The sequence below is a fragment of the Oreochromis niloticus genome, unplaced genomic scaffold, assembly GCF_001858045.2.
Source record: "Oreochromis niloticus isolate F11D_XX unplaced genomic scaffold, O_niloticus_UMD_NMBU tig00001025_pilon, whole genome shotgun sequence".
In the NCBI taxonomy this organism is placed as follows: Eukaryota; Metazoa; Chordata; class Actinopteri; order Cichliformes; family Cichlidae; genus Oreochromis; species Oreochromis niloticus.
In genome coordinates, this window is record NW_020327294.1 from 6,397 (window position 1) to 78,485 (window position 72,089).

Below are 72,089 nucleotides of genomic sequence, written 5' to 3' on the forward strand. Positions count from 1 at the left end.
GCAGAACTCATTTACAGGCAATTAAAGAAGCTCCAGACAATCCAAGCTCCTCTCGCTGAGATACATTTTATGGAAGCCTATCACAAAATAAACCCTGCTTTTGCACTGTTCCTACAAAGAAGGCAAACATTTACATTCACATCTAATATCTACATAACACATATGGTCTTATCATATAGCTCCTCGAAGCATATTTCAGGCTACACAAACCAACTTGCAAAAGGAAAGAAAACCTTAGAATCATAAAAGTGATACACAGGGTTAGAAGCTGTAAACATTAAGCCTGTGTTTACATTGCAAGGGATTCTTTTTCATCAGTAATAGCCTCACACTGTGAGCCTGATGATTGGGTAATATTTATTATGAGCCCTTAGGGTGTGCTTCCCTTTCAGCCTCTCTTATGTCTATAAAACCTTTTACCCTTAGCTCAACTGTAGCACAGACAAGCTCCCATTAGAACCTGATTGTATATGGGCTTTAAAGTGTGCTTCTATAATGCCTTTAGTGTGCATAGGTCATGTGCACATGTGCTCATGTGCATGTGTGTGTACCTTATGCGTGTATGTGTGTAGCAGTAAACGGGCTGGCTCGGAGACTCTGGTTAACCAGACTATAATTTGGAGGCCCAGTGAAGACTCCCAGCAGCCTCTCACTGTTTGTTTACCAGAGAGACCAACTCTACTGTTTCTGCTGCATCTGCAGGGTCCTGCAGGAAAAGGGCGTATCTGTCTGGTGGTGTGTGCATAAAAAGTGTGGAGGTGTAATTCTGTGCGTAATGAAGAATTCATGTGAAAGTGACAAGAATAGGCCCGTGAACAGGTCGTCTGTGAGCAGAAATGCCATCTGAATGATCAGTTTCCTCAAAATTCCCACTGTGCTTATTTTTCAAAGAACCAGGACCCCGACTAAGCTGAAGAACTTTCGACAACCCTCCCTGTCCTTTCTTCCTCATGCATCTTTAAGCTACAGTAAATCAATGCAAGAATATACATTCACTACTCCTTTTATTCTGAAATGGCAGCTTTGTCATAAATAAGAAAACAAAAAAAGAGCCAAACTTTGCTAAAAAAGCACCCTTGCATTAAAAAGGGTTTGTCAGCAAAAAATGACTGCTATTTTTGTTTGTGCTGAGGGTAATTCTCCTGAGACTAAACTGCTCGCTTTGTGTCCCAATTGGGCTTTTTTCACCCCCACCAACCCTCCTCCACAGCAGGAATAAAAAGAAAACAATGCAATTCAAAAGACCAGAGCTCCCAGCCTGTCATTTAGCTGTAACTTTGAATTGTCTTTGCTCTCTGTGTGAGCTGTTTTCTTTCACACGCATGCACGCACGCATGCACGCACACACACACACACACACGCGCGCGCGCTGAGTTGTTGCAGCATCCTAAAATTTCATCATGAGAGAGGAAGAAAGACCGAGGAGAGCAACTTTCAAAATATCACTCTAATAAAATATTCCAGCTCCTCTGGGATCCTCCTTTGCTCATTCAGCATCAGGAGAAGTGAAGTGGAAAAGGCCTGTTATTGGTCTGTTTCCTTTGGGGAAAGACACCAAACGGGCTGAACAGAGCAACAGCTGAAGGAAAACTTTTAACTGCGACAACAAAATGAACTACAGACGACTGTAAGGGAGCAGCTGTCTGGGTGAGTGACAGGATTCGAGCCTGCTCCGGTGAGGATCAGACACCATGTATGTATATAGACTTTGATCAGACGCCGCTGCTTGTCAGAGCGCCGTGATTGGATTGAATGTGTGTAAACTGGAACAGCTCAGGGATCAACGTAAACACAGCAGCTATGTTCTCAAAAAGATGTCACAGGAAAGTCCTTTGAAACAACCTGAAATGTAACGTAGGGGATTTCTGCACTGCTGTTCCAGCAGAAATTGTTCGAAACTTTCCCCCCTTTGCTTTTTTTCACAAGCAAGAGTCACGCAGACTTTAGAAAGTCTGAGAAACTACAAGACAGAAAACCTGAGTAGTTCCACTTTGTGTCATTTTTAGCATTTATGAGACAAAGATTAAAATGTAACTAGAAAGCGAAAATTTCAGAAGAAATTTTATGTGTGCCTATGCCGCTGCTAATCTGTGTAGTTTTCCATTCATACGGCTACAGCAAACAGCAAAACTCAGAAGAGCAGCCATTCTCCACCATGAATTATGGTAAAAACAAACACCGCTCGCGCCTCACAGATGACAGCTTACAGTTTTGGGTAAAGATGAGGTCACTTTGTACAGCCCCGATTTGCAGACGCTGTGCACACAGGTTCATAAGCAGAAGTCCCTCTGTACCACGGCAGACCCCGACAATGTTTGCACGAACACACTTTGAACCAGTACGTTATGGACCACTTTTCACACATGGTTGGTGTACCCTCCCAGCCAGCTGTAGCTTTTCAACTCACAGCCCGACACACACCCAAAAAACAGCCGAGAGAGCACAGACTACGCCCAAGAGGTGTGACTGCAGATGCCCCTCAGGTGGGTCCACCTCCCCTGCAGCGGCACTGCAGACCACGCCCCGCCACACATATCAAACACGTAAAATAAATATTTATGCACTTTTGCATTCACTTTTTGTTTTTTGTTATTTTTACACAGTGTTCTGAATGATGAACAATGGTCTACAGCCAATCTTATGTATTATTATACAAACTTTGGTTGTAAGATTCAGATAACTATTTAATAAAAGCTAAATATTTTATACAGGGAGTGCAGAATTATTAGGCAAATGAGTATTTTGTCCACATCATCCTCTTCATGCATGTTGTCTTACTCCAAGCTGTATAGGCTCGAAAGCCTACTACCAATTAAGCATATTAGGTGATGTGCATCTCTGTAATGAGAAGGGGTGTGGTCTAATGACATCAACACCCTATATCAGGTGTGCATAATTATTAGGCAACTTCCTTTCCTTTGGCAAAATGGGTCAAAAGAAGGACTTGACAGGCTCAGAAAAGTCAAAAATAGTGAGATATCTTGCAGAGGGATGCAGCAGTCTTAAAATTGCAAAGCTTCTGAAGCGTGATCATCGAACAATCAAGCGTTTCATTCAAAATAGTCAACAGGGTCGCAAGAAGCGTGTGGAAAAACCAAGGCGCAAAATAACTGCCCATGAACTGAGAAAAGTCAAGCGTGCAGCTGCCAAGATGCCACTTGCCACCAGTTTGGCCATATTTCAGAGCTGCAACGTCACTGGAGTGCCCAAAAGCACAAGGTGTGCAATACTCAGAGACATGGCCAAGGTAAGAAAGGCTGAAAGACGACCACCACTGAACAAGACACACAAGCTGAAACGTCAAGACTGGGCCAAGAAATATCTCAAGACTGATTTTTCTAAGGTTTTATGGACTGATGAAATGAGAGTGAGTCTTGATGGGCCAGATGGATGGGCCCGTGGCTGGATTGGTAAAGGGCAGAGAGCTCCAGTCCCACTCAGACGCCAGCAAGGTGGAGGTGGAGTACTGGTTTGGGCTGGTATCATCAAAGGTGAGCTTGTGGGGCCTTTTCGGGTTGAGGATGGCGTCAAGCTCAACTCCCAGTCCTACTGCAAGTTTCTGGAAGACACCTTCTTCAAGCAGTGGTACAGGAAAAAGTCTGCATCCTTCAAGAAAAACATGATTTTCATGCAGGACAATGCTCCATCACACGCGTCCAAGTACTCCACAGCGTGGCTGGCAAGAAAGGGTTTAAAAGAAGAAAAACTAATGACATGGCCTCCTTGTTCACCTGATCTGAACCCCATTGAGAACCTGTGGTCCATCATCAAATGTGAGATTTACAAGGAGGGAAAACAGTACACCTCTCTGAACAGTGTCTGGGAGGCTGTGGTTGCTGCTGCACGCAATGTTGATGGTGAACAGATCAAAACACTGACAGAATCCATGGATGGCAGGCTTTTGAGTGTCCTTGCAAAGAAAGGTGGCTATATTGGTCGCTGATTTGTTTTTGTTTTGTTTTTGAATGTCAGAAATGTATATTTGTGAATGTGGAGATGTTATATTGGTTTCACTGGTAAAAATAAATAATTGAAATGGGTATATATTTGTTTTTTGTTAAGTTGCCTAATAATTATGCACAGTAATAGTCACCTGCACACACAGATATGCCCCTAAAATAGCTAAAACTAAACACAAACTAAAAACTACTTCCGAAAACATTCAGCTTTGATATTAATGTGTTTTTTGGGTTCATTGAGAACATGGTTGTTGTTCAATAATAAAATTATTCCTCAAAAATACAACTTGCCTAATAATTCTGCACTCCCTGTATGAGAGTAAGAAAGAAAAGTATATCTTTGTGTCCACCTTTCTCTGTTAATGCCCTACCTGGCCCCCTGGCAAAAGCTTTGCTAGATCCGCCCCTGCACAGTTACCAGCTGTCAGCTAAATAAAAAAAGGAGCTTGGTGTTTATTTCTCTCAGAAACAGTTCATAACTTCCCTTCAACTCATTCATGTCACCTAAAAAAAAGGTAAACCTGTTTCTCCATCACCAGTTCAGCTCTGATGATTCAGTAATGTCATCTCCTGGTTTCGACCAGCCGCTTCTACAGCTGTGGCTCCAGCAAACATCAGCTGATACTAGAAATTAAAATCAAATGAATTCTAACAACAGCTGATCAAGCTTAAACGTGCTGCTGTTGTTTAGCGCGATAAACAAACAAGAGAGAAAAGCCGATCATTGATCAGTTTCATGACTGAAGTTTGAACAGGCGAGAGAATGACAGGGGAGGCTGTCATAAAGTTCAACATCAGTAACTTAGCGCGCACACAGCTGTATAGAAACTCCATCGTGCTAGCTACCATGCAGTACGAATTATTATAACTGATTGTAAAAAGTCAGCACAACGAAAATAAACTACACCTAAACTCGGTTTATATCTGACCCAAATAGAGTGCAGGTCATAACTTCTTACCTGAAATTCAGTTCACCTCACGCTCCGACCGGCAGCCGCCTGCTTCTCCTGCCTTCGGTTTCCCTGATCCACGATCTACCACCGGTCGATCGGCGGTCGCCTCGCCGCCTCGTTCCCCGCATGTTCTTTCTGACACACACCGGTGGATAGCTGCCCTCGGTTGTAGCTCCGCGTCAGCGACTACCAAACAACTCAGTTATTTTTTCCACATCGACCAGCATCTGGACAATCCACCGCCTTTCACTGTTTGTACCGTTACTAAAAAAAACCCTCATCGGCTCATAAAAACGAAAAATAAGTCCAGCTATGACCCTGAGTCAAAAAGACAGCCAGCTCGGGTTAGCTAGCTACCTGTCTAGCTCTTTGCAGGCACCGAAAACATCAGAGCTAATATGGGATGTCTTGGTAACACGAGCAGATATTTGAAGTTTACATCTGGCCAATCCACCACCTTTCACTGTTTATACCATTACTAAAATGAATAAATAAATAAATCATCGGTCCATATAAACGAAAAATAAGTCCAGCTAAAACACATACTGTCGGCGAGCGACCGGGTGCTGACACGAGTTTCACCCGCCTCAATATAAGCCAAGCCTGGGTGCTTTTTCACGAAGGGTCGCTAGCGGTGCTAGCTAACTATGCTAGCGGCGCTAGCTAGCTAGCCGGCTATCAGCAACACATAAGAGAACTGCTGCTAAATAAACTACACCTAAACTCGGTTTATATCTGACCCAAATAGAGTGCAGGTCATAACTTCTTACCTGAAATTCAGTTCACCTCACGCTCCTGCCTTCGCTTTCCCTGATCCACGATTGACCTCCGCGTTAGCAAACACCGGTCGATCGGCGGTCGCGGCATGTCCTTTCTGTCATACACCGGTGGATAGCTGCCCACTGTTGTAGCTCCGCGTTATAGCACCACCAAACAACTCAGTTATTTTTTCCACATCCAGCTGTAACTCCGATTCTGTGCGAGCATTTGCGAGAGACCGGGGAGGTGAAACGACAGAGAGAGTCCCCTCGCTATCCATTTGCAGCCAAGTGCGGCAGCTAGCTAGGTAGCCGGCTAGCTGTCAGGCAGGACCGACGTCGTCAGAGCACTGTCGCTAAATATGGGATGTCTTGATAAAACAAGCAGATATTTGAAGTTTACACACCTACATTCTCGCCTGAAAATATCTTAAAAGTTTATTTTGTGACCTAGAAACACGAATAAAAGACATATAAAACGTAGTGGTGGCCGCCATTGTTCACTCTGTAGAGGCGTGCTATGAATTGTGGGATATGGAGTTTTCAACACAAGGATAAATCTTTTCGGCTGTACTACTCCCGGTATACCACTAGAGAGAGCCAAGACACCACAAATGAAGTCTGTTTATTTGGCGCCAAAAGATGAATTGGCCTAAATTTGTACTAAAATATTAATATTAAAAAACTATAAAGTCATAAACACCAAAAGTCACAACATAATAGTCCAGCTCCAGCCGCACAAAATGATCTAACATATGTAATCCTAATGTCAAAACTGTTTGGTAGAGGAGCGCGGGAAAATTTTCACTAAATATTAATATTTAAAAACTATAATTCATAAACACCAAAAGTCATAGCACACCATTCCAGATCCGGCCGCACAAAATGAGGTAACATATATGAAGCTTGTCTCAAAACTGCGGGGCGTGATACGTGCCGAAATTTAGGCGGAAGATGGAGAATAATAATAAGAATAATAAATCCGACGAATAGTAATATGTGTGCCTCTTGCATAGGCACACATAATAACTAGAAAGCGAAAATTTCTGAAGAAATTTTATGTGTGCCTATGCCGCTGCTAATCACTGTAGTTTGCCATTCATACGGCTAGAGAGAGCAAAACTCAGAAGAGCAGCCATTCTCCACCATGAACTATGGTAAAAACAAACACCGCTCACGCTTCACAGATGACAGCTTACAGTTTTGTGTAAAGATGAAGTTACTTCGTACAGCGCCGATTTGCAGACGCTGTGCACACAGGTTCATGAGCAGAAGTCCCATTGTACCACGGCAGACCCGACAATGTTTGCATGAACACGCTTTGAAGCATTACATTATGACCACTTTTCACACATGCATTCACTTTTGTTTTTTGTTATTTTTACACAGTGTTCTGAATTATGAACAATGGTCTACAGCCAATCTGTGTATTATTATACAAACTTTGGTTGTGAGATTCATATAACTATTTAATAAAAGCTAAATATTTTATATGAGAGTAAGAAAGAAAAGTATATCTTTGTGTCCACCTTTCTCTGTTAATGCCCTAGCTGCCCCTGCACAGTTACCAGCTGTCAGCTACACAAAAAGGAGCTTGGTCTTTGTCTCTCAGAAACAACTCATAACTTCCCTTCAACTCATTCATGTCACCTAAAGTGTAAACCTGTTTCTCCATCACCAGTTCAGCTCTGATGATTCAGTAAGGACATCTCCTGATTTCATCTTCATGCTCCAGCAAACATCAGCTGATACTAGAAATTAAAATCAAAAGAATTCTAACAACAGCTGATCAAGCTTAAACGTGCTGCTGTGTTTAGGCGATAAATAAGAGCGAACAGCCGATCATTGATCAGTTTCATGATTGACGTTTCAACACGCGACAGAATGACAGGGGAGGCTTCTTAACGACAGAATAAATCATAATGTTTTCTCTGAATGTGGGACGATTCCGTTTTACGGCACGGCAACTCTATGAACTAACCCTAATGAATAAAATAAAGTCCAACGTCAGTAACTTAGTGCGCACACAGCTGTATATAAACTCCCGTGGCATTACGATTGTAAAAGGTCAACGAAAATAAATTACACCTAAACTCGGTTTATATCTGACCCAAATAGAGAGCGACCGGGTGCTGACACGAGTTTCACCCGCCTCAATATAAGCCAAGCCTGGGTGCTTTTTCACGAAGGGTTGCTAGCGGCGCGAGCTAACTATGCTAGCGGCGCTAGCTAGCTAGCCGGCTATCAGCAACACATAGAGAACTGCTGCTAAAAAACTACACCTAAACTCGGTTTATATCTGACCCAAATAGAGAGCGACCGGGTGCTGACACGAGTTTCACCCGCCTCAATATAAGCCAAGCCTGGGTGCTTTTTCACGAAGGGTTGCTAGCGGCGCGAGCTAACTATGCTAGCGGCGCTAGCTAGCTAGCCGGCTATCAGCAACACATAAGAGAACTGCTGCTAAATAAACTACACCTAAACTCGGTTTATATCTGACCCAAATAGAGTGCAGTCATAACTTCTTACCTGAAATTCAGTTCACCTCACGCTCCTGCCTTGCTTTCCCTGATCCATGATTGACCTCCGCGTTAGCAATCGCCTGCCCGGCCTCAGTATGTCTCGTTGCGGCATGTCCTTTCTGTCACACACCGGTGGATAGCTGCCCTCTGTTGTAGCTCCACCACCAAACAACTCAGTTATTTTTTCCACATCGACCAGCATCATCGGCCCATATAAACGAAAAATAAGTCCACTAAGACACAGACCCTTGCCGAGCGATCGGCGATTAAACAAATTTTAGCCACCTCACTATCAGCCAAGCCTGGGTGGTTTTTCACGAAGGGGCGCTAGCTAGCTAAGCTAGCGGCTAGCTAGCTAGCCGGCTATCAGCAACACTTAAGAGAATTGTCGCTAATATGGGATGTCTTGATAAAACGAGCAGATATTTGAAGTTTACACACCTACATTCTCGCCTGAAAATATCTTAAAAGTGTATTTTGTGACCTAGAAACACGAATAAAAGACACATAAAACGAAGTGGTGTCCGCCATTGTTTAACTCGGTAGAGGGTGCTATGAATTATGGGATATGAGTTTTACAAGCATACAGATTTCAGCCGTACTACTCCCGGTATACCACTAGAGAGAGCCAACCCACCACAAATAAGTCTGTTTCTATGGAGAATTGGCCTAAATTTGCACTAAAATCTAAATATTTCAAAAACTATAAAAGTATAAACACCAAAAGTACACCATACTAGTCCAGCTCCAGCCGCACAAAATGATCTAACATATGTACCCTATTGTCAAAACTGTTTGGCAGAGAGCGCGGGAAAATTTTCACTAAAATATTAATATTTAAAAAACTATAATATTATAAACACCAAAAGTCATAGCACACCATTCCTGATCCAGCCGCACAAAATGAGGTAACATATATGAAGCTTGTCTCAAAACTGCGGGCGAGTTTCGCTGCAAAATTTCAGGCGGAAACTGAAGAATAATAATAATAACTAGAAAGGGAAAATTTCAGAAGAAATTTTATGTGTGCCTATGCCGCTGGTAATCAGTGTAGTTTGCCATTCATACGCTACAGAGAGCAAAACTCAGCAGAGCAGCCATTCTCCACCATGAATTATGATAAAACAAACACCGCTCGCGCCTCACAGATGACAGCTTACAGTTTTGGGTAAAGATGAAGTGACTTGTACAGCCCCGATTTGCAGACGCTGTGCACACAGGTTCATGAGCAGAAGTCCCATTGTACCACGGCAGACCCAACAATGTTTGCATGAACACGCTTTGAAGCATTATGTTATGGACCACTTTTCACACATGGTTGGTGTACCCACACAGGCAGCTGTAGCTTTTCAACTCATAGCCCAACACACACCCAAAAAACAGCCAAGAGAGCACAGACTTTACACCCGTGGGTCCACCTCCCCTGCAGCGGCACTGCAGACCACGCCCCGACACACACATCAAACACATAAAATAAATATATATGCACTTTTGCATTCACTTTTTGTTTTTTGTTATTTTTACACAGTGTTCTGAATGATGAACAATGGTCTACAGCCAACCTTGTGTATTATTATACAAACTTTGGTTGTAAGATTCGGATAAGCATTTAATAAAAGCTAAATATTTTATATGAGAGTAAGAAAGAAAAGTATATCTTTATGTCCACCTTTCTCTGTTAATGCCCTACCTGGCCCCCTGGCAAAAGCTTTGCTAGATCCGCCCCTGCACAGTTACCAGCTGTCAGCTACACAAAAAAAGGAGCTTGGTGTTTACAGGGAGTGCAGAATTATTAGGCAAATGAGTATTTTGTCCACATCATCCTCTTCATGCATGTTGTCTTACTCCAAGCTGTATAGGCTCGAAAGCCTACTACCAATTAAGCATATTAGGTGATGTGCATCTCTGTAATGAGAAGGGGTGTGGTCTAATGACATCAACACCCTATATCAGGTGTGCATAATTATTAGGCAACTTCCTTTCCTTTGGCAAAATGGGTCAAAAGAAGGACTTGACAGGCTCAGAAAAGTCAAAAATAGTGAGATATCTTGCAGAGGGATGCAGCAGTCTTAAAATTGCAAAGCTTCTGAAGCGTGATCATCGAACAATCAAGCGTTTCATTCAAATAGTCAACAGGGTCGCAAGAAGCGTGTGGAAAAACCAAGGCGGAAAATAACTGCCCATGAACTGAGAAAAGTCAAGCGTGCAGCTGCCAAGATGCCACTTGCCACCAGTTTGGCCATATTTCAGAGCTGCAACATCACTGGAGTGCCCAAAAGCACAAGGTGTGCAATACTCAGAGACATGGCCAAGGTAAGAAAGGCTGAAAGACGACCACCACTGAACAAGACACACAAGCTGAAACGTCAAGACTGGGCCAAGAAATATCTCAAGACTGATTTTTCTAAGGTTTTATGGACTGATGAAATGAGAGTGAGTCTTGATGGGCCAGATGGATGGGCCCGTGCTGGATTGGTAAAGGGCAGAGAGCTCCAGTCCCACTCAGACGCCAGCAAGGTGGAGGTGGAGTACTGGTTTGGGCTGGTATCATCAAAGATGAGCTTGTGGGGCCTTTTCGGGTTGAGGATGGAGTCAAGCTCAACTCACAGTGCTACTGCCAGTTTCTGGAAGACACCTTCTTCAAGCAGTGGTACAGGAAGAAGTCTGCATCCTTCAAGAAAAACATGATTTTCATGCAGGACAATGCTCCATCACACGCGTCCAAGTACTCCACAGCGTGGCTGGCAAGAAAGGGTATAAAAGAAGAAAAACTAATGACATGGCCTCCTTGTTCACCTGATCTGAACCCATTGAGAACCTGTGGTCCATCATCAAATGTGAGATTTACAAGGAGGGAAAACAGTACACCTCTCTGAACAGTGTCTGGGAGGCTGTGGTTGCTGCTGCACGCAATGTTGATGGTGAACAGATCAAAACACTGACAGAATCCATGGATGGCAGGCTTTTGAGTGTCCTTGCAAAGAAAGGTGGCTATATTGGTCGCTGATTTGTTTTGTTTTGTTTTTGAATGTCAGAAATGTATATTTGTGAATGTGGAGATGTTATATTGGTTTCACTGGTAAAAATAAATAATTGAAATGGGTATATATTTGTTTTTGTTAAGTTGCCTAATAATTATGCACAGTAATAGTCACCTGCACACACAGATATCCCCCTAAAATAGCTAAAACTAAACACAAACTAAAAACTACTTCCGAAAACATTCAGCTTTGATATTAATGTGTTTTTTGGGTTCATTGAGAACATGGTTGTTGTTCAATAATAAAATTATTCCTCAAAAATACAACTTGCCTAATAATTCTGCACTCCCTGTATGAGAGTAAGAAAGAAAAGTATATCTTTGTGTCCACCTTTCTCTGTTAATGCCCTACCTGGCCCCCTGGCAAAAGCTTTGCTAGATCCGCCCCTGCACAGTTACCAGCTGTCAGCTAAATAAAAAAAGGAGCTTGGTGTTTATTTCTCTCAGAAACAGTTCATAACTTCCCTTCAACTCATTCATGTCACCTAAAAAAAGGTAAACCTGTTTCTCCATCACCAGTTCAGCTCTGATGATTCAGTAAGGTCATCTCCTGGTTTCGACCAGCCGCTTCTACAGCTGTGGCTCCAGCAAACATCAGCTGATACTAGAAATTAAAATCAAATGAATTCTAACAACAGCTGATCAAGCTTAAACGTGCTGCTGTTGTTTAGCGCGATAAACAAACAAGAGAGAAAAGCCGATCATTGATCAGTTTCATGACTGAAGTTTGAACAGGCGAGAGAATGACAGGGGAGGCTGTCATAAAGTTCAACATCAGTAACTTAGCGGGCACACAGCTGTATAGAAACTCCATCGTGCTAGCTACCACGCAGTACGAGTTATTATAACTGATTGTAAAAAGTCAGCACAACGAAAATAAACTACACCTAAACTCGGTTTATATCTGACCCAAATAGAGTGCAGGTCATAACTTCTTACCTGAAATTCAGTTCACCTCACGCTCCGACCGGCAGCCGCCTGCTTCTCCTGCCTTCGGTTTCCCTGATCCACGATCTACCACCGGTCGATCGGCGGTCGCCTCGCCGCCTCGTTCCCCGCATGTTCTTTTTGACACACACCGGTGGATAGCTGCCCTCGGTTGTAGCTCCGCGTCAGCGACTACCAAACAACTCAGTTATTTTTTCCACATCGACCAGCATCTGGACAATCCACCGCCTTTCACTGTTTGTACCGTTACTAAAAAAAAAACCCTCATCGGCTCATAAAAACGAAAAATAAGTCCAGCTATGACCCTGAGTCAAAAAGACAGCCAGCTCGGGTTAGCTAGCTACCTGTCTAGCTCTTTGCAGGCACCGAAAACATCAGAGCTAATATGGGATGTCTTGGTAACACGAGCAGATATTTGAAGTTTACATCTGGCCAATCCACCACCTTTCACTGTTTATACCGTTACTAAAATGAATAAATAAATAAATCATCGGTCCATATAAACGAAAAATAAGTCCAGCTAAAACACATACTGTCGGCGAGCGACCGGGTGCTGACACGAGTTTCACCCGCCTCAATATAAGCCAAGCCTGGGTGCTTTTTCACGAAGGGTCGCTAGCGGTGCTAGCTAACTATGCTAGCGGCGCTAGCTAGCTAGCCGGCTATCAGCAACACATAAGAGAACTGCTGCTAAATAAACTACACCTAAACTCGGTTTATATCTGACCCAAATAGAGTGCAGGTCATAACTTCTTACCTGAAATTCAGTTCACCTCACGCTCCTGCCTTCGCTTTCCCTGATCCACGATTGACCTCCGCGTTAGCAAACACCGGTCGATCGGCGGTCGCGGCATGTCCTTTCTGTCATACACCGGTGGATAGCTGCCCACTGTTGTAGCTCCGCGTTATAGCACCACCAAACAACTCAGTTATTTTTTCCACATCCAGCTGTAACTCCGATTCTATGCGAGCATTTGCGAGAGACCGGGGAGGTGAAACGACAGAGAGAGTCCCCTCGCTATCCATTTGCAGCCAAGTGCGGCAGCTAGCTAGGTAGCCGGCTAGCTGTCAGGCAGGACCGACGTCGTCAGAGCACTGTCGCTAAATATGGGATGTCTTGATAAAACAAGCAGATATTTGAAGTTTACACACCTACATTCTCGCCTGAAAATATCTTAAAAGTTTATTTTGTGACCTAGAAACACGAATAAAAGACATATAAAACGAAGTGGTGGCCGCCATTGTTCACTCTGTAGAGGCGTGCTATGAATTGTGGGATATGGAGTTTTCAACACAAGGATAAAATCTTTTCGGCTGTACTACTCCCGGTATACCACTAGAGAGAGCCAAGACACCACAAATGAAGTCTGTTTCTATGGTGCCAAAAGCAGAATCTTTCTCAGGAGCCTAGAAATTGGCCTAAATTTGCACTAAAATCTAAATATTTCAAAAACTATAAAAGTTATAAACACCAAAAGTCACACCATACTAGCCCAGCTCCAGCCGCACAAAATGATGTAACATATGTACCCCTATTGTCAAAACTGTTTGGCAGAGGAGCGCGGGAAAATTTTCACTAAAATATTAATATTTAAAAAACTATAATATTCATAAACACCAAAAGTCATAGCACACCATTCCAGATCCAGCCGCACAAAATGAGGTAACATATATGAAGCTTGTCCAAAAACTGCGGGTCGAGATACACTGCAAAATTTCAGGCGGAAAAAGGAAAATAATAATAATAATAATAATAAGAATAATAAATCCGAGGAATAGTAATATGTGTGCCTCTTGGCATAGGCACACATAATAATAAATCCGACGAATAGTAATATGTGTGCCTCTTGTCATAGGCACACATAATAATAATAATAATAATAATAAATCCGAGGAATAGTAATATGTGTGCCTCTTGGCATAGGCACACATAATAATAATAAATCCGACGAATAGTAATATGTGTGCCTCTTGGCATAGGCACACATAATAATAAATCCGAGGAATAGTAATATGTGTGCCTCTTGGCATAGGCACACATAAAAACACTTCATGTCATCTGTGCTCATTAAACTGACATCATGCAGTTCATCTTCTCACCAGCAGAGGGCCACAAATCACCATCAATGAAGAGTTCAAGGAGATGTTAGTGACATCAGAGCTGTACCTATTGATCTGATCAATATGAAAGTTCATGTTTCTGTCATTGAATCAGTTTTTAAAAGCAGCTGTTTTTATAGAACAGAAACATGAGAGATGCTTAATGTCTTTAATATTTGATACACTGAGTACTATTGGATGTCCACTTATTCAGCCGTGATGGAAACATCCCATAAAGAAAGAGAAATCAAACATTTGGATTCATTTTAATGAGCTCAGACTTGTTAAAAATGCAAAGGAGCTGAGCTTCAGAGAAACACAGCATACTGATATTCACTGTGAAGCTTTGAGTGGAAAAAGACAGAAAAACAACATGTGGATCCTGGAATAATGGGAGCTTCCATCTTTAAAGGACTGAAGAGGAAGAAGTTTACAAGGAATCATTTAGAACAGTTTAAAACATCAACTGATTGAATCCATGAATGTGAAAACGTGTTTGTGAGTGAAAGAGACAGACATGTACAGACTGAACTATCTGTTCAACAGTCAGAGTGTTTCTCTAACAGGAGACACTCTTTACACTCAGCACAGGGACACTGAGGAACCAGGAGAGACATAAAACCCAGGATAAAGTGTTTCAGTGAATGTGGTGTTGAAGGTGTGGAGGTGGATCAGAGTGTCAGAGGAGACTCTGTAGAAGGACAGAGTGCCAGCAGGACAGTCCACATACACTGCTGCTCTGTTAGAGACAGAGGAGGAGGAGGAGGAGGAGGAGGAGGAGATGGACGTTTCTCTGTCATTGTGACAGACAGAACGAGGACCATCATCAGTGCAGTACAGACTCCAGGACTGATCATTCCATCCAAACAAACATTCATCACTGTATCCTTTCCTTCTGATTCTTCTGTAACTCACTGATACAAAAACCTCTCCTCTCCACTCGACCTCCCAGTAACAGCGACCAGTCAGACCATTTCTACACAGCAGCTGTTTACAACCATCAAATCTGTCTGGATGATCAGGATATGACTGAACCTCCTCCACACGTGTCACCTTCCTGTTGTTGTCAGACAGTTGGAGGTTTGTGTTCACTGTGTTTGTGTCGATTGTGAGTTGACAGGAATCTGATGGAGAGAACAAACACAATCCAGCTGCAGTTATTGATCCATCATCTGTTCATTGATTGACACTTTGATGATGACTCCTGACATGATGAAGATGGTTGAATGTGTGCTGCTTTGTTTTCATGAATGCCATTAAAAACACACTTACACTTCCTCAGACCTGGTCTCAACCATCGGACTCCAGCAGGCTCCACCCTGAAAGGAGGAGGGGTCAGAGCAGCACAGTCAGCATGCACACATGGACATTACATGGCTCTCATACACATGAACATTCACAGTGTTCATCAAAGTGAAAGCCCGGAGGAATGAATTGTCTGTGGTGTCTGTTTTTTTGTTAACAACACTCTGTATCGTCTGCCTGAAGGAATAAATGTGAACAGTTTATCTCCATGATGTGAAAGGTCTGTAGATATGTGTTTGTCCCATTTCCTCATTCTGGACCTTTACAGGTCCTGGATCTGTCAGTACACCACTATAGTGAATGAAATATGACTGATTCAAACTGTGACCTTCATTATCTTTATATTCCTCTCCTGGTTAGCTGGAGAAGACACCTCCCTGTAGTTGCTGGCACCTGTTTATCTCCTCTTGGAAACACACACGTTTAACTTGGCTGACACTTTATTAGGTACACAGTAGTAATTATCTCAGGTACAGTACACCTGAGGCCAGAAGTGGAAGTACTTCAGTAGGATTTCTAGTCATCTTTATTTGAGTATTTACTTTTGCTCCCTACATTGTTAAGCAAATATCTGTATTTTCTACTCCTCACATTTTTCAGAAGAGGCTCATTACTTTTGGTTTAACACATTAATGGGGAGATATTTCACTTCACTTTGAGCCTTCACACACATCAAACTGATTTGAGGCTAGACATATTTTGAAAGATGCTGCAAACAAACTAAACTAGACTCACTACATGCTTAACAGAGAAAGTCTATCATGATACCCATTATCTCTGACTGAGATTTCAGGGTTTTTTTTTTTCCATTCAGCTTATACAGAGAACATCTGACTGTGATGAACTATGTTTATAGTACCCTTCTGATCTAGGTTAAAGATCTATCTGTATCATATGGTAATAATCTATTTATAACCAGTTGACTGTGACTGTTGTCTAACTTTTATTTTACACATGTTTTCTAGCAGTGTTGTGTTACCTTTCTACACATTATTTTGAATATTAATATTTATACAATGGGGTCAGTTAGAGGTGATCCTGAAATTTCCAACATTAGCAACATTATTGAACCAGTAACATGACAGAAAACCTGTTCAACAAAATCATTACAGCAGCTGAATATGAAGTGTCTCCCCACTGCTGTTTCTAAAGTTTACTTTACCTCCCTGCTGCTACAGAGCCTGGGGCGGTCTGCTTGCCTCCACCCCGGGGGAAAGGGTAACATGTCTTGGGTCTGGGTGCCGTTTCCCCCTCTGGGGGCGAGAGTACCTGGACCCGGGGTATAGAGTATGTTTGGGGAGTGTGATTGTGTGTATATGTCCATTTATGTATATCCTTACGTTGGGTGAGTGCTGAGTGTTTGTATATGGGTGCATGAGGGTGAGAATGCATGTTTCTGTGTGTGCCTGTTTGTCTGTGTCTATGTCAGGTCGGGTCTTAGGCTCCACCTCTCTGGAATCTCCCCTGACCACACTCCCTGCCGGTGACTGATGCATTGGTGGTTCTTGGTGTCCGGGGCTGGGCGCTCAGGTATGTACCAGCTCACTCCCGGTGGCTACTTGGCGGGGCCTGGCGCCTGTTCCTCGGTCAGGCCTCTTCCGGGGCGCAGGGGGCCCTCGGGCCTCCGGCATCTGGGCCTGCGACTCGGTTCACTATGGCACAGCTGGCTGCCGGGAGAGCCGGCGGGCACGCCAGTGCAGCCCCCTCTGGCTTCTGCTCTGTGGCTACTGGGTGACCCCTCATCTGGGGATCTCCTCAACCCTTCCCAGGAGGGTGGCACGGATGCCCCTCCGGTGGTACTCCTTGGGCTCTCGCACTCTGGGGCCTCTGGATGTCTGGAGCCTGGATCTCCTCCATGCACTGGGGGACGGGGCTATGGCCCTCCAGACCCCCTAGCAGACCGTTACATGGGGAAACCTTTTGAATACAAGCGTGCTGATCCACACAGGTGTGCACACGGGTGTTCACTGTTCGTAGACATAAACTACACCTTTCTTAGCTGCTACTTCAAAGCACATTGTGCGCTGTCTGTCCTGCGTGCTGCACAACAACATTCAATATTTAGTATTTACTGCTGTTTACACTTAGTTAGATTAACGTGATGGTGTTGTGTTTAGTATGTTGCTTTGTTTTTGTTTTTTGCTTGTTCTCTCTTCTTTTTCTCTCAACAGGTGATCCAGGAGATTTTTTTTTCTTTCTCTTTGTCTTTGTAAGTGCCCTTTCTCACTGTCCCTTTTCCCTTCTGTTTTTCTTTTCCTTCCTCTCTTTCTTTCTCCCTTTCCTATCCCCCAGTCATGTCTGTCCCATCTGTAACAACTGAAAATAAAATAAAATAAATAATAACAACAAAGGTCGATCAAATGGACCAATACGGCAATGCCATGATGATCCATTTGGCCATATAATTCCATTGGGTATCCTTGTTGGTCTTCAGACAACAATTCTGACGGCTAAAGAACCAAATGGGACAGACAAAAAAAACAAGAAAAAAAAGGATTTACTTTCTTCCTCTGTTCACAAAAACTCCAAGTGTTTATCAATCTTTGAGGTCTTTCAGTCAGCCCCTTGTCATGTTCTGCTCTCATTTTTGGGAGATCCTGGCTTCGATGGTCGATGTGTGTCAAACTTACCTTTTATTGTTTAGAAATTTTTTTAACTGTTTTTATAACATTGTCTTAATGGCTCATGCAAGAAGATGAAGAGTCTGAAAATCCTCACTGGTCAACCTGCCTGTTGTGTCTGTGTGTTCTCTCCCTTTTCCTCCCTGTCCCTCTGTGTGTTTGTTTATGTGTTTATGTTTGCTTGGAAGCACATGCTTCCGAAAGTCTGAGCGCTGGGTGGCATTCGACCCGGCACCATCCCAACGCTGAAGCCAGCCATAACTGTAGCTAATTAACTTCACCAGCTGCCACTAATCATTTGCCATCTTTGGCTGACCTATATAACAGGGTGATGGGATCACTGAGTCAAACTTGGTAGCACAGCCGTGGATTGTGCTTTCGAACATATCTAAGCCCCACTTAGAACAAGGTTGGAAGCCAAAATCAAGGAAGGCCAGAGGGAATAGATGGGCTGTTCTCCAAACCCTTTCAGGTGTGACAGAATAAAGATTTTGTTCAATATAACATTGCTAATTGCCTGATTGGTGGCCAATTGCATTATGCTTTCATACTACAAGTACCATATTTTGCGGACTATAAGGCACATTTAAAATCCTTTAATTTTCTCAAAAATAAAGAGTGCACATTATAATTTGGTGTGCCTTATTTATTAATTTCTAGTTATGCTTACTGACCTTGAACCAATTTTATGTAGTACACGGTGCTCAGAAATCTGTCAAAATGTTTTAGTATGACTTTGGTAAGCAATGAAGGCGCACTGCTTGATGGACTCTCGGAGCATTACGGCTACTGTAGTCAGGAGCCTTCCAGAGTAATACGTACTGTGCTTCAACATAATATTATTGTGTGTGAATAAGGACCCTAAAATACCGCCTGTTAAGACAAATGCTTATCTTATTGTTTTCCATCCATTTTCTTCCGCTTATCCGGGGCCGGGTCGCGGGGGCAGCAGCCTAAGTAGAGAAGCCCAGACCTCCCTCTCCCCAGCCACCTCCTCCAGCTTATCCGGGGGAACACCAAGGCGTTCCCAGGCCAGCCAAGAGATATAATCTCTCCAGTGTGTCCTGGGTCTGCCCCGGGGCCTCCTCCTGGTGGGACATGTCCGGAAAACCTCACCCAGGAGGCGTCCAGGAGGCATCCTTGTCAGATGCCCGAACCACCTCAGCTGGCTCTTTTCGATGTGGAGGAGCAGCGGCTCTACTCTGAGCCCCTCCCGGATGGCTGAACTTCTCACCCTATCTCTAAGGGAGAGGCCAGCCACCCTTTGGAGGAAGCTCATTTCCGCCGCTTGTATCCGGGATTTCGTTCTTTCGGTCACTACCCACAGCTCGTGGCCCTAGGTGAGGGTAGGGACGTAGATCGACCGGTAAATTGAAGATTGATGGATGGAAAACAGTAAGATAAGTAAGAACAAGGTGTTCGTTATGGCCAAACTGTGATTTGCACAGAAGTCCAGTAACAAAACACCGCTTGGGTTCAGATCACGGAGGCCGTTCCTCCCAATCACGCCCCTCCAGGTCTTGCCGTCATTACCCACGTGAGCATTGAAGTCTCCCAGTAGGACAACAGAGTCTCCAGGTGGAGCACCTTCCAGCACCCCACCCAGGGACTCGAAGAAGGCTGGATACTCTGAACTGCCACTCGGCACATAAGCGCAGATGACAGTCAGGACCCGTTCCCCGACCCTAAGGTGCAGGGAACAAACCTTCTCATCCACCGGGAAGAACCCCAACGTACCGGCAGCAAGCCGAGGGGATATTAGAATACCCACCCCAGCCCGCCGCCTCTCAGCAGGGGCAACTCCAGACTGAGACAGAGTCCAGCCATACATATTATTGTATGTATTCCTCTCCAGGAGACTGGTTCCAGAGCCCAAGCCATGCGTAGAGGTGAGCCCGACTATATCTAGCCAGTGCCTCTCAACCTCATGCACTAACTCAGGCTCCTTCCCCACCAGAGAGGTGACATTCCATGTCCCAATTGCCAGTCTTGGTAGCCGGGGATCAGTCCGCCAGGGCCACTGCTCCTGGCCACCGCCTGGCACACAATGCACCCGACCCCTACGGCGCCTCCTGTGGGTGGTGGGCCTGCAGGAGGATGGGCCCATGTCCCCTTTCGGGCTGTGCCCGGCCACCAGACGCTCGCCCTCGGGCACCCTCCCCAGGACGGGGTCCCGGTAACGCTATCCCCGGTGGGGTAAACTGTTCCCTCAATATTTTTCTCATAAGGGTCTTCTTACTGTTTTGCTTAATGTGCCTTATAATCTGGTGCACCTTATAATCCACAAAACAGTAACAGTGCTATCTAAGCATCCCCCACTTGCAAACCTGTTGCCATACACATCCAGGTTTCTGCTCACCCGACTTTCACAGTTGTCACAGGTATGAGTCAAGTCTATGCTGCTGCTAGTTTGGCCTGAATTTTCTAAAGTTTTCACTGATCAACGTACCTCGTGCTTTTGTAGATTTTTCCTGTAGATTCTTTCTTTCCCAGAAGCCTTCCCACTACAGATTAGCAGTGTGTTATTTATCATTTTGTACAATAAGATAAGTAATTTGACTCAGTAGTAATCAGGTGTGTTGAATTTGGGTTGTAGCTTCTTCCTAGAATCACGCAACACTGTTTGATCAGTCGTGTTTTCAAGCCCATTTTAAAAACAGCAGATAAGGTGAGTGTGTGTGCGGATATATGAAAAGTTTAATGTTTTTTTTAATATATTAAATTAATTCAGACAAGGATAAGCAGAAGAGAATTGATCAGCTGATGGAGGTTGCTGTGTATGTTTCACCACTAATAATTGATGATTAATTTACTCTAAACTGAAGGTTTTGTTTATTCTGGGTTCTGAACATTCTATTCCTTAGTGATTATTTTGGTTTCTAATTGTTTTACCTCATTGGAATGAGGTCCTTTTTATAGCTGTTGATCACCAGTGTCTTTCTGTAGTAGGGTTAACTACAGTCAGTGTGTTTGAATTTTTTGCACACATTACTAACTTGTATTTATTTTATTCACAAGCTGAAGATCTGTGCTATGGTGATTTAAACCCTCCTGGCTGGAGCTGCACTTAAGTGTGAGTTTAGAGGTGCAGTGCATGTGTAACTGAGTAATCCTTAGACTTCTCTTCATCTGTGAACCCATTCACCAACTAGTAACCCAGAGTTTTGAATTGGTTAACTGTATATGTGCGATTGAATTGACTGCTCTCTTTTATTTCATGTTTTAAATAATTGTCAATATAGTACTTTTTTTATGACGTCTCTGAGGTTTAATAAACCTGACGGCTTTCTTGGTAATTGGAACAGTTTTGGAGCTACATAATTAACTGGATGAAATTCCCAGGGAAGTGTTATCATGTTTTTCCATGTGTATGGACAAATCACAGTCTGGAAGTGTTAGAAAATTAAAATAGTCTTTAAAATACATTTGAAAACAAAATACTATCCAGCTAGAGAGGCCAGCTAGCCTTCGGTAGAAGCTAATTTCTGTATTTCATGATCCTCTTCTTTCAATGACTCCCCAAAGCTAATGACCATAGGTGAGGTTAGTGAGATAGACTGATCAATGTTTTTGAAGTTATATCAGTGTGCCAATTCATTAAGCACTACATGATTAAGTTATCATTTTCAGTGTTGTTGGACACTATAATCTGTCTATGAAAAGAAAGCTAATCATTTAAATACTTCAATCTGACCTGATAATTGTAGAGTTTGGACTCTTCAGCATCTTCACTCCTGAATCATTCATTCTGTTGTCACTCAGGTCCAGCTCTTTCAGACTACAGGACTGAGAGCTAATAACTGAGCACAGAGCTTCACAGCTTCTCTCTGAGAGTTCACAGCCGTTTAGTCTGAAAAAGTATGGACATGTTATGGAGGAGGGAAAAAAGAGACCTCTACTCCTCCTTGTAGGAGGTCTGCATGAGAACAGAAAGCAAAAAAAAACTACTCTGCACAGAGAGCACATACATCTTCACATCACAACATCATGAAGCACATGGCAAGCAACAGGGGTGGGAAAGGGGGTGAGAAGTGTACCGATATAGACACAGACATCTTGCCAAGCTCTATTAATCCAGTGCTAGGCCTAGACCTGCCGTCTGACCTCGGCCTTGGAGATAAGTGTTCGAACGCATTTGGAGTCCAGGATGGGGGTGTTAGGATGGTGACGAAGAGTCTAAACCAGAGGTGGGCAACTCCAGGCCTTGAGGGCCAGTGTCCTGCAGGTTTTAGATGTGTCCTTGATCCAACACAGCTGATTCAAATGGCCAAATGACCTCCTCAAAATGTCTTGCAGTTCTCCAGAGGCCTGGTAATGAATTAGTCATTTGATTCAGGTGTGCTGACCCAGAGTGATATCTTAAACCTGCAGGACACCAGCCCTAGAGGCCTGGAATTGCCCACCCCTGGTCTAAACAGTCTGTTATCGGGGAAGAATTTGTTTTTCAGCTCCAGCCTAGAGATCACGGCTGGCGCCAATATGGTAGCCGCATAAAATGATGGTGTCTTTCTTTAGTGCGAACAACTGCATGTCAATTTTACAGTCGATCTAAATGTCCATCACTGATCTCTCATTCTCCCATTGGAGTCAGTCGTGGTCAAGGTTTCCTTCCACATATAGCTTTGCAAAAATTGCATTAAAAGCACTTTTTTTTTTTTTAACATTCAGGGCCTTATAAGCCTATACTGGTGTTTTTAAAAGTCATCTTTGACTTTATGCTTTTCTCTATAGTTTCTGGGATGATTAGAATTCAAATTGTAATTGCTGAAAATAGTTTATTTTGATGCACATACTGTTTTTTGTTTTTTTTTTCCAAATTTGCATTATAATATTTATTTTTGCTTTTCCGGCAGTACATAAAAATTGGTCCATCTCAAAAATAAAACTTTGAAGACACTCTAAATAAATTGCCTGTGGTTGGAAACTACTTTGTGCATTTTTTTTGTATTTACAGTTTTGAGGGATAAACCTCTTAATTTTCTCTAACTAGAAATGTATGGGCAGAAATCTGTGCCATCAGAAACTGAATTTGAATAAGTTAAATTTGAATTTGAATTGCTCAGATTGAATCTGAATTGTAACTTGAATAAAAGCTTTTGAAAACTGAATTTGAATTAGTCTAATTTGAAATTGAATTTATGGTTTGAAAATGATCATCACTAAATTGAAATTGAATTTTATATTTTGAAAATGAATTGATTTGCTTTGAAACTGCATTTTATCCTTTAAAAATTCAGCTCTCAAATAATTTCAGTTTCACTCTCACCATTCAGTTTCAGTTCTACAATGCAATTTCACTTCCAAAATTCAGTTTTTTGGGACTCACATCCGGTTCCGGTTCAAGCGCAGATTAATAGAACTACGTTTTACTAGCGGACTGATAGTGTTACTGACGGGAATCTACAGCGTCTTGAGCTGAATTAAGACTTCAGAAGTCATTCCTCATGTCGAATGACCAGCGGATAAACTCTCAGGTTGGTAATAAATGTATTACATGTATAAGAACAAGCGTCATGTTAACAAATGATAGCCGTACAGTAACCTTTATGCTTATTGTAGCTGCTAGCTAAAAACGCTAATTTAGCGTAGTTTGCCCTGAATTCAGCTTTGACAAACAAATATGATCGACTGTTTCTAGTAGAATTCCAAAGTTGTCATCTTGTACCCTGTCAGAGCCCTGTATGCTTGCAGAGACCCCTACAGTAGGGAAACATGCAAAACGGTGTCCAAACCTTTGTATTTTAGCTTTATTTATGTCTTACACAGCATCCCAACTCTTTAGCTAACTTAATAACTTTAGTTAAAGTGAATAGTTAGCCTAATTCATTAGTGCAGCATTACTGGATCACCTGTTTAAAGTGATATAATATGATATACGTAATACATAATATATATGTAGCCAGAATTTTTTCTCAAGTAAGAGTAGCGATACTTAATAATAATATTACTCAAGTAAAAGTAAAAAGTACAGTGTAGTAAAACAACTCCTAAAAGTAATGGTTTTCTCAAAAAATTACTCAAGTAAATGTAACTGAGTAAATATAATTAGTTACTACTGACATCTGATTATGTACTAACACTGGTGTTTAATAGCAGTCAGGAACAACTAGATTTGACAGAATGTAACTTTTTTCTGATCAGAATAGTTTTAAAAATGTTTGACTAAAAACAGAAAACACATTAAAGACATAGCTAAAGTTACATTTCTTAGGGATTGCTTTTTCTAAATGATAGAAAAAAGTACATACCCCTTGATCTTACCTGAGAATTTCTAGTTTACAGTGTGGACTCTTCATTCCCACAAACAGACGTTTCACTCCTGAATCTTGTAGATTGTTGTTACTCAGGTCCAGCTCTCTCAAACTACAAGACTGGGAGCTGAGAACTAAGGACAGAGCTTCACAGCTTCTCTCTGAGAGGTTACAGACATTAAGTCTGAAAAGACAACAATAGGAAGGAGGGAAGACAACATTATTTCTTGCTTTGAGAAATCTCAGTGGATTTATTTTAAGAGATAGTGAAAAGTGGGTTTTATCGGCACAGCTTCAAATAACTTGCTAATCATCTACTTAATGATGTGCAGACCAAGGAGAAGCAGCAGTCACACTATGCTATAGAATGAAACAAAAGAAACACAAGTTGACGTTGATGGGCAACTTGCTGCACAACACCCATTCATAACTGGGTCTTTCTAAACTTAATAACAAACATACACAAACTGTTTGCAGCAACCACAGGTAGCAAACACTCACTACAGAGGCATAACGCTTACAGAGCTTTGTTGGAGGCTTTGACAACTGGCAGCAGCCTCAGAAGAGCCTCCTCTGAAGCAGAGTATTTCTTCAGGTCAAACAAATCCAGATCTTTTTCTGATGACAGTAAGATGAAGACCAGAGCTGACCACTGAGCAGAAGACAGTTTATCTGTGGAGAGACTTCCTGATCTCAGGGACTGTTGGATCTCCTCCACTAGAGAACGATCATTCAGTTCATTCAGACAGTGGAACAGATTGATGCTTTTTTCCGGAGACAGATTCTCACTGAGCTTCTTTTTGATGTAATGGACCGTATTCTGACTCATTTGTGACCTACTTACTGTCTGTGTCAGCAGGCCTCGTAGGAGAGCCTGATTGGTCTGCAGGGAAAGACCCAGGAGGAAGCGGAGGAACAAGTCCAGATGTCCATTTGGACTCTGTAAGGCCTTGTTCACAGCACTCTGGTGGAGAAATTTTAAATTGTTTTTTTTTTTTTCAAATATCTTTTTCTTGAAGTCTGTTTGTTGCTCTTCAATGAGATTGATTCCAGAGTTGATGAAGGTCAGATGGACATGAAGAGCAGCCAGAAACTCCTGAACACTCAGATGGATGAAGCAGAACACCTTGTCCTGGTACAGTCCTCTCTCCTCTTTAAAGATCTGTGTGAACACTCCTGAGTACACTGAGGCTGCTCTGATATCGATGCCACAATCTGTCAGGTCTGATTCATAGAAAATCAAGTTTCCTTTCTGCAGCTGATCAAAAGCCAGTTTTCCCAGTGACTCAATCATCTTCCTGCTCTCCGGACTCCAGTGTGGATCTGTCTCAGCTCCTCCATCATACTTGACCTTCTTCACTTTGTCCTGAACCACCAGGAAGTAGATGTACATGTCAGTCAGGGTCTTGGGCAACTGTCCTCCCTCTCTGGTTTCCAGCACATCCTCCAGAACTGTAGCAGTGATCCAGCAGAAGACTGGGATGTGGCACATGATGTGGAGGCTTCGTGATGTCTTGATGTGAGAGATGATCCTGCTGGCCTGCTCCTCATCTCTGAATCTCTTCCTGAAGTACTCCTCCTTCTGTGGGTCAGTGAACCCTCTGACCTCTGTCACCATGCCAATACAGTAAGGAGGGATCTGATTGGCTGCTGCAGGTCGTGTGGTTATCCAGAGGTGAGCAGAAGGATGCAGATTTCCCCTGATGAGGTTTATCAGCAGCACATCCACTGAGGTGGACTTTCTAGGGTCAGTTAGGATTGTAGTTTTGTGGAAGTCCAGAGGAAGTCGACACTCATCCAGACCATCAAAGATGAACACAACCTGGAAGTCTTCAAAGCTGCAGATTCCTGCTTCTTTGGTTTCAGTAAAGAAGTGATGAACAAGTCCCACCAAGCTGAACTTTTCCTCTTTCAGCACATTCAGCTCTCTGAAAGTGAATGGAAATATGAACTGGATGTCCTGGTTGGCTTTGTCTTCAGCCCAGTCCAGGCTGTATTTCTGTGTTAAGACTGTTTTCCCAATGCCAGCCACTCCCTTTGTCAGCACTGTTCTGATTGGTTCATCTCTTCCAGGTGAGGCTTTAAAGATGTCTTCTTGTCTGATTGTTGTTTCTGGTCTGTCTGGTTTCCTGGATGCTGTTTCAATCTGTCTGACCTCATGTTCATCATTGACCTCTGCAGTCCCTCCCTCTGTGATGTAGAGCTCTGTGTAGATCTGATTCAGAAGGGTTGGCTTTCCTGGTTTAGCGATCCCCTCAAACACAGACTGGAATTTCTCCTTCAAGATAGACTTGAGATGATGCTGAAACACACCAAGAGGCATTCCTAAAGAACAAAAGAGCAATGATTTTAGTCAACAATTCATCAAGTGCACATAGGTACCTGTTGGTCCTTTTCTCAAGAAATCAGTAAATGGTTCATTCATTAAGCATGTCTTAATGCATTAATGATTCACTCATCCAGCAGCTTAAATCTCTAGACAAATCCTCTTACTGCTCTGCAGAAGGTCAGCCAGCTCCTCACGCTTCATTCTCCTCAAGAAGTCCAATGTAATCTTCAAAAATGCTTCTCTGCTGTTCCTCTGCTCATCATCCTCCCTCTGACTCTCTAGGCATTGTGGGTAATCTGGACTCAGAACCATCTGGATCTTCTTCAGCTCATTCTTCACAAAAGTGATGATGTTGTCCTCCAGCAGCTGGAACAGAATACTTTGGGAATGATCCAATCAGACTGAAATCATCGAGCCAAACATCAGATCCATGTTGGACACACTGACAATCCACTGGTCTACAAAGAGCAGCATGGAGATGACTGTGAACAGAATAGATCTAAAAGTAGTTGTTGTACATGTACAGACCATAAATATGGAGTCCAGGTGTGTTTGATGCTGCTGGGCAGACTGACCACTGGGAACCTCTGAGCCCTCCCAACTCACTCTGTGGAGGAGTGATGAAGAATTTGTTCAAGGGCACACAAATGATCGATGAAGACTGTTTTGACAAGCACGGCCACTCAGATGACTGGGTTTTGCTGTAAATGTTCACTAGTCCAGCTAATCCCACTGCAAATCAATGCCATTGTATCCTTGAAAAACCTGTAGGTAGCCAGGCCCCTGTAGCTGGTACAGCCAAAGATGGTGTTGCCCCTGGGTCGACAACCCAGGAACCCTGGCACAGTAACACTGTGAGGAATCACAGCGTTACAAATATGTAGGACTGCTTTCTTCCATTTGTATAGTATCGCCTAGATAAAAAAAAACATTCTATCTCACGGAGATGCTGAAAAACAATTTCATGCATTTACCTCAAGGCTGCACTACCATAATTCATTATATTCAGCACCTAAAACTCCCTGAAAAGTTTCAGTTGATCCAAAATGTTCTAGCATAAGTACTTACAGGGACTGGAAAGAGAGAGAGCGTAGTTCTGCTATATTGGCTTCTCTTCATTGGATCCCTGTGTCATGATGTTCGGTTTTGTAACCAATATTTTCTGGTTTAGAATCTGTTTGTTACATGTTGTTTGACTTTGTTGTAGTTTTCAGTGTAAATATTACCATTGCTTTGGTCTGTGTTCAGTCTCAGTCTATGTTAATTTCTTGTATTGAGTTAGTTTCTTGTATTTCTTGTATCTTGTTTTAATTTCTTGTAATAGTATCTTTTCCTGGATGTGCTATGTTCAGTTTTGCCTCCGCTGTAGTTAGTCTGATTTAGTTCACCTGTTCCTTTTTTTTCGCTAGGTATGTTTCATCCCCCTAATTACCTTCTGTGTATTTTTAAGTCCTTAGCCTCACTCTGCTCTTTGTCATGTTCTGCTTATGTTGGCTGATTTTGTGTTTTCTGTGAAATCCACAGTTCCTTAGTAGTTTTGTAGTCTTAGTAGTTTCCTTTTCTACTTTCTTGTTTAAGTTTCTTCCTGGTCCACTTTTGCTTTTTTGTATTTCCTTTGGGCCAAGAGTGACATGTATTTCCTTTGGGCTATAGAGCTTCTTTTTACTTAACTCGCTCTGTCTCAGAGTGCTGCACCTGGGTCCTGCCTAACCTATTTGAATTATTCTTGATGCTCTGAGTTTTATGAGTAAAAGTGAAATCTGTGCATCAAAGTTAGTGTTACCTTCTCTAACTTCCTCCAACATAATGCACAACATGACTGATGGAAGAAAACATAAGCATGAACTTTCTGTTTGCTGAAGTTGATTTTCAGTTGTTTAGAAACCAAAGGGTTGTTTTTAAGAGACAGTTTAAATGAGACTGAGGGAATGACGTGTTTGCACTGCAGTTTATATCCAACAACATCAAGCAGTTAAATCAAACAGTTCGTCTTACTAATAGCTCACCGCTCTGCAGCAGACACAGGCTGGGATTTAAAATAAATGGCATCATCTTTGGAATGGTCACTCTGTAAGGACACAGAGCTGGGTGGAGGTCCAGGTGGGTTCCTGTGAATAATGATGCAGCAGTGATGTGAGTGCTGAGCTGTGACATGGAGAAGAGTCATGGACAGTTAGAGATGGTCATCTCACCTCTGAGCTTTGGTCTGGCTCTCATGTTCCCCACACAGAGTGCTTTTAGAGGGAGGGACTCCCTCCTCTCTGTCCTCACACTGATCCATGCTGCTCAATTCACATCAGCTCACACACACTTTCTACCTTCACCTGCAGAGGAAACACAAATCATTCATGTGCACATCGACTGAGAGCTGTAAAGGTCATGTCTGATGTGTTGGACTAACATCCACATCATCTGAGACACAGCTTTAATCAGTTCACCACAAAAAAAAAAAAGTGTCACAGAGAGCCGATTTCAGCCTCTAAATCCCTCCATTACTGTAGTCCTACAAAGCAGCAGGTCAAACATTGTTGTCGAAATGGCAGACAGGAGCTTGATTTCAGTAACAATGCCAAGGACCAAGCTGCCTGCTTGCAGAATTCATACTCTGACTGCTAGCTGCTCTGCTAGCTAAGCTAACTCAGTAACAGTTCAAAGTCAAAGTCAGCTTTATTTGTCAATTCTGCCACATGTACAGGACATACAGAGAATAGAAATTCCGTTACTCTCAAACCCTAGATGAAATAGCAAATGAACATTTAAATATAAGAGAGTGATTAAAAAATGCAAGTAAAAAAAAAAATTAAAAAGTAAAAATTTAAATAAATACAATACAATTTTACGTATAACAAAAAAAGCTATACAGTATACAATATTCAAGTAAGGGTAAATGACATTGAGTGTAAACCAGGCAAAGTAGTGCAAATAGGCAAATAGTGCAAATGGAGATTTAGTAATGTACGGTAGGAGATAGTGTAACAACAAAATCTTATGAGGTAATGGCAGTCCAATGCTCCACAAAGTGACTAATAACTGGTGCAGGCCAGTGAGTGAGTCAGAGAGTGTGTGTGTGTGTGTGTGTGTGTGTGACAGAGTTCAGTGAGACCGTGGAGGAGAAGAGGGGAGAGGGGGCAGAATCGGGAGGGAGTTAAGCTTCCTGACAGCCTGATGGATGAAGCTGTCCTTCAGTCTGCTGGTCCTGGCCTGGAGACTCCGCAGTCTCCTCCCTGACGGCAGCAGCTTGAAGAAGCTTTGCATTGGGTGCGTGGGATCAGCCGCTATGCAAAGGGCTTTTTTAGTGAGACGGGTGCTGTAAATGTCCTGAAGGGAGGGGAGAGAGACACCAATGATCCTCTCTGCAGCTCTCACTATGCGTTGGAGGGTTCTATGACAGGACGCATTGCAGGCTCCAAACCACACAGTGATGCAGCTCGACAGGATGCTCTCGATGGTGCCTCTGTAGAAAGTGTACATGATGGGGGCTGGTGCTCCTGCTCTTCTTAGTTTGCGGAGAAAGAAGAGACGCTGCTGTGATTTCTTGGCCAGTGCTGTGGTGTTGTACGTCCAGGAGAGATCCTCTGTGATGTGCACACCCAAGAACTTGGTGCTGCTCACTCTCTCCACAGACGTCAATGGTCAGAGGAGCATGTTGGGTGTGCATTCTCCTGAAGTCCACAACAATCTCCTTCGTCTTCTCCACATTCAGAGAGAGATTGTTGTCAACACACCACGTGGCCAGGCGACTCACCTCACTTCTGTAGTTGGTCTCATCCCTGTTGCTAATGAGACCCACCACCGTTGTGTCGTCCGCAAACTTGATGAAGAGGTTGGAGCTGTATGATGGAGTGCAGTCATGGGTCAGCAGAGTGAAGAGGAGGGGGCTCAGCACACATCCCTGCGGGGCCCCCGTGTTTAAAATGATGGTGCTGGATGTATTACTGCCGACCCGTACTGCTTGAGGTCTTCCGGTGAGGAAATCCAACAGCCAGTTGCACAGAGAGGTGTTGAGCCCCAACTGGACCAGTTTTTGAGTGAGCTGTTGGGGGATTATAGTGTTGAATGCTGAACTGAAATCTATGAACAGCATTCGAACATATGAGTCTTTTTTGTTTTTTGTTTTTTTTGTTTTTTTTAATTAGTTAATCTGACAGCAGTTACTGTCTTTTGGTGGCCGGTCTTTTTTTATTGGCACACATCATTTGTGGGGCATCTTATTGCAAAACCTGATTGTTCTATCACTTTAGTTTTAGTAATATTTTTAAATGGTTGTAGAAAATGAAAAAAAAAAAAACAGCAGGTGTATTGGCTGCATTTTTAGATAAAAAGTTGTATACAATTACAAAATGTACAATTTGTATTTGCATTTCAAGTTATAAAAAATTACTCAACATGTCTGTGGGGTTACAGTAAAAAATACTACTAGGATTTTAAGTTCTTTGTGTGATTTCAGATCAGTAATAGTACTATTAATAGTAATAGTAGTAATAATGCAGTATGTCAGTGAAAAAACAACTAAATTCAGCTGAGATGAAAAGATACCAAAAAAGGCAAGGGGGGAAAAATAAAATGAAACAATTTGAGGGTGAAATACAAACGTAAACTCAAAAGGAGTCAAAAATGGCCGGTTGTATTTCAGACCTCAGTGGGTTAATCCAACAAATCATGAAAAATTAGGTTTAAATTTTTGTTCATGACAGTGCAGATTTCTGACATTTTGTGTAATTAAGCTGTAACAATGTGATTGTTTTCTAACAAAAAACAGTGTGAAACTTAAGTTAGACTTGTGTTTGTAAATGAACCACCAGTGAAGTGAAACCAACTAGGCTGTTTGATCGAAACTTAAAGTGTGGTGTGACGTGAGAGCAAGTATATAAATACCTAGGCTTCCGTTTGTGCTTCAGACCTGGGGTTTCGTGTGTGTGTTCAGGTCTCCATATCCGGATATGTAAAAATAAAGATCATTTTTAAAGTAATAAGACCACTTCTGAGCTGTGTCCTTTTTTGGCCATAAAGAATCCAAAGAACCGGAATTTAATAAGAGGTCTGGGCATTCCTCGCTGCACTGTACAGCATACACCACATTGTTAAGTTTGTGTTTAGGAGTTTTGTCTTTCGGGTGAACCAGTTTCTGTCTGAGTGTGTTGCTGGGTCTGAAGTACACTGGGATGTCGTGCTTGGAGAAAACTCTCCTGAGTTTCTCTGATACACCAGCTACATAGAGGATGACAACGTTGTTGCGTCTGTCTTTCTTATCCTCCCTCACTGGTGTCTGATCTTCTTTTCTGTGCATCTTTGCTGACTTTATAAACGCCCAGTTAGGATAGCCACATGTTTTAAGTGCTTCCTTTACGTGTGTGTGTTCCTTCTTTTTCCCTTCAGGCTTAGAGGGAACATGTTCTGCTCGGTGGTGTAGGGTCCTAATTACTCCAAGTTTGTGTTCCAGAGGGTGATGGGAGTCAAAGAGGTGGTACTGGTCCGTGTGTGTGGGCACTTGGGGCGGATCTACAAAGGTGGCATGGGGTGGCAAGTGCCACCCTAAAATGATCCCTTGCCACCCCAAGTGCCACCCCAGTTTTGCATATGACAGTGTTGTTTATTAAAATAAGATAGCATTAACAGTTTGAGCGTAGTTACAGTCAACAGTGAATATACATGCTCAAACTGAATATATTGCATAGTGTTCCCCCCCTCCACCATTAACAAATGGTTCAGCCCATAGCAGGACCGGCTATTTTTTTGTTTTCAGTAGCAAGCGATGCTTATGATTGTGCCAGAGCACATTTTGAACAACACCATGGGAATTTCGGATTTTACACAGGTGGTTGGATGTTACACTCTGGAAATGGAAGGAAGGTGAGTGTTATTAACCCTCTGTGGTCCACCGACACGCTGCACCTCCAAATCACATGACTGATCTAAACTGACATAGCAACAAGCTGCAGCCACACTGAGTCTCTATTTCAGCCCACATTGAAAGTTCGGACTTCAAAGTTTTTAAATTTCAATTACAGGCCAGTAAATCCAGAGTACTGATAATATATATAAGCCATGCTTTTTTCTAAATACTGTCGTCACGTTTCTGTGTGTGTGTGTTTTAAGCGTTTTCTAAGGACAGCGCGAAAACAGTTAAGAAAGGGGGAAAAAAGCCACAAATTTCTTTGTGGCTGAACTCAGGCTGCATTTGGTGTGTTTACTCTGATTCTCTCACTCAGTGTGATATTAGCTCTGACATCACAGTATGAATGAGGAACTGTGTCACAGACAACTGTTTCATGCAAGAAGTGCTACATGGGTTTTAAGATGGGTGCCAAGCTGCTGGACTTCCTTCTAGAATTACTTTGGATTTAACGAATGAACTTCGAGCTGTAAGAAGCTTTCTGATGAAGACAACACATCGATGACAATTTTTCACAGGTGTTATTTGCAGTATTACTGTTTTGATGCATCCTCAATGATCCGGGTAATGAAATCCCCAAAAAGTGATTCTGTTCATCTGGACATAGCATTTTCAGTGGGACAAACATTTCGCCACTCATCCAAGTGATTTCTGCAGTGTCTGCTGATGCAGGTTTCCCCAACTTTATACTCCAAAACACACAGCGCCAAAAAATTTGTCCATCCCAAGAATCTGGTCCCCCAGCACAAACAGAGTAATATATTGTACCCTGTTAAGGATTGCCAGGATTTATACATCGGGGAAACCAAACAACCTCTGGCGAAGCTGATGGCACAACACAGAAAAGCTAACTCGTCAGCCCAGGACTCGGCAGTCTACTTACACCTACAGGCCAGTGGACACTCTTTCAATGATGAGGATGTACACATCCTGGACAGGGAGGAACGCTGGTTTGAGCGCGGAGTCAAGGAGGCCATTTAAGTGAAAAGGGAAAGACCATCTCTGAATTGAGAAGGGGGCCTAAGGGTACATCTTTCGCCATCTTACAATGCTGTGATTGCAGCCATTCCCCAACTCTCTGTGAATGGTACTCATGGCCATTGATCAGTAATCATGAAAATTGGAATATTAAGGATGATTCATCATCAGCAGTACTACTTTTTATAAGGTTGGAAACTTGGAGTCAGCTGAGACTGAAGAAGTCACTTGGATGAGTGACAAAATGTTTCTCTGAGTGAAAGTGCTACATCCAGATGAACAGAATCAACTTTTTGAACAAATAGTTATTATAGTGCAAACCATCCCTCTTCTTTTTCTTTTGTCCCTAGCCAACGGTCAGCAGGGGAGGTCATTCACCAAGCCAATACGTCACTGTGGGTGCCATAGCCTTTCCAGCTTTGTCAGTGATACACTTCCAGGCCTTGCGATCTCTTGCCTTGACCTTTGCTTGTTCGAGGGTTAGATGTCCTTGTTTAAGATCATCTTCAATTGGCTTGTCTTCTTAGGTGTGTCACACTTAATTCTCCAGTGTACGGTGTGCTGCTCCAGCATAAGGTGATATGGCTATGATATGGTATGGCATGGTTGCTCATGCGACAGACGTGGCTAAACCATTGCAGTCATCGCTTTTTGATCAGCTCTTCCATCAAGGGCTGCTGGTGAAATTGACTGCATATTGCGCTGTTGCTGAGAAAGATCGGTTTAAATTCATATGGTTTAATACAGGGGCAATTTTAACCCATTTTGAATGGGTTATGAATCAAAGCACCCCCAAAGATTTCTTACTTTTTTTGACAATACTTGCTGTTTGTGTGACACACTACTAAAAATATAAAAAGCATACAGTACTTGGTTGAGACGTAACATTTTAACAACAAAAGTATAGATTGGATTAAAACAGGACATATTAGCTGCATTTAACCTTCAGTTACTCTTTACATAGTTAGGTAGCAGTCAGACCCTGTTTCTTTTTAGCTGAAAAACATTACACCCACGTAAACTGCAGTGTTGGAAATGTGTTTTCCGACGATGTTTGCTACCGTACAATCCGTCCTACTCTGTAGTAAAATCAGATTTCAGGTCAATCACATTTGACCATCCTGTTGCTTCCATTGAAATTTATACAGCCTATTTAAAATCTAAAACTTAACATTGTCCGTAGCCTGCTGTTGTTACCACTGTGCTGTTTGAAAAGGAAGGAGAGAAGCTGGTTATTTTGTCATATGTGGCGATATTAAACCCAGGAGCCACATTCAGGTAAAAGTGTAAGAACAAATGATCCGTCAATAAAAGATAATGTTGGATCAGTGTTTCAATATTTATATCTTTTATCAGATGTACATGTGGTTTGGTTATTTGCCTTTAGGTTGGAAGTACACTGAGAGAGGATTTTTTTATTAGTGATCTTAATAATATATTTTTTCATATTAATGTAACTTTTCATCTAATTGAATACAATCTATTTGTGTATGATTGTCAGTCCAAAGAGGGAGAGAGGAAAGAGGGAACGTGAGGAGAAAGTGCAAGGTCAGGAAGAACCAGGTAAGGAAACAGACAGGGAACAGTGACGGGCAAAACAGAAGCTGTTAAACTGCTTGTGAGTTGACCACCAAAAGTATTTGCCAACTTCAAGGTGAGGCGACATAGGTTAAAATAAAAGAAAAAATCTGCAGAGCCACAGTAGTATCTGCAGTAAAGATCTTTTCATACATTGTATACATTGTACCACAGGCAAAGTTGCCTCCATTTTTATAATTTTTTTAATTAATATTTTGTACATTTGTACATTTCACGGACTCTTCTATTTTGGAGTGTATTTTTATGTATCTGTATTGTATTATACATACACATTAAAAGTGAATCTCTGTCCAAAAATGCAGTCAGTTTACGTCTTACTCACTATGATCATCATTCATCATTTTCACCCAGGATTTAAGGTTAGCATATGTATTTTTTTTATTCCAATCCATTCTTCTTTTGCAGCATTTAAATAACCTTTATAAGATTTGATGGTTTTATTACAGACTTTAAAAAGGTTTTTGCTTTTCTTTCACAAATGTGGGGATTAAATTGTGTTAAAATGTACAAAACAATGATGTCATGTTTTGTGACGAGGACCCAGGCACAGAGAGACTTGATGAATTTAAGAGTCTTTTGATTTAATAAAGAAATTTGCAGACAGAGATGGTAAAATTATGATGACTGATAACGGAGATGAAAACAACAGACGATGAGGACAGGGAGGAACAGGGGTTTAAATGCACCAAGGAGACAGTCAGAGGGAACTCGGGACAACTGGGGCATTTAAGGATGCAGGGACTGACAGAGACAGGGAAGAAGTCTCATCGTGACGAGTAAAGGATCATCTTGCTTGGCTGGGCAGCTCTCTGGGTGCTCAGCACCCCCAAAGCTCTGATCCTAGAATCACCCCTGGTTTAATACTTCATTTACCCAGTCTCCTGGTTCTGGTTGCTTTGGCAGGGCAACCACCCTCCTCCTTTTTCAGCTGGGCTTGGGACCATCCTTGGAAAACCATCCCTCTGTGCTCTTCCACTTATCATATGTCACATATGACACATAATAATTATCAGAATTAATGAAACAAACTATTGTGATCAGTCTAATTCAGTTTTTATGTCTCTGTAGATTTGGAGGCAAATCTTGAACTGTGAATTAATGTGCGAGCTGTCGGTACCAGCAGACTGACTCTGTGTGTCTAAAGAGTTTGAATGCTGTGATTTCAGTGTTTACATCTGACGGCTTCCATTTGAATCCATCTGAAACTAGAAGATCAAACAGATCTGTTTAAGAAATGTTGCTTCACAGATGACACTGAGCTGGAAATGAAAAATGTAAGTGTAGTTGTGTTGTGTTGTTGAGAATAATAGATTGCTTGGTATACAGTGGAGTTTGAGACACTGTAGTTTGTGATTGCTTGCAGCATGATAATATAGGTGTTAATGGGCATAAGAATACAAAATAGAGAATAGGCCTGGAATGGGAACAAAAAACTGGGGTGCAACGCAGGAGGACAATCAACCCCCACCCCAAGGACAGTAGCAAGAGTTACTGAGGGTGAGGGGCAGACAATAGAGATTGACAGACCACGTGACTTTCGCGCATTGCATGCCGGGAACTCGTGGCAAAACAATCCAAATACCGCATCAAATGCAAGCATTTGCAGCACCGCAAAACGTTCATTCTCCCGTTCCAATACCTTCTTGTTTTTTCTTTGCCCCCCAAAAAATGTACAAAACGAAGGAGAACAATGCCGGTCCGTACAAAGACAGACTCGACGAAAAGGCAAAGAAAAGATACGAGGAAAAAATCAAAGGAGTGAAAGGGTCAGACCCTTACGAGCACACAGAGTGGACAAAAGACGTTAGCGTGCTGCCCAACTTTCACCACGCTCAGATTTATAATTATACGGTTCTTGGAGTGAGTGCATACACATACACAAGCCTGGGTACAGTTTACCGGCGGATGGGTACAGGACCTTGAAATGCCGTGTAGAACGAAAGACCATCATACGAACAAAGGTAAGTTTACCTCACAAATTGTCTTCTAAATACACATTCGTTAACCGTTTATTAATAGGACCTTTGAGCTCAATGGTAATTAATTAGTAGTGGAAATAATTTCTGGTAGGCAGTACAGAAATGTAGCAGTGACAATAATATTGTATGCTGTAATCGTACTGGGCAATTAGTGATACAAAACAACTGTTTTATCCTGTGAATAAAAGTATATGTTTTTGTCAATGTACCGTGGTAATAACAGAAACGAAACGCAATATTGTGTCAGGACAATTCACTATTTATGCACAATAAACAAAGGAGCATAGCGCGACAATTTCTGTTCAGTGCCAGACTTGCTTGTAACCTATATCACCAATTATTACGTGCTAACACCTGCTGCTCTCTGGCAGCAGCACCATGCCCTCCCTTGTTTTAAATGCACTTTAGAACAACACGCAGCAACACTACACATGAGCGGGAGGAGGGAGGTATGGGGTCTTCACACACCCCTGTTCTCTGCTGGCCATCGGGGCGGGGGGCTGGGAGGAGGTGTTGGCCGTCCGATCTGGGATGCGGGGCCTCCCTGCTGCTGCGGAGCCTGGGGCGGTCTGCTTGCCTCCACCCCGGGGGAAAGGGTCTCATCTCTTGGGTCTGGGTGCCGTTTCCCCCTCTGGGGGCGAGGGTACCTGGACCCGGGGCATAGAGTATGTTAGGCGAGTATGATTGTGTGAACATGTCTATGTATGTCTGTCCCTACGTTGGGTGAGTGCTGAGTGTTTGTATATGTGTGCATGAGGGTGGGAAAGCATGTTTATGTCTGTGTGTGCCTGTTTGTCTGTGTCTATATGTCAGGTCGGGTCTTAGACTCCACCTCCCTGGGTACTCCCAGGCCCTCCAAGTGTGGAGGCCTATCTCCCCTCACCACACTCCCTGCTGGTGACTGATGCCCTCAGGGGTTGGTGCATTGGTGGTTCTTGGTGTCCGGGGCTGGGAGCTCAGGTATGCACCAGCTCACTCCCGGTGGCTACTTGGCGGGGCCTGGTGCCTGTCGCTCGGTCAGGCCTCTTCCGGGGCAAAGGGGGCCCTCGGGCCTCTGGCCTCGGGGCCTGCAACTCGGTTCACTCTGGCACAGCTGGCTGCCGGCAGAGCCGGCGGGCACGCCAGTGCAGCCCCCTCTGGCTTCTGCTCCGTGGCTACTGGGTGACCCCCTCATCTGGGGATCTCCTCAGCCCTTCCCAGGAAGGTGGCACGGATGCCCCTCCGGTGGTACTCCTTGGGCTCTCGCACTCTGGGGCCTCTGGATGTCTGGAGCCTGGATCTCCTCCATGCCTACTTCATGCCCTGGGGGATGGGGCTATGGGCCTCCACACCCTCTAGCAGACCGTTACATGGGGAAACCTTTTGTATACAAGCGCGTTGATCCACACAGGTGTGCACACGGGTGTTCACTGTTCGTAGACATAAACTACACCTTTCTTAGCTGCTACTTCAAAGCACATTGTGCGCTGTCTGTCCTGCGTGCTGCACAACAACTTTCAATATTTAGTATTTACTGCCGTTCACACTTAGTTAGATTAACGTGATGGTGTTGTGTTTAGTATGTTGCTTTGTTTTTGTTTGGGTTTTTTTTTGCTTGTCTTCTCTTCTTTTTCTCTCAACAGGTGATCCAGGAGATTTTTTTTTCTTTCTCTTTGTCTTTGTAAGTGCCCTTTCTCACTGTCCCTTTTCCCTTCTGTTTTTCTTTTCCTTCCTCTCTTTCTTTCTCCCTTTCCTATCCCCCAGTCATGTCTGTCCCATCTGTAACAACTGAAAATAAAATAAATAATAACAACAAAGTTTGATCAAATGGACCAATACGGCAATGCCATGATGATCCATTTGGCAAAATAAATCCATTTGGTATCCTTGTTGGTCTTCAGACAACAATTCTGACGGCTAAAGAACCAAATGGGACAGACAAAAAAAAAAACAAAAAAAAAAAACCTATATCACCAATTATGTTATGGAAAATGACGTATTAACTACTACAAAACACTGACCTTTGTGGGAATGCTTGGAGCAGACTAACATGTGAGCTGGAGTGTTCTGGGACGTTATATAAATAATAAAATAATAATAATAAAAAAACCGATCTCTTTACCCGTCGGCTTCCCGTGGCTGTCATGCGACCGGCTATTGCAGTTGATAATACAACAGCTTCTTGCCATTCTTTGTGTTTCTTTTTATCGCTGTGTAACTGATTTCAATTGAAAGCCTGGGTGCGCTAGTATCTCTTGCCATGGGTTCCCAGAATCCTTTGCGGTTTTACCCCTGAATGACATCACATTTTCAATCTCTATTGTCAATGAACACTACTTTAAAAGGAGGTGGGGGTCAGGGTGTCAACACCCCGGGCCACTGTACCAGTGTATTTCAATTGTGGGCGTGTTTTACTGTAGGAGGAGGAGACCAGAGGGCTTTGGAGCGTGATGTCACGGGGGTGGGCGTGGAAAGGATTTTGGCCTGATGCGCCAATATCTGGGTCCAAACAAAGCGCAAGCGAAAAATGAGCGAAGTCACACACAACAGCCATGGTTCGTATTTGCTGTGTGGTCGGCTGCAATGTTCGATCGCACGACCGGCAAGAGAATTTACTTGAAAATGGTTTATCTTTTCATTCTTTCCCAACCTGGAAGCAACATGAGGCAGCTCGTGTATCGATGTTACCAAACGAAGGCGTCTAGCCTGGATAGCAGCTGTGAGACGAGCTGATATCCAGCTCTCTTCCATCTCCAAATATCTGTTGGTGCTCCAGACATTTTCATTCCGGTAAGTTCTAAATATGTTCATATCACTCTTTATAGCCTATTAGTTTTATTTTCGATGCACTCTGAGGTCATAGCAAATTAGAACAAACATCCTAATGAGTGATTTTGCAGAACTACCTTCTGTTTATAGAGTTGCTAATTATTTGGCATTATTGCAGCAAACCAGCCTAGGAAATGGATGAAACATCGTGACTGGGTTCCAGCGCTACACAAGGGACCTGCTTCAAACATACCAGTTTTACTCCCCCCTCATCTCATTAGCCCTAATTTCTCCCAGCTGTGTCTCCCTCCTGCTTCCTATTCCCTGATTACTCCACTGTGTAGTTAAGCCGTGTGTTTGCCTTTGCTTTATGTCATGTCAGTAATGTTTGCTACCCTCTACATGCTGTGTGTTTGACTCATGTTCCTCTTGAGTTTCTCAGTTCCAATTCAGTCCTTAGTACCTATGTTCAGAGTTTCAGTTTTGGTTTTGGGAGTTTAATTTATTGAGAGTTTTTCCAGCAATAAAAGCTGCATTTTGAGTTTAAGTCCGTCTCTGAGAGTCCTGCATTTTGGGTCCACCATTCCTCCCTGCCACACAGTCTATTATGACAGAAGTCTTACTTGGAGAGCTGTCAGCATATTTTGAATTTCACCCATCATATCCCCTGATGTAAAATGTTCTGTTCTTATTTAAACAGCTGACTCTGAATTAAATCATTAACAACATTAACAATAATTAAGTTCAAGAGGAAACATTTTCACTGGGAGCAAAAGCAGCATGTTAATACTTGGAGATCCAAAGGCTGCTTCGACAATGATCAGATTATATTTTAAATATTTGTTCATTTCTCTTCCAAACCCCAGTTGTCTATTGTAAGTGCCAGTGTCTACTAAAATAAAAATAAAGGCACTCTAACATCTAACCTGTATGTTATTATTCAGGCATATATGTATAGTATTTTTATCAATAGAGAGATTAAGCTTGTATTTTCATGCTATATGCTTAACTGTATAAAGCTTATTAGACATCATGGAACAGATCATGCATAAAAGCAAATTTTGCCAAAGCGCTTAAGATACTTTTTAAAATTATCTTTAAGAAAAAAAGAAAAGAAAATCTACAACATTATGTGTAATTTCCATTGTAAATATTAATCACAGTTAAATTAAGAGGGGATGGTAGTCAGACCCTTCTCAGCATTTCATGATGTTGATACCGACCTGCAGCACAGTCTGATGAAGACGCCCACACAGACAGTTAGTGTGATGTGATATGAGGAGAGCAAATCTCTACCTGGACACTGTTTAAAAGGTGGAGCTGAGCTTGATGTTGGAGACTGGGTCTTTGGAGTCTTTATCCAACACCAGACGTAAGAGATGAAATGAGTCTTCGTGTGTTCTCTGCAGAAAAACGCTAACAAAGAGCAGCTGCTCTGTGATGAAGAGGAAGCCTCAGAGACTGGAATGAATCAAAGTTGCACTTCCTTAGTTTCTTCCCATTAACTTCTTCAATCTGCAGCTCTCTGCTGTCTGGACCAGGTCTGTGTAGAAACAGAGAAAATCCTCTGCTTCTTCTCCGTCATCAGTCCTCTGTCTCTGCCTGCTGTCACATTAAACTCTTCACACCATCGAAGAGTCTTATGATGTGGTTCACAGGTCAAGATCAGATGCCACACCCTGATATTACTTTAATTTGATCAATCATTAACCTAAAGCAGGTTTCTGCTCCCACACTGAACAAACCTGAGAACAAATAATATGATAAAACACCCAAAATGTACACAGCAATTTGCAAATATTTTTCAAGAGTAGACAGCCAGACCATGGGTGTGTTTGCAAGCTAAACACTTTAAGCATTCAAGCCATCAAAGCATAAAAGAGGCTTGAACTGCGGCTCGCAGTTCAAAGCTGCCACACCCTCATATGACTTTAGATCAATCATTAACCCTAAAGGTTGTAAGCAAAGTGCCAAAACTCTGTCCTAAACCTTTTTACTACGCCCTCCTGCTGAGTGTTGTTATGGGAAATCTCAAATAAAACTGCAACTACCAGGTAAACGTGTCTTTTGAAGTGAGGTTTATTAAAGAAGAATCCTTTTTCACTGTAAATAAACACACTGTCTATTCCTTACACAAGCTCCGCTCTTGGGTCCCTTATTCTATTCACTGACAGAATATTCCCACCAGACATGGATCCAGCGGATGCAGCCACGGTCCAGTGAGAACTCTCAGTCCAAGGTGAAGCACTGGACTGTCATGAGAAAATGCCGCATGTAATGAAGGAACAAGCTGAACTGCGACAAGGGAGTAAGGAAGAATTCAATAGCGATAAAATACTGGGTCCAATTACATCGAAGCAGTCCTTAACTATGCGAGATGGGAGGGTATCATGTATAGGATTAGTATTGTTCAGTTGTTCAACTAAACGCTTAAGGACACGGGCTCAAACTGATGGAAAGTAGACGAACAACCAGGGGTAAAAACAGGGCTTGACATTAAAGGAAGTGAAGACTTAAGAGATGAAACTTTATCTAAGAAGTGATTTAAAAATTGTTCACAAAGAGAGCACACCAGCGGCATAACAGGGCAGGGATTGACCACTGAATTAAAAATTTTAAATAGCGTTCGGGGGTTGTGACCATTAGCTAGGATAATTTTTGATAGAAAAGCCGCTTTGGCCATTTTGGCAGCAGTTTGGAATTTCGAGCGGCTGGTACGTAGGATTTCATAAGATACCTGGAGTTTATCTTTTCTCCATCTCCTCTCATCGCAACGACACATACGTCGTAAGGCGCGTGTAGAGTTGTTTAACCAACATTGGGAATAAGTTCTACGGCGCTTCATTTTACAGTTTTTCTCAAATGCTAAAACACAAAAGCCAATCCTCTAAACCAAATGACCAGTTGTCTAAACACATTTACTAAATCTAGCCATCATTTACCAATATCATAAACACATGTCACATGAAGACACAATTCACAGAACACAATCCTCCGTTGTCATAAATCTAAACACATCTTTCCTTGCTAAAACACAAGTTGCAAAAGAACTCTGCTCATATTCTCAAATGAAAGCTCATGTGATGCAACATGCTTGCCACAGTCAGCAATATTTGAACACAATGAACACACCTGGCATCATTCATTACACACAACGACTCAAAATTGAAGACACTTGTTGCTAATGCTGTGACCACATGTATAAAAGCAAGTTCAGAGTGCACAGTATGCTGAAGATTCCAAACAAACACAATGGATGAAGGCAGAGTCAGGGGAAGAGGAATTTGATGCAGAGGAGGGAGAAGAGCTGGCCCTGGAAGAAGAGGAGCAGGCCAACAAGGAAGAGGAGTTCAAATGAGAGGAGGAAGAGGAGCAGGCCAACGAGGAAGAGGAGTTTAAATGAGAGGAGGAAGAGGAGCAGGCCAACGAGGAAGAGGAGGAGGCCAACATGGGAGAGGAGAAGGTCCAGGAGGGAGAGCAAGACAACCCCGCACCATCATTACAGACGAGATGCGAGCAACAGTCATTGACCACGTCATTGTCCATGGCATGACAATGGCTGAAGCAGGACTAAGAGTCCGTCCAAACCTGAGTAGGTTCACCGTGGCCACCATTATCAGGGCATTCAGACAACACAACAGGTATTGTACTCTATTGCTTTCTTTGTCACAATACAGTTTTACAAACCTGTGAAAGTAGTCTATTGGTTTCAAATCAGTTGTGACTGTATTGTAACACATGTCAATTGACAACACATGTTTCTTTCTTTAGAGTTGAAAGAATGCCACATAGAGGTGGGAGGGTTGCCATATTTACAGCCGCACAAGAAACCCTCATTGTGGATATGGTTCGTGGGAACAACCTCATCAGACTCCGGGAGATCAGAGACAAAGTCATTGCCGATAATGTCAACTTTGAGAGCACTGACGATGTCAGCTTGGCCACAATAGACCGAGTTCTCCAGCGCCAAAAGACGCGGATGAAACAGGTCTATAGGGTTCCCTTTGAGCGCAACTCTGCGCGACACAAAGACCTACGTTATGAGTATGTGCAAGTAAGTATACATCCATGTTCACAGTACAGTTAGTGGACATACTGTGTTGCTCAGTGGCCTACATTACTTCTGGACAATACTGTGCTACCTGATTGACTGTTGTTCTGAACACCTGTGCACTTTCACATTTTCACAGAGGATATTACAGTTGGACGCGATGGCCAGACCTCATGAGTACCTCTTCCTGAATGAGGCTGGCTTCAACCTGCAGAAACGAAGGCAAAGAGGCCGTAACATCATTGGCCAAAGAGCCATCACTGAGGTCCCTGGCCAACGGGGGGGTAATATTACCCTTTGTGCGGCCATGGGTTCGGAGGGGCTTGTCCACCGGCATGCTGTCCTTGGGTCTTACAACACCCAACGTCTCCTCACCTTCCTAGAGGAGCTAAAAGACATCCTCCTGGACCGCCAACAACCCCGGTTGTTGGCGGTCACATTTATGATCACATTTATGTGATCATTTGGGACAATGTCCGCTTCCACAGAACAAACCAAATCAGAGAGTGGTTCACCACCAACAGTGACCACTTTTTAAACGTCTGTCTGCCACCCTACTCCCCTTTCCTGAACCCTATAGAGGAGTTCTTCTCATCGTGGAGATGGAAGGTTTATGACAGACAACCATACACAAGAAAGAACCTCCTAAGGGCAATGGAGCTGGCCTGTGTTGACATCCCAGCGGAGGCCTTCCAAGGATGTGCCTAGCAAGAGAGAATATAGCCTGCGATGTGGATGAGGTGATGTGGCCCGATGCAGCTCAGCGACATGATGCCGCACAGTGATTGTGGTGTGTGTGTGGTGTGAATAAAGTAAATAAAAAAAACTTCACACCCTGATCATGTTTTCAAGAGTGTTGTTGTGTGCAATAGATTCTGTTTTTGCATTGAGTTGTGTTACAGTAGTGCACGTACATGCAGGATTTTCTATAAATTTATACTCTTCATATGAAACTCACAAATCTAAATGCCTAATCCTCTGCAGAGATCTACGACAATCCGTTACTGTATAGTTTCTAAAAATATGCATTGGCAGTTATGAAACAAAGAACCTTCTCACAAATTGAGCATTGTGTTTTCAATTGTTTTGCTGTAGTGTGTAATGATGTGTATAGTGTTTACATTTTTGAAAGCTTCGAGCTGCTCTTTTGGTGTGAAAGTTTGAGTTTTGCAGTGGGAAGGTGTGGTTGTGTTTATGTAGCTTTAGAAAAGGGTGTTGTGTTTAGACATTGGGGAACATGGTGGCAACATTTGTGAAATGTGTTTTAGCATTTGAGAAAAACTGTAATAGGTGCAACAGTGTCAAGGATAGAGGAGCATATGGTTAACAAGGTGTTGGCAAAGTCCTCAACCATATGAGAGGTAAAGCAATCAAACGTAGTGGATGCAGAATTCAAAAAAGAAGCAGAAAAATTTGCCACAGTTTCAGCATTAACTGTACGCATAGGGAGAAGGAAGGCCTCAAGGTGCAGTTCAGTATTACCTAAGTCAACATCAAAGATGACCGGGGAGTGGTCAGAGAACCCAGCATTGTTTATGTCCTTGATGCAAATGTCCATGCCATATGAAAAGACCAGGTCAAGGGTATGGGTATTATATTTTGATTAGTTACAGTAATAATAACTATGAGCAGAAGCACATAAACTCTGTCAGTCTGTGTACATTACACCCACAAAGCAGGATTTTAGGCTTTTACTTTTGGATGTAGCTGAGCTGAGTGATCTCAGTCTCCTGGACATAGTCTAACTTATAAAGATGACTTCAGCTCCTCCCTCTGGGCCAGTGTGACATCGACACCAACACCTGTGCGCTCCTTTTTAAAAATAAGATACGGGATTGACACTGTCATTATTGTGAAACAGATTCATGTCTTTCCCAGCAAAAAGCCACAGATGACCAAAGATGTCCAACTCCTGCTGAAGGCACAGTTCTGCAGCACTATAAAAGGTGTAGAGAGAATACAGGAGGGGGCTCAGCACTCGGCCCTGTGGGGAGCCAGTGTTCAGTGTGCAAGTGGAGGACAGATGAGGGCGAAGCCTTACAGTCTGGGGCCGGTTTGTGAGAAAGTCTTTTATCCAGGCAGATGTGAGAGGAGGGAGGCCAAGAGTGACCAGTTTGGTGAAGAGGATGTCCGGGATGATTGTATTAAAGGCTCAGCTGTAGTCCACGAAGAGCATTCAGACATAGCTCTGCCGCTGTTTTAGGTGACTCAGCACAGCATGGAGGGCGATGGCAATGGCATCTTCTGTGGATCTGTTTGCGCAGTATGCAAACTGGTGGGGGTCAAATTCTGGGGGGAGGTAATCCTTGATGTGCTGAAGGACTAGTCTCTCAAAGCATTTCATGATTAGCGGCGTGAGGCCCACAGGGCGATAAACATTCAGGCTGGTGATGGGAGACGTCTTCGGCACTGGGATGATTGTGGCTGATTTTAGACAGGATGGGATGGCTGCCTGATCCAGTGAGAGGTTGAAGAGTCTGGTGAAGATGGGATGAGCTGGTGGCACATGCTCTTAGCACCTTACCAGGTACTCCATCTAGACCGGCAGCCTTCCTGGGGTTCACTGCTAGGAGCACACGTCTGACATCGTGTTCTGTTACAGTGAATGGAGCGGTGCAGGAACCAGGTGAGGATGAGGATGGAAGCAGGGCTGAAGCAGATGAGTGCTGCTGTTCTGGTGTTTCTATTGGGCGAAGAAGCTGTTTATTTCTTCTCCAAGCTGAACACTCAGGTTTCCTGTTTTCACAGTGCAACCCCTGTGGTTGATGATGTCTTGTATGCCCTGCCACACCTCCCGTGTGTTGTTGCTGGACAGCTGGGACTCTGTTTCTTCTTTGGTCTGTCTTGGCTTTTTTAATTCCCCTTTTCAGGTCAGCTCGAGCAGCTCTGTACAGAGCTCTGTCACCTGACCTGAAGGCGGCATCATGGGTGTAGTGGCACTTCCTGTTGTTTGACAAACCAAACATCCCACAATTAAAAGTCCACAAGCCACTGCTGCACTGAGATAATATTTCGTACGCAGGCAAAAGAAGTCCGCTGTCCAAACTTGAAAGTTGCGTTTTTATGGTTTATTCATCCAGTTTGGCAAGCAATAACAAGATCCATTTTTTGTTACTTCCTGCTGCTTCTCCTGCTCTGGTAAAAAACCATAGGCCCACCCCAGTGCATGCTGGTCATACCAGTCTCTTTATTTATAGAAACAAAATGGCCCTACAGCTCTTACTGACTAATTTAACAAGGTAAACACCAAACAAACAAAACATTGAAACAAATATTAACCTACAAATAAACTTGTAAATACCGTAGTTTTCGGGTCAAAAGCCATAACTTTTTTCCCACGGCTTATACTGACATGCGGCTAATGCATTTTTTTTTTCTATGCGGCCCAAAACATTTTGCCTGGTAACAGTAGACCAATAAAATTGATAAGTAGTATATATACGGTATATATTTTTACCGGTTGTTAAGAGACCTTGTAATGTTGTTTTGTGCACTGTTCCGTAAAAAAACCCATAAGCAACATAATTTGTGTGTTACCGATACGTACGTATATTTAAAGGTAGCCGTGTTACAGGCGCTGTTCGAGGAAAAGAAGCATTTGCAGTATGTATTTTTGTATGTTACCATAAAATTTATGTTACCATGTTTATGTTACCTTATGGATTAAATTAAACGTTAAAAATCCTCACGTGTAATATTTCTGTATAAATATCTCATATTATGAGTGAAATTCATACGGCTTAAAATCCGGTGCGGCCTGTACAAAATTGATTTTCTTTCTAAAATTAGAGCATGCGGCTTTTAACCAGGTGCGCTCTGTAGTACGGGAATTACGTTAATCCCAGAAGTCAGCCTGTTTAAGGCTCTGATATCTATTCTGTATGACTTAAAGCAGTTATGACATGGTCTGATTTTCTCACCCAATAAAGGAATATTTATTAAATCAGTCTACTCTTCATTCTATCAGAAACAGTTATCACAGCTCGTACATTTTCTTTTTACACATATATGTAAGAGCCAAATGTAATAAGACCAACATATTAAAAGAACAATATTTGTCTCTTATATATAATACAACTATATATACACTGTCAAAGATACTTGTCTTTGACTGAAGATTTAAGGTGATAGGAAATATAAATAACTGCAACTTGAATCTTTACTGAAGCTCAGTGTTTGACACAGAGTTCAAGTTCAGTGCTGTAATAACTAATAATGATTAATATAATAACTTTAATATTGGCCATATTATATTTACATTACCACAGTGAGATGACTTTAGTCTCATGAACAACATGAGCTAATTGTTATTTACTAACTAAGCTTGAAATGACTGTTCAGTACAGAAATGAAGCCCAACAATCATGTTTTACAGTCCCGTGGTTTCAGCCTCAGATACTCAACTAATCAAAGTGATGTCGTAAAAAAAATGAAAGACCAAAAACACATTTTTTCTCCTTCATTTCTGTCAAACGTTTCTCACGGTTAGTATCATGGTTGCTAGGCAACCTGAGCAGCGTGACGAAGGCTTGACTGTCCCATTTCACAAGCCTCTCACTTCCACATTCTCGTACTTCCTAGTACGCACCGTACGTAGTACGCGTAGTGCGCGTACTCCAGAGCATGCGGTTGCTGGATTGGGACACAGCCATTGTCTCAATAAAGAAAGGAGCCTCAATGTTTCCTTTGTTCCTTCCTTCAGCAGAGGATACACTCGAGCATCCTTTGTAAAGGGAGACTGTTAAGAGATTTTATTAATACTATCATGACATGTATATACATATATGTCTTTGCTTGCGTGTTTGAATATGTTTATCCATTTTAAACTTATCTGAACAGTGCGTACCTGAGAGCAGTGTGTCATGCACCCATCTTTCCCAGCTGTCAGCAATAGATTACACACACACTCACTCAGTTCTGTTTATAATCATTGTACTTCTGCCTTATCCTCGCCCAACTGAAACCAGCATAAACTGATTTCACAGAAACCAAGATCAGCACACACTCAGCATTTCTTGAGAGCTGGAACATGATGTATGAAATGTTGTGTAACTTCTGCAATGCTATAAAATAAAGGGTTTCTGCGTGCTCAAGGGAGAGTGCCACTCGAGCTCTCACCCGTGCACGTTGCCGTTATTACACTTAAACTGTCTGAGTGTCTCTATTCAACCTGAAGAATGTCTTTTAAAATATAAACACCTGACATTTTAATGGTCCTTCGAGCCGGATTGGACACCAAATTCTAACTAATTTTGTGCTCCAACAGAGTGACCTCGTCGCCGCCTGGAATCGTGAACCCGCGCTGCAAAGTCTGTCGACAGCCTGTTTCTAGTGAAGCAGAAAATCCAACTACGTGGATTCACCGTTGGTCAGCGCTTTACAAGAGGTCCGCGATCCCGGGGAGCGAGGAGGATTCTCTCTGACCGGCATTTTCTCATTCGAACCAGGTGAATATAAGCACTCAAAAACACATTGCGTCTAAAAAATCGATTCTAGTTTGACACGACTCTCAGTAGACTAGTCCTGTGTGGGCCGAAAGTCGGATAAACAAAACTGAAAGTCCTGTGTGGGCCGAAAGTCGGATAAACGAAACTGAAAGTCCTGTGTGGGCTCGTTTCATGAGACTCGCCTGTAAGACGGAATTGGCAGTCCTGTGTGGGCTCATTCTGCAGTTTAAAAGGTTGGGAGTCAGGGATCTCACTCTAAGAGTGAATGGTAAATAAGGAGCGTGTCAACTAAAATAGGATTATAGTACCGCGTGTGAAGTTTATGTGTTGTTGAGGAGTGAGTGACATTTTGAATAGGAACACTAGGTTCCTGCACCACTCCTATTGTTTTTTCTTTTTTTCTTTTTTTTTCTTTTCTTTCTGTGCTGACTGACTGGTGAGGAAGGGAAAAGGTTGCGCGTCAACGCATAAAATTAAGGCCGCCCTGGGTCTAGACCAGGGTAGAAGGCTGCCTTAATAACCTCCCCCGACTCTAATATCAGAGAAGGTCACGCAGTGTGTGTTGGTAGTATTAATAAATAAAAAATAAACAAAGAACTATCGAATAAAATAAATCAAAATTAAATATGGGAAATAAATCTACAAAACCCGAATTGACTGCAGATGAACAATGGTTAGAGAAAAAATGCCCTGGTGCAGGACAAATAAGCGCAAATAGGTGGAGAAATCCCAAAAAGACAAACTGCACCGCCTGGGAGGGGAACTGTAGCCCTGGCCCAATACAGCAATTAAGTAAATGCCTACAAGCAGAGATAGAAAAGACTAGTGGTAAAAAGAAAGACCTGCGCATGTTCGAATACGTAAGTTTCTTTGTACCATGGCAGGAGGAAAGTAAGAAGCGTGAAGAGAAAAGAAACAAAAAGCAAAATAAACAAAGCAAAAAGCCACCTACCGAAACCACCAATCCTCCTCCTTATCAAACACCTCCCTCAGCCCCGGGTCCCCCTGATACTGAGCAACCATACCCCCCAAATCCTTACCCCCCTGTTTCAAAAAATCCCTTTGTAAAACCACAAGACTCTTATGTCTCAGCGAGACAACAACTGAATCTAATGACCCGCGAAGACCCACCGCCACGGCCCCCAGGCCCGTTAGGGCAATTTCCGTTAATTCAGGTGCCAAACCCAAATTTCGGGCGAATAACCGGAGAGCCACCACAAGCGCCAGGTGGAGCACTCCCCAGGGATAGACATCCCTTCACATACACGTTTCAACCGTGGTCGGCCGAAGACAGAAAAAACGTATTAAAAGACGTGCCCCCTTTAAATGAAGGACACCAACAGTGGAGAGATGCGGTAGAATTAATCCGCTCCAATTGGCTGCTAAGTGGCCAAGAAATGCTACAGGTCCTACAGGACCTATTAGGCCTCAAATTGGCCCGAGTCCGCGGAAATTACACAGGCCTAAGACAAGATGGCACCATGTTCCCAGCAGGGGACCCAGACCTAGCTACAGCTTTAAATGAGGTATATGAGAGAATTAGAACGACACTAGCGCCCAGGCCAGATTACGGAAAAATAGGAGAAACAAAGCAAAAAGAAAACGAGTCTGCCTCTGACTTCCTAGACAGACTACGACCAGTCTTTAGACAAAACTCAGGTCTAGAATATGATGAGGGCGTGAACACCCCTTTTGAACAACAACTAAAAAACGCGTTTCTAAAAGGCCTCCTCCCAAAGGTCCGCGCCCACGTAGATAAACATTGGGTCACTCAAAATAACGGAAGTCTAGCTGATGCTTTACAGCATGCAGAACATGCAGTAAAGGTACAGAAAAACAAAGCAGCACAAACCGGAGTTTTTGTGGTAACCACAGAGGGAGGCATAGTTGCTTACGCGGGAAAAAATCCACAGCAGAGAGGGAAAGGAAGGAGACAGAATACAGGTGATAAAGAAAGGCACAGAAGGTGCTATAATTGCGATAAAGAAGGACACTTTGCAAAGGAGTGCAGAAACAAAAAGAGAGAAGACCGAAGGGACAGACGTGAGCACAGAGATGACAGGGACAGAGATAGATATGACCGTTCCGATAGACGCGACAGGCAGGACAGAGAAAACGACAGGGACAGTGAAGATATGTGACTAGGCACCCGCCCCAAAGTTTCAGGTGACAGCAGCAGAGATAACAACGAACTTTTCAACATCCACCAATTGCTTCTAGGCTCAGAACACAAACCAGAAGTAACCATTCATGTAAACGGGAAGCCTTATTTTATGTTATGTGACACAGGGGCCTGTATGACCGTTCTGCGCGAAGAGCCACCATGAACACATTTTTCAAAAGACGCTCGTGTGGTCACGTCTGCATCAGGCCACACAACCACGCAATTACTGACGCAGAAATTGGATTTTCTCCACTCAGAAGGCAACTGAGGTTGCAAACTACAGTGCATTATCGACTCAAGCTGCCCAGTAAACCTGTTAGGACGTGACGGGCTGATGAAATTACGAATAGGCGTTGTCCCAGAGAGTAATGGCATGAGGGCAGAGCTAATGCTCTCAGAATCACACGCACTTGCATGTCATGAAGATGGCGAACCACATTACTACTGGACACTAGATCTCCCAGCCTCTGAGCAGCTGACCACAACGGCCGAACGATACCTACCACGCTCATCAGACACAATGCCGTTCAATGCTTTGCATAACACATTACGTTTCAAGCAAACGCCTGGACCTGACTCAGAATATGACGCCCAAGTCCACCGTTTAGGACCACAAAAATTAACCCTACAGCACCTCTACATCACCAAGAGCGGAAACGCGGTCTGCTCAGTGATACAGCCCCCTAAGGTCAGAGATTTAAACAAAATGCCCACTCCACATGTGTCCGTGGCAAAAAACCCTCAAACTAGTAGAAAGAACCAATGGCACTATAAAACAAAGGCTGAGAAAGTGTATGGAAGAAACAGGCAGACCGTGGCCTGAATGTATAGGCCTGGTAAAGATGTAGATGAGACTAACACAGAGCTCACAGAAACTAACACCATTTGAAATAATACACGGCAGACCCTTTCCTCTGCCAATCACAAGTGAACCAATAGACAAATCCATAAGAGAAACGACCCTAGCAGAGTGGATGACAAAACTACTGGAAAACAAAGAAATAGTTTTGAACAACCAACTGCCGAGTGATTCTCTTCCAGTCTCTTCCAGGTTGAAACCAGGCGACTGGATCCTGATCAAAGTGCTCCAAAGAAAAAACTGGAGTTCTCCTAGGTGGGAAGGCCCCTACCAGGTCCTGCTCACAACACCCACAGCATGCAAGATTGCTGAACGACCCTCGTGGATTCATCAAAGCCACACAAAGAAGATTGAACCAATCCAAGACCCACCAACATCTCCTTAAAGTGAGTGATAAGTTTAGACTCTGGTCCTCCCCAACCTCTAGTGTTCGCTCGGTGGGGGGTAGGGTGATCAGTGGCAACACTCGTGATCCCACTCCTCTGGCTGAGGTCTACTCATTAGAGGCTACGGGTGTGTCTGGTGGTCGAGAAGAGGAGAACACTCACAGGAATGGAGATGCTAGACAGAACCCAAGATTCCACTGAGGGAGAAAGGAGAGATGGACATAGACAACGTCAATATTGGACAACAGGATGCCAGCTGACAACAGTCACAACCCCGTGTTTCATGTTTGTGTTCTCAGTGTTCCTGACAATAGCCATCGTATCCATGAACATGGCCTGCACCGATAATCCCTGTGATCCCCACTGCCAGCAGATTTATCGTCAGTACCCAAATGTGACATGCTCAGAACAAAGCGCTGTCCCTAAACAAGATCATCGCACCACGGAAAATGTGGAACTGACCCGGAAAAAGCGCAGTTTCTGCAGAGGATACTGCCACGGAGTGGCAGGGGCCAGGAAATATGACAACCCATGTAACCAAACTGCAACCCTGAAGAAGACCGAAGATCTATACCTATGCTACAACAAAACCAGTTTTTCCTCTACAGTATGGATCCCACTAAACTCATTCCACATTGGAGGCTATCGAGGTGACGAGTGGAACGAATATGACTGGTACCTGTCAAGCACGGACTGGGACCAAGGCTGGGACACTGTCTTCACCTATACTGGCAACGACTGGACACCCTACAGTGAGTACTGGCTGGCAAACTCGGCAAAGAACTGGTCAAAAACTATGAATATGACCAAGACATCAACCCATCTGATACTGAATTTCCATACGGAAAAGCTCCCTCTGGCTGAAACCCCGCTAGCCATGTCCGTCCGAACTTGGGATCATTTTACCAACTCCCCTTGCTACCACCTGACACTGTTTGTGTACAGAAAACATGCAAATGATCCACACACCTACCTGTCAATATGCAGCAACATCACAAAAACCGGAACCAATGACACGACGAAAGACACCAAGAATGCTCCTGTCCTGACAGTGGGTCCCCACACATATATGACGAGAGTGGTGATAGTAGGACCCGAATTGGAAGCAGACGACTGGTTCAAAATAACCACAGGCATCTCTGGACACTCAAATAACTGGCTACTGCTAGCAGAACAAGCAGCCCAGGATGCAAATGATGACTGCATGGTCTGTTTAGGACCCCGCCCGACGTTAAGGGTGGTACCTTCACCAGTAGAAGAACACTGTCTGGTACCTGTAATGAACCACACCAATGTTCCCGGAGCTAACTGTTCGAGATGGGACACAATCTTCCCAGTGACAGGCCTGGAAAAAACAAAACCCATATTTTCGCGAGACGTGACTGGCACAAACCACACGTGCATTAACATGACAGGCCCAGGAGAACGAATAGGAAGCCTGAATTCATCGAACTGCCTATCAATCACAAATGTAAATGAGACTTTTAAGCCTATAAGCAGAGCAGATGTGCGGTGGTGGTGCGGAGACCCCCAGATCTACGACCGCATGCCCAGGGACTGGACCGGTGTATGCGGACTGGTGTCACTACTCCTACCAGTACAGGTTGTTAAACTCTCAGTGACTGACATAACCACAACCTCACGAGAACATTGGCCAAAAACACGCGAAAAGAGAGCTGCACCAGAAGAGCCCGGCCCGGATCCAACCTATATTGACGCAATAGGTGTCCCTCGGGGAGTACCTGATGAGTATAAGCTGGTAGACCAGGTGGCTGCAGGCTTCGAGTCATCAGTATGCTGGTGGTGCACAATCAACAAAAACGTGGACAGAATAAACTACATCCACTACAATGTCCAACGTCTGGGCAACCTAACCCAGGCAGGCTTCTATGCTGTGGCTGAGCAATTGAGAGCCACATCCTTGATGTCATTCCAGAACAGGATCGCCCTGGACATGTTGCTAAGTGAAAAGAATGGCGTGTGTTCAATGTTTGGGGAACAATGCTGCACGTTCATACCAAACAACACAGCCGCAGATGGCAGTTTGACCAGAGCCCTAGAAGGCTTGAAGACCCTGAATGAGAAGATGAAAGAACACTCCGGTGTTGATATTTCAATGTGGGACAGCTGGATGGACATGTTTGGAAAATACCGCAGCCTGGTATCATCCATTTTAGTATCAATAGCCGTCTTTGCAGCCATTCTGACTCTTTGTGGTTGCTGCTGCATACCATGCATAAGAGCCCTGATCAACAGACTGATAGCAACTGCCATTACACCAGACCCTGTCAGCCCAAGAGAAACTATGACGTTATTGGAACACGCTGACACTGACACAGACACTGATAATGATGAAGCTGATTCAAGTGAAGAGAACAGCCTGTAAAATGAAAAGAAAATAAAGACCCCTGTTAACAATGATGCAACAGTTAAAAATGCTAAGTCAAGAGACTGTATGCTGAACAGTTAAAATGTGTAAACAAATTAACAACAGGAGGGAATATGTTAAGAGATTTTATTAATACTATCATGACATGTATATACATATATGTCTTTGCTTGCATGTTTGAATATGTTTATCCATTTTAAACTTATCTGAACAGTGCGTACCTGAGAGCAGTGTGTCATGCACCCATCTTTCCCAGCTGTCAGCAATAGATTACACACACACTCACTCAGTTCTGTTTATAATCATTGTACTTCTGCCTTATCCTCGCCCAACTGAAACCAGCATAAACTGATTTCACAGAAACCAAGATCAGCACACACTCAGCATTTCTTGAGAGCTGGAACATGATGTATGAAATGTTGTGTAACTTCTGCAATGCTATAAAATAAAGGGTTTCTGTGTGCTCAAGGGAGAGTGCCACTCGAGCTCTCACCCGTGCACGTTGCCGTTATTACACTTAAACTGTCTGAGTGTCTCTATTCAACCTGAAGAATGTCTTTTAAAATATAAACACCTGACATTTTAATGGTCCTTCGAGCCGGATTGGACACCAAATTCTAACTAATTTTGTGCTCCAACAGAGTGACCTCGTCGCCGCCTGGAATCGTGAACCCGCGCTGCAAAGTCTGTCGACAGCCTGTTTCTAGTGAAGCAGAAAACCTGAAGAATGTCTTTTAAAATATAAACACCTGACAGAGACAATACTGTCATCTTGTTTGTACTATCAGTACACATCCATGAAACTGTCCATTGTGCAGTTGTCGTCCCAAGGGGACGTTTACCCCAACCCTAAACCAAGCAGGTAAAGCAGGTGATCTTTTTTGGTTAAAGGAAATAAGTTCAGAGACGTAAGTGTGTAATTACGTTTTATGCACTGGCGATGCATGCCGGGAGGCGGTAATACAGTGAGTAAACAGTTGGTCTTACCGCACACATGGTCCCGCGTACTTATTGAGATTCAGAGTAAGAATCACACACCTCTCTCTCGCCCTACAGTAGCTGGGATTGGCTAAAAGAAGAAAACAAATGTCAGATAATTGTGAAAATTTTGGAGCCAGTGTCGTCTTCAAATAGGTATCAAACACATTGCAGAAACACAATCAGGCTTCTTAAAAGGAAGATCAGTTCACAATAACATAAGCCTGGTGCTGGTTGTCATAGAAGACTATTCTTTCTCTTTCTGGACTTTTACAAAGTCTTTGTTTCAGTGGTGCATCAGTTTATTTTTTCAGTCCTTGAACACTGTAGTACTGTCATATCATTTGGAGCCTTGCTAGGGACATGGGAGAAAAAAAGATATCTCGCAAAAGTTCATTGATAGCTTGTGTTGTGAGACCTGAGACCTGACTTCTGAGCCTTGACTTCTCAGACCTGAGACCTGATGACTTTTTGTCTGAGAACTGAGAACTGACAGTTTTTTTTTCTGAGACCTGACGGCTTTATTTCATGAAACCTGTCATTTTTTTCTGAGACTGAGACCTCACAACTTTTTGTTTGATGCCTGTGACCTGACGACATTTTGTCTGAGACCTCAGAACTTACAGCTTTATTCCTGAGACCTGAGCATGTCCTAAAATGTACTGATTCTTTTTACCTGTCAGCTTACCATGAACATGCAAAGTGGATTGTACTGATTTGATTTGGTTTGATTCTGCTTCATTAAAAACCTTCATCTGGGTATTTTTGGCCTCACCAGTTTATGGAAGGGATAATGTTATTATTACTATTATTTGTATTGTTGGACATTTGTGAGAGACCATTAACATCAAGGTTAGATGAAGTTATCATGAGCTGCTCTGGCAGTGAAATTTTAAAATTTTTGGAATTAAAATGACATGTTTAATAAGTGATCTTCAACCAGGAACATCTCATTCTACAGGAGTTTCTACAGGAACTGACTTCAGTATCTTTTCAAATCAAGATCATTCAAACTGTCTGTGATGGCGATGAACTCCACATGGTTTTTAGTGAGAAGTAGGTGTCTAATAATGATTGTGATTTCATGCCTGAGTTGAAAACCTGGATTTTCCAAAATATAAGGTTATATAATATAAGGTTCCAGATTATTTGCACATGCTGCAAAATAAAAACACAAACTGCAGCTTTTATTCCAGGTAGTATGAAGATTAGCATGTACATGATTTGCTCTTATTATTTCATTCTTTATTATATCTTTTCATTCTTGATTATTCGTTTCTTTATTATTTCATCCTCGTGAATCAAATGTGTTGAATTCAATAAAACACATTAAACTAAACTCGTGTCATCAGACTCTCAGCTGTTTGGGCTGTATTGTCTTTCAGTGAAAACTAGATGGAGCTCCAGTTCTAGGAACTGGCGCCTGCCAAAGAAGCTATATGAATTAAATTCAAATGCATACATAGCGGTAAATGAATTTTGGACACCAGAAAAAAAGACACACAATATAGGAACTTTTTTTTTTACCAGTATTAAACCCTCTAAACTTTTATTCCAAACTTTTGTCAAAAATACTTTTTCTTTAACACCAAATTAAGAAAGAGAAATCAAACATTTGGATTCATTTGAATGAGCTCAGTAGAAAATGTAGCGGAGCTGGTTGTGAACTGAGCTTCAGAGAAACACAACATACTGATATTCACTATGAAGCTTTGAGTGGAAAAAGACAGAAAAACAACATGTGGATCTTGGGATAATGCAGCTTCCATCTTTAAAGGACTGAAGAGGAAGAAGTTTACAAGGAATCATTTAGAACAGTTTCAAACATCAACTGATTGAATCCATGAATCTGAAAACATGTTTGTGAGTGAAAGAGACAGACATGTACAGACTGAACTATCTGTTCAACAGTCAGAGTGTTTCTCTAACAGGAGACACTCTTTACACTCAGCACAGGGACACTGAGGAACCAGGAGACCAGAACATAAACCCAGGATAAAGAGTTTGAGTGAATGTGGTGTTGAATGTGTGGAGGTGGATCAGAGTGTCAGAGGAGACTCTGTAGAAGGACAGAGTGCCAGCAGGACAGTCCACATACACTGCTGCTCTGTTAGAGACAGAGGAGGAGGAGGAGGAGGAGATGGATGTTTTTATCTTATTGTGAAGCACATAACGAGGAACATTATCAGAGCAGCTCAGACTCCAGGACTGATCATTGAGTCCAAACCTACAGTCACTGCCTCCTTTCCTTCTGATGCTTCTGTAACTCACTGATATATAAACGCCTCCTCTCCACTCGACCTCCCAGTAACAGCGACCAGTCAGACCATTTCTACACAGCAGCTGTTCCCAGTAATCAAATCTGTCTGGATGATCAGGATATGACTGAACCTCCTCCACATATGTCACCTTCCAGTTGTTGTCAGACAGTTGGAGCTTTGTGTTCACTGTGTTTGTGTCGATTGTGAGTTGACAGGAATCTGATGGAGAGAACAAACACAATCCAGCTGCAGTTATTGATCCATCATCTGTTCATTGATTGACACTTTGATGATGACTCCTGACATGATGAAGATGGTTGAATGTGTGCTGCTTTGTTTTCATGAATCCCATTAAAAACACACTTACACTTCCTCAGACCTGGTCTCAACCATCGGACTCCAGCAGGCTCCACCCTGAAAGGAGGAGGGGGGTCAGAGCAGTCAGTATGCACACATGGACATTGCATGGCTCTCATACACACACTGTTACACACTGATAAAGGAAAAGTCCAACATTTTTACAAATGCACTTGAATCCATATGTGGATCAAACTGTTGATGATTTGGACTGATCCTGGATCTGCCAGCACATCACTGTACTGAAAGAAATATGACTGGTTCAAACTGTGACCTTCATTATCTTTATATTCCTCTTCATTTTAGCCCTAAAGGACACCTCCCTGCCTTTGCTCTCAATAATGGCATGGCACGTGTCAGGTTTTTCCCACCAGGAATGATTCTACGACTAGCATGGCCTGTGCACAATGCAAGAACTATGTCTGCAAGTAGCATGTGCACTGTAAAATCTAATTAGTTCCCAGAACTCAAAAAAATTATGGAAACTCGTTGCCTCAAAAAAATTGAGTAAAGCTTAGCTAAAAATGACTAAGTTAGGACAACTTATTTACTTTGAGTACTCTGTACAAGCTCATTTGTTCCCAGAACTCAAAAAAATTGGATCAAGTTTACGTAAGATGACCAAGTTAGGGCAACTTACTCATTTTGAGTACACTGTACAGCCTTGTTAGTTCCCAGAACTCAAAAAAATTATGGAAACTCGTTGCCTCAAAAAAACTAAGTAAAGCTTACTTAAGATGACTGTTAGGACAACTTATACATTGCAAGTCTGCAGTATTAACAATAACTTGATATTTCTGACTGTACAATACTAATTGTTTACCTACTGACAAACATGTTAAGTTCAACTAAATGAAAAAACAATTTGTGGTACCATGAATATGATTAAAAATAATTAACAACAATTTTTGTAATGATGTTAAAATGAGCCCAACTTTTATTTTCAAACACAACAAAGTATAACAGCCAACATACTGGACACTGTTCTGCTGAACAACAAACAATTATATTGCCATCACTGTTATAATCTTACAATGAAACAAAGTCTCAGATGCAATTATTCTGAAAATAAGTTTAGGCCTACCACAAGTTTGTTTTGTACTTACATTACTTATATAATCAAAATAAAATATTTATTGTTCTGTCACAAGTGCAGTCTCTAATTTAAACAACACATTTGTTTTCCATTCCAACACATGAGCTGGAATGTTGTATTATTTTAAGGATGGCTTGTTTCCAGTCCAGGCATTACTGCCTGAATGACTATCATGGATCGAGGTGATCCAAATGTAGGTGCAGAAGAAAGTCTTTAACTTCCCTTAAGTACAGTGGCAGTGGATGTGGGTTGGAGATGCAATGAGCTTGAACCTGCAGGCGACCATCTTCACTGACCACACCATCTGTGACGGAGGACTCATCTCTCCTGTTGTCCTGCAAGCAAACAATCATATTTTTTGGAACATGAACTTAATTGCTTTCTTAAAACATTTTTTTCTGCATTTGGTATTGAACAGACTCCAATTTAGACAATTTCAGGCTGCCTCCCCAACGGAGAGGTGACATTCAATGTCCCAAATTGTCAGTCTGCATAGCCCTGACCACCACCCAACACACAATAATGTCATGAAAGCATCATTTTAAAAAAGGGCTATGCAAACATGGCCAATAACTTTCATTCTAATGATGTGCAAAATGATTTTGGGCACAAAACAGATTTTGCTGTTAGAAAACTTGCAGACTTCACTATATACAGTGTAGACCCTCTAAACTAAGTTTGGGGGATGTGATCTTTCAAGAAATGCAGACCAAACTGTTGTTGTTGTTTGTTTACTTACACAGCATGTCTTGTAGAATTAACTGGAGTCACCAGCAACAGCACAGTGCAGTCATATCTCAAGTCTAATAACAGAAGACAGGAAAAGATCAGTAAAGAAAAAACTTCCCCAAACCAAAGCACAAACAAAACAATAAGTAAAACAGGCTGATCTAAAGTATGATTAAAGTTCAGCCTGATTAATATAAATGTCACTGACAGTTGCTAATATATTGGAAAACCAAAATACTTACCACTGAGTTGATGTCTTTCTGTCCAACAACAGGAGTGCTGGTCCCGAGCCTCAAAGACAGTAAGAAGCAAGCAGAGGGAGAAAAAACAGAACATTTTTCAGAAACTGATTTGATCCTTAATGGCTGTGCAATCATTGTAACATAGAGTTTGCTTATGTTGTTAAATAAAGGCTAGATTTGACATTAATAGATGCCACAGATGTTCTAAAGCTGCCACAAAGCATGAAAAAAAAATAGACGTCTCCGAAAACGTCGGAGCATTTTTGCAAATATGTGATGTCTTGATAAATCGAGCAGATATTTGAAATTTACACAGCTACATTCTCGCCTGAAAATATCTTAAAAGTTTATTTTGTGACCCAGAAAAAGTAATAAGTTTTTCAGCGGCGCTCCTCCGCCACTGCCGCGCTTACAAGTAAGCACAGGCTCCGACAACCGTGGCCGACAAATGCGATCCTCCTTTTCCCCAGACTACCCTTTCTGGGTCACAAAATAACCTTTTAAGATATTTTCAGGCGACAATGTAGCTATGTAATGCTCAAATATCTACTTAATTTATCAAAATATCACATATTTGCAAAAGTGCTTCCACGTTTTCGGAGAGCTCGGTTATCCACCCCCCAGATCCCACACCTACCCCACCCCTAACGGCTGCACCTCCCGAAGAATTTTGTCTGGGCTCTTATCTCACTTATTTATTTCAAACAATCAACAGAAAATTTCACCACATAGTTTTATGTAAGGTTTTTAAGGCTGTGGTGTTAATTTTTAAGTAACATGAGCCCAGCGGCAGCAGCAACGCTAGGCTAACACTAACTAGCTAGCAAGATTTTAAACCTGGTGCTAAACTAAGAGAAGCCACAAAATCAGTTTGAATAAGAGTAAACATTTACTCACCAAGTCAGTGTATCAGGTAAAGATCCACAGCAATGACAACAATAATATCTTGAGCTGACGCTTCTCCAGGTTTGCTCAACATATTCCATAAAAAATGCACCATGAACATGCGGACTGATCCGAGAGGGAGGAGGACGGTAGTCACGTGGCATTTTCAAAACACATCTTTCATCCTTCCGCACTGAGAAGCAAAACTTCCAGCTTACTTAGTTATTCTAAGTTAAGACAACTCAAATAAATGGAGTTTATCAGCATTTTTGCATAAAAAGTACTGGTAACTTATTTAAATTGAGTTCTAATAACAAATTGATAAAAATTGAGTTCAGCCTATTTAATATTTTTAATTAAACACAATATTACATTTTACAGTGTGTAACTGTTGCGGTTCTGTGAGTCTATTGTGCAAGTGGTGTGATATGCCCATGTAGAAAGGACGGCACTGCAACGCTGGACTTGCCCTTACTCTGGGCTCCCTCTTTATTCTGGCAACACCAGCTCGGGAGTATTTTCCTTTTTTTTTCTTTTCAAACATAACACTTAACAAACGACTAGGATATATTTATACAACACAACATCAACAAAGTCTTTCTTTTAAAAGTTCTAGCTGAAACCAAACCTGTGATCGTATAGTAGCAATATTATTTATTTATTTTTCTCCTTTCTCCTAAACAACAACAACAATAACATATAAAACAGCTTTTCTATTATAAATATCATTTTTTTTCCTATACAACAGCATCAATTAAAACTTATACTTAACAGCGCCTACCTGGTACAAAGAAAACAGCACACAGTTGTCATTAATACTGTGCAAAGCAACTGCAACATTCAGTTCTGTTAAAAAGAATTAGAACAATTACAATCACACAGAGAAATATTAGAGCTGAGTGCAAGTCAAAAAGCACCTGACTAGCTAACGAGTATTAGCTTAGCTTAGCATGCTAACTAAAAATGCTACTCGTGAATAAAGTTACTACCCATGCATCAAAATGCCTGTAACTTTCAGGATACATGCTAGTACTACTTACAATCAAAATACATGTTGACAATTACCACTATAAGAATGTTTTAATTAATACACATACACAATTGACAACAGTGTCGCTCACAAGCACCTACCACCAGCTTGGGAGTATTTTCCTTTGCTGAGGCATGCGCTGTGCAGCAATTTGGAACCTTAACAGTTGCAGTTGCGGTATTTGTCCACCAGGTGGCTCCAACTATTCACAAAGCACATCAATTTTGAGGAAATTCATTAAGCTATTTTCTAACTCTGTTACATCCACCCCTGCAGAATTTCGCTCAAAATTATAGATGCACAACCCACAGCATCCACCAAAATCAACAAAACAAAAGAGAGACCCAAAAGAAAACAGACCCGACATGGTTATATAGACACACCAACTCAAGAAGTATCCCCAAAAGGATGAAGCAGAGTGAGCGGCGCCAACTCACTACCAGCTCCTGGATGCGGGATGCCGTCTACACCCCACACAAACCATGCCCCACAGAAAAAGAAATGTCCCCCGCATCGGGACCGGAGTTTAAACACGGTGGTGCAATGGCAAACCAGAATGGAACAAATACACAAAACTGGAAACCACAATGTAGAAGAAAAACCTTACTGAAAAGCCTGACGTATTGATTTGGAGACTTTGCCAATTATCTGACTTGCATCATTGACGACCTCTTGAGTGGACATTACATGGAGCAACCGATTGACTGGTTTGACAATGCGCCCAAAACGAGATCTGACTGGTCGTACATCACCAGTACCAGATTGGTTGGAAGGCGTGAGTTGTCTGTTCCCTCCCTGAGTGATGGTCGAGGGGGCCAATAAGCAGTCTTGTTCAGAGGTCACTGAACCGGCCTGATGGTGCAAATCACTCACACTCTCAGGCACATCAGCCATGCTCAAAACACGACTAGAGGGCTCAGCGTCCTCACAGCTGTCCGAACATGCAGCCGACAAATTGTCAACCCATTGCCGAGTTCTGTTCACAGATTCCCCACTTTCTGAGAAAGACAGCAATCCCGTTGCATCCATGACATCGCCAGATCCAGCTTCAGAAGAAGACTGAAAGGTGCGATCTGCATGACTGTCCACGTCCACAGGTAAGAAGTTAACAAGCATCAACAGGTTACGGTGCACAACCCTCTCCTGTCCAGTCATAGGATTCTTGATCACATATGTGTGAGTAGCATGGTTCACGCCAGCGACAGTGTATATGGTGGACTCCCACCTGTCTGCTGTTTTTCGCTTCCCTCTCTCACGTCTGTTGGAAACCAGGACTCTATCACCCGTAGCGATCAAGTTCCCCTTCTTTTTTTTTCTTTTTTTTTTTTTTTTTTTGTCTGTCCCATTTGGTTCTTTAGCCGTCAGAATTGTTGTCTGAAGACCAACAAGGACACCAAATGGATTTATTCTGCCAAATGGATCATCATGGCATTGCCGTATTGGTCCATTTGATCAACCTTTGTCGTTATTATTTATTTTATTTTATTTTCAGTTGTTACAGATGGGACAGACATGACTGGGGGATAGTAAAGGGAGAAAGAAAGAGAAGGAGGAAAAGAAAAACAGAAGGGAAAAGGGACAGTGAGAAAGGGCATTTACAAAGACAAAGAGAAAGAGAAGAAAAAAAAAAAAAAAAAAAAATCTCCTGGATCACCTGTTGAGAGAAAAAGAAGAGAAGACAAGCAAGAAAAAAAACCAAACAAAAACAAAGCAACATACTAAACACAACACCATCACGTTAATCTAGCTAAGTGTGAACAGCAGTAAATACTAAATATTGAAAGTTGTTGTGCAACACGCAGGACAGACAGCGCACAATGTGCTTTGAATTAGCAGCTATGAAAGGTGTAGTTTATGTCTACGAACAGTGAACACCCGTGTGCACACCTGTGTGGATCAACGCGCTTGTATACAAAAGGTTTCCCCAGGTAATGGTCTGCTAGAGGGTGTGGAGGCCCATAGCCCCGTCCCCCAGGGCATGAAGCAGGCATGGAGGAGATCCAGGCTCCAGACATCCAGAGGCCCCAGAGTGCGAGAGCCCAAGGAGTACCACCGGAGGGGCATCCGTGCCACCTTCCTGGGAAGGGCTGAGGAGATCCCCAGACGAGGGGGTCACCCAGTAGCCACGGAGCAGAAGCCAGAGGGGGCTGCACTGGCGTGCCCGCCGGCTCTGCCGGCAGCCAGCTGTGCCAGAGTGAACCGAGTTGCAGGCCCGAGGCCGGAGGCCCGAGGGCCCCCTTTGCCCCGGAAGAGGCCTGACCGAGCGACAGGCACCAGGCCCCGCCAAGTAGCCACTGGGAGTGAGCTGGTGTATACCTGAGCACCCAGCCCCGGACACCAAGAACCACCAATGCACTAACCCCTGAGGGCATCAGTTACAATCAAGTTCCCCTTCACACGTCGGTTATAGAGCTCAGCCTGACGTCTCTGTTCTTTGGCAACATGTCCTTGAGCAATAGCCATTGCCTCTTGAAGATCCTTCGTCAGGGACACCACGTAGCTATCATAACAACTGATTTCAGGATCTTTCAGTATGTTTTTGAACAACACATCAACTGGAAGACGGGGGACCCTACCAAACATGAGATAGAAAGGAGCGTAACCTGTTGTCTCATGCACAGTACAGTTATACATGAATGTCAGGGTCTGGAGGCGCCGGGGCCAGTCGTGTTTTGCATCAGGAGGGAGGGCACGAATCATGTTGCCCAGTGTCCTGTTGAAATGTTCCACACTACCGTTGCCCATTGGATGGTACGGTGTCGTCCGAGACTTCTTCACACCAGCAACCCTGAGCAATTCAGCAACCAGCTGACTTTCAAATGATGCCCCCTGGTCAGAATGGATTCTCTCTGGGAATCCATAAATGCAGAAATACTTGTCCCAGAGTTGCTTCGCAACCTGTTTAGCAGACTGATCTCGGCAAGGGAAGGCCTGGGCCATCCTAGTAAAATGGTCCGTCACTACCAGCACATCAACAGGTTTCTTGTTAGAATCCTCCGCAGTCCAAAAATCAATGCACACAATTTCCAAAGGTGCAGATGTCTTGATACTCTCCAGGGGTGCCCTCCCCTCAGGATCAGCTGCCTTACCAACGACACACCGCTGGCATTGTCGCACATAATCCTTCACATCTCTATCAATGTGCGGCCAAAAGAATCTCTGGCGGGCCAGACACAAGCTCCTAAACTGCCCCTGGTGACCAGCATTGTCATGTGTGCCCTGGAGGACCTTGGGTTTAAGGGCATCAGGGACAACAAATTGGTATCTCTTCTTCTTGGAGACCTGATCCCTAGATACTCTGTAAAGGACACCATTACACATCGTCAGTTTGTCCCAGTGTTTAAGGTACCTAATGACCATGGCACACTCACTGGATTTCTCCCTCCTGGAAGGTCGACGGCCTCGTTCCACAAAGTACAACACTCTCGAGAGGACAGGATCACTCATCTGCCCCTCACGAAGCTCACCCTCAGAGAACACTGGTTGAGCATCTGTTCCAGGGAGAAGTAGCTGTGGAAGCTGTTGGAGGATGTCAACAGCACGCGTTCTGGCACCCGACTCCCAAAGGGTATGTGTCTCAAAAGATGGCAGAGACCTCTTCTTTAGTCAAGGACTGGTTCTTAGCATGCACCAACACATTAGGCTCCTCCTCGACCTGGCCGTCGAAGAGATGTCGACTGGAGTTCGACTGTCGAAATGCCTCCTGTACTGAGCGTCTCCAATTAGGTCGCTATAAGGGCAGCAAAGCAACCTCTCTCCAACAGCCAACTTTACAAACGGTCGACGGCTTAGTGCATCTGCGACAATGTTCTTAGAACGAGGGACATATTTGATATCAAACTCATAAGATGCCAGCTTCACCACCCACCGCTGCTCACAGGCGTCCAGACGAGGTTTAGTCATAATGTGTGTAAGCGGATTATTATCAGTCCACACCGTGAAGGCATGTCCCTTGAGCCAGTGGCTAAACTTGTCACACACAGACCATTTCAACGCAAGGAATTCAAGGCGATTAGCAGGGTACTTCCGCTGGGCACGGGAAAGGGATTTACTGGCAAATGCAACTGGTCTAGCCACAAAATCACCTTCCTGAACTTGTGAAAGAACTGCCCCCAGCCCATCCAAGGAGGCGTCGGTGGACAAGACAAAAGGGCGAGCAAAGTCAGGATGAGCCAAAACCACTGAGGACACCAAAGCAGCCTTCAGATCCTCAAATGAATGTTGATGATCATGTGTCCAGTCAGTAGGTGTCAGCTTCCGAGATTCCATAGCACGGCCCACACGTGCCCGCCCCTTGCGCTTCTGCTTCTGGCCAGACAGAAGGTCAAAGAGAGGCCTTGCCAAGGCAGAGTAATTGGGCACAAAATGCTGGTAATAGTTCACCATCCCCAGAAACGATCTGACACGGGACTGTGACGGGGTGATCCCATCAGGCTCCATCAGGTCCGCAACGGTCATATTGCTGATAGCCTCGACCTTAGCAGGATCTGTGGACACACCAGACTCATTAATGATGTGCCCGAGGAATTTCACCGACCTCCTGAGAAGCCAGCACTTCTTTGGGGCCAATTTCAGGTTGTGTTGGCGAAGTCGGCTGAAAACCATTTCCAACCTCTCCAAAGCCAACTGCTCAGACGGTGCAAAGACCAACAGGTCATCAAGGTAGCACAGCAGGCTGAGGAAATTTTGATCGCCAAAAATGCAGGTCATCATTCTCATGAAGCTGGCTGGGCTGTTGCACAAACCCTGAGGGAGGCGGTTATACTCGTACAAACCCATGGGTGTTGTGAATGCAGAGTATTTGCGATCCTCCTCATGTAGCGGCATGTTATAGAAGCCAGAAGTTAAGTCCATCGTGCTAAAAAACGCATTGCCACCAAGGGCTGCCAAGCAATCAGCTTGATGCGGCAGGGGATGAGCGTCCTTTAGCGTCCACCTGTTGAGCCATCGAAAATCGGTGCACACTCGCAAGTCACCATTCCTTTTCCACACAAGGACAAGAGGTGAGGCAAACTTGCTAGTAGACTTCCTGATTATGTCTCTCTCCTCCATCTCGTTAAGAACCTGGCGGAGCTTGAGGTATTCGGCAGGAGGCACACGCCTGTAGGGGAGACGAAATGGCCTGTCATCTGTCAGTCGAATTCTGTGTACAAAGCCCTTAGCTTCACCACAGTCCAGATGATGGCGAGAGAAGACATCTTGATAATTGACCACAAGGTCAGCCAACTTTTCTTGCCAGTCCGATGACACATCACAGGATTTCAGGTCCAGGTCACCCAGGCCAACACGCTCCAGTCTCTCCTGTACAGTACCAACATCCACTGTGGGTACAGATGTCCCAGTGGGCTCTGTACGAGTAGACTGTTGACTGAGCTCTGGAACCTCCATATCCTCCAATGCAAGGCAGGTGTAGACATCAGCAAGCTTGGCATTCCTCCGCAGAATAACAGGGTTGTCTGTGACGTTGAGGAGCTTAAGTGGGACACACCTGTCTCCCCAGAGAGGAGTCACCACTCTAGCGACCATGATGCCCCTGGGTGCAGAGCGAGAGGTGGTTGGCTCAGTAACCACAGTGGAGCCGGGAGATATCTTAACATCTTTAGGAAGTTTCCCCCATACAAGAAACTCACTGTTACCTGGCAGGGTGACAGCCCTGTTGCACCTGACTGTGCCCACTTTGTCTGGTACCTCAGCACCAGACCAGCGTTCCAGGCCAGCAAGCAGAGAGAGGAACTGTTCAAGTTCCTGATGACCTGAACCCGACGTCAAAACTGCCTCCCAGTAGCTTGCATCTTTCTTGAACTGACGGATTAAATGTCTGATGACATTCGAGCCAACAATTAAGTCATCTCGTTGATTCTCAACAACAAAGGTTGGGACCAAGATATGACACCCATACACTTCCATGTCGAGCTCCACCACTGATTTAGGCTTCACTCGTACACCACCACAGCCAACAAAAACAACAGTGGGTGCCCCCTGATTGCTCAAATCAATAGCACCAGCAGCAGCAAGCCTCTGCAGTGCTACTTCACTCAAGGAACAGGCCATTGAACCACTATCCAACATAGCACCAAGGGATGCCTTGCCTCCGATTGTAACAGGAGTGTAGAACAGGCTGTCACTGCTGCTGATTCTCTGTGTGTCCTGAAAAATAACTCTCTCAGACCTGTCTAAGTCCTTTATATTGTCATACAGCTCTGCTGCATCATGTGTGTGGGAGTGTTCTTCATGACCTGTACAGCCTCCCTCAAAGCACAGGTCGTCTAGTTTCCCTGGGCATTGTCACCCGTAGAGGCCCCATTGGCACACTGGCTGAAAGCATGTGAAACACAGTCGGGCGAAGCGGCAATGAGACTGTGTAGTGTGGTCCTCCTTATTACAGACCTGACAGCTCCTGCCATTGAACGAAGGGGCCCGGTTCTGTACTCGTCTGCCACCCTGCCGTGAGGGGGAATGTCCATCCCCAGCCTTCACTTTATTCAACAGCTCCCTGAGCATTGACATCATCTCGCCAAGCACAGCATTATCGCTGGGCTGCTGACTGTGGGGGAACTGCTGCTCAGGAGCAGGGAGAGCAGACTGCTTCTGGTAATGCAGGGGAATAGTCTGACATCTATTCTGAGATGAGGTCGTCGGATTCCGTTCCCCATCCTGTGACAATAGAGGAGGAACTGTGGGACAGCTTGGAGCGAGAAACGTCTGCTGCGTCTGGGACAAGAGAGGAGAGGGTGAGACAGAGGGTCCTACCCCAGGAGACGGGGGTGAGGTGGGAAGCGAGTCAACACCAGAAGACTTCCTGTCATCGTTATTCAAGAGCTCAACACGCGTGTCATCACGAATTAGCGCTGCTGCATGGGCCTCAACCACGCGCACTCTCACAGAAGACACCCTCTCGCGCCGATACTCATCTATCCTCTCCTGAATCTCCTTGCACGTCCACTCATGTATCTGCTTGTACTTAAACACAGATGCAAGCTCAGGATCTGGGCAGTGTTTCATAAACATTTTAGCGATCTCACCACCAATGTCCTCCATTCGCCTGCCCTGATGCTTCAAACCTTCCTCAGCCATATCAGCAGCCTTGTTGAGGTGTATCCAGTAATCAACAGGATTCTCCCTGTGAGAAGGCAGAGTCGAGTAGAAGTCCTGCAGAGGTAGGCAAGAGGAAGTGTTGCTGAAGTACCTTATCAGCATGTTGAATATGACATCAGGGGCGCAGGAAGTAATAAGCGCAGGATCACTTCTCAAGCCTATCTTAACTACATCCCTGGCTTTCCCCATTAGCCTCCCCATCACCTCCTCTGTCTGCAATGACACATCAAGACTCTGCTTTCTGATGTATGATTTCATCAGCTCAACCCATTCAGTCACTGTGTACTTGTCTGTACCATCATCCCTGAAAATGACAGGCTCCCTGTCGGATTTTACAATAACGCTGAATTGAGTGTTCTCACTTGGCGTATTCGTATTGCCACCCGAATGGGAAGTCTGGTCATGTGAGTGAGCATCATTTCGGTCAACATCACCAACAGCTCCACTAGACATAAGTCTGGCTGCAATAGATTCACCTATCTGTGAACCAAGTTGAAAGATCATGTCACTAAACCGGTTTAATGTGTCATTCCCATCACTGGGAGTGGAGTGATGTGCTTCGCCCCGCAAAAATTGCCCCACGGGAGACTCATTTGGATCTACACCCGACCCAAAGGCTCCAACCCTCCCAGGCAACACAGGTGAAGCTCCCTCATCCCTCCCAACTGACCCATGCGACAGTAAATGAGCACGTGCTGCACCTCTACCCCGCCCAACAGAGGAGCGAACATTGTCACATATATCACTCAGCTGGAATTTGCTTGCCATATTAGCATATAAACAGAGAAAAGGAAAAGCAAGAAAAAAAAACGTAGACAATAACAAATATTGTCCTCAACGTAAATCACAGTCCAAGACGGGCAATGGATGAATCTTTAAGCACAATACACTGCAACCTGGGTTGGAGATCTGCATCAAGTTGATCTCAAATCACAGAGTCACGGCACCAATGTAGCTGTTGCGGTTCTGTGAGTCTATCGTGCAAGTGGTGTGATATGCCCATGTAGAAAGGACGGCACTGCAACGCTGGACTTGCCCTTACTCTGGGCTCCCTCTTTATTCTGGCAACACCAGCTCGGGAGTATTTTCCTTTTTTTTTTCTTTTCAAACATAACACTTAACAAACGACTAGGATATATTTATACAACACAACATCAACAAAGTCTTTCTTTTAAAAGTTCTAGCTGAAACCAAACCTGTGATCGTATAGTAGCAATATTATTTATTTATTTTTCTCCTTTCTCCTAAACAACAACAACAATAACATATAAAACAGCTTTTCTATTATAAATATCATTTTTTTTCCTATACAACAGCATCAATTAAAACTTATACTTAACAGCGCCTACCTGGTACAAAGAAAACAGCACACAGTTGTCATTAATACTGTGCAAAGCAACTGCAACATTCAGTTCTGTTAAAAAGAATTAGAACAATTACAATCACACAGAGAAATATTAGAGCTGAGTGCAAGTCAAAAAGCACCTGACTAGCTAACGAGTATTAGCTTAGCTTAGCATGCTAACTAAAAATGCTACTCGTGAATAAAGTTACTACCCATGCATCAAAATGCCTGTAACTTTCAGGATACATGCTAGTACTACTTACAATCAAAATACATGTTGACAATTACCACTATAAGAATGTTTTAATTAATACACATACACAATTGACAACAGTGTCGCTCACAAGCACCTACCACCAGCTTGGGAGTATTTTCCTTTGCTGAGGCATGTGCTGTGCAGCAATTTGGAACCTTAACAGTTGCAGTTGCGGTATTTGTCCACCAGGTGGCTCCAACTATTCACAAAGCACATCAATTTTGAGGAAATTCATTAAGCTATTTTCTAACTCTGTTACACATGCACACACTCTCTGCACATCCTGTGTACATTAGTGCAAAAACCTTGACTGTTTGACAAAATCCTGTTCTATGTTCTGAGGATTTACTGAGGTTCTCATTACTTTGTTTCACAAATGGTTAAATTTTACATCAAATATGTACCCCCTCAAGAAATAATCCTTTCAAGATACAATTATTCTAAATTAAAAGTGTGGTCTGATGGTGGCGCTAGAGTTTCAATACTAAGCGGATATTTTTTTTATTCAATAAAGTCATCCATTCATCCATCTATTT

At 43.2% G+C, this 72,089-nt stretch overlaps 3 protein-coding genes and 1 long non-coding RNA gene across 5 annotated transcripts; 3 read left to right on the forward strand and 1 right to left on the reverse strand.

Annotated features, from left to right (window-relative positions):
* Positions 1–27,071: 27,071 nt before the first annotated feature.
* Positions 27,072–27,378, reverse strand: LOC112844730 (uncharacterized). Its single transcript, XR_003217464.1, has 2 exons — positions 27,315–27,378; positions 27,072–27,152 (listed from the first exon to the last, which is right to left on the reverse strand). It is a non-coding gene; the product is annotated as an uncharacterized LOC112844730 (long non-coding RNA).
* A 15,997-nt stretch (positions 27,379–43,375) lies between these two features.
* On the forward strand, positions 43,376–44,742 carry LOC109199985 (uncharacterized). Its single transcript, XM_019355358.2, has 4 exons — positions 43,376–43,624; positions 43,755–44,037; positions 44,174–44,457; positions 44,523–44,742. Exons 1-4 carry the CDS (start codon positions 43,383–43,385, stop codon positions 44,740–44,742), a joined length of 1,029 nt encoding a protein of 342 aa, XP_019210903.2. The 5' UTR covers positions 43,376–43,382.
* Positions 44,743–48,779: 4,037 nt separating this feature from the next.
* Positions 48,780–55,709, forward strand: LOC109199982 (uncharacterized). Of its 2 annotated transcripts, XM_019355356.2 has the most exons (4): positions 48,780–49,481; positions 52,687–52,696; positions 52,779–53,872; positions 55,084–55,709. In XM_019355356.2, the coding sequence occupies exons 3-4, from the start codon at positions 53,057–53,059 to the stop codon at positions 55,216–55,218; spliced, it is 951 nt and encodes a 316-aa protein (XP_019210901.1). In that variant the 5' UTR covers positions 48,780–49,481; positions 52,687–52,696; positions 52,779–53,056; the 3' UTR covers positions 55,219–55,709. The 2 variants fall into 2 exon arrangements, with proteins under 2 accessions (XP_019210901.1, XP_019210900.1); XM_019355355.2 differs by lacking the exon at positions 48,780–49,481 and having other exon boundaries at positions 52,453–53,878; positions 55,090–55,709.
* On the forward strand, positions 49,478–51,622 carry LOC112844731 (leukocyte receptor cluster member 8 homolog). The gene is made up of 2 exons (XM_025904360.1): positions 49,478–49,814; positions 50,081–51,622. Exon 2 carries the CDS (start codon positions 50,108–50,110, stop codon positions 51,620–51,622), a length of 1,515 nt encoding a protein of 504 aa, XP_025760145.1. The 5' UTR covers positions 49,478–49,814; positions 50,081–50,107.
* Positions 55,710–72,089: the final 16,380 nt, after the last annotated feature.

Bases quoted from the DNA above. Each gene is read 5' to 3' on its own strand.
- LOC109199985 (XM_019355358.2), top strand. From the start codon at position 43,383: ATGAGAGGAGGAAGAGGAGCAGGCCAACGAGGAAGAGGAGGAGGCCAA. The intron at 44,038-44,173 runs GTAAGTATACAT...ACATTTTCACAG, and splicing joins TACGTTATGAGTATGTGCAA to AGGATATTACAGTTGGACGC. The intron at 44,458-44,522 runs GTTGTTGGCGGT...CCGCTTCCACAG, and splicing joins CTGGACCGCCAACAACCCCG to AACAAACCAAATCAGAGAGT.
- LOC109199982 (XM_019355356.2), top strand. From the start codon at position 53,057: ATGGAGATGCTAGACAGAACCCAAGATTCCACTGAGGGAGAAAGGAGA. The intron at 53,873-55,083 runs TGCAGCAACATC...AATAGCCGTCTT, and splicing joins CACACACCTACCTGTCAATA to TGCAGCCATTCTGACTCTTT.
- LOC112844731 (XM_025904360.1), top strand. From the start codon at position 50,108: ATGGGAAATAAATCTACAAAACCCGAATTGACTGCAGATGAACAATGG.